This window comes from Drosophila elegans, unplaced genomic scaffold, assembly GCF_018152505.1.
Source record: "Drosophila elegans isolate 14027-0461.03 unplaced genomic scaffold, ASM1815250v1 contig_208, whole genome shotgun sequence".
Taxonomy (NCBI): domain Eukaryota; kingdom Metazoa; phylum Arthropoda; class Insecta; order Diptera; family Drosophilidae; genus Drosophila; species Drosophila elegans.
The window spans coordinates 946,768-1,018,856 of NW_024545578.1; the positions used below are offsets into that span (position 1 = coordinate 946,768).

General features: G+C 37.8%; 1 protein-coding gene, 2 non-coding genes and 1 pseudogene across 3 annotated transcripts; all 4 read left to right on the plus strand.

The window, feature by feature from the left end:
- Nucleotides 1-203: 203 nt before the first annotated feature.
- Nucleotides 204-3,528, plus strand: LOC108146332 (protein extra-macrochaetae). The gene is made up of 2 exons (XM_017272298.2): nucleotides 204-1,082; nucleotides 3,317-3,528. Exons 1-2 carry the CDS (start codon nucleotides 498-500, stop codon nucleotides 3,350-3,352), a joined length of 621 nt encoding a protein of 206 aa, XP_017127787.1. The 5' UTR covers nucleotides 204-497; the 3' UTR covers nucleotides 3,353-3,528.
- A 19,730-nt stretch (nucleotides 3,529-23,258) lies between these two features.
- On the plus strand, nucleotides 23,259-23,356 carry Trnai-uau. Its single transcript has 2 exons — nucleotides 23,259-23,296; nucleotides 23,321-23,356. It is a non-coding gene; the product is annotated as a tRNA-Ile (tRNA).
- Nucleotides 23,357-24,528: 1,172 nt separating this feature from the next.
- Nucleotides 24,529-24,633, plus strand: Trnai-uau. Its single transcript has 2 exons — nucleotides 24,529-24,566; nucleotides 24,598-24,633. It is a non-coding gene; the product is annotated as a tRNA-Ile (tRNA).
- Nucleotides 24,634-58,977: 34,344 nt separating this feature from the next.
- On the plus strand, nucleotides 58,978-59,501 carry LOC108145817 (annotated as a pseudogene).
- Nucleotides 59,502-72,089: the final 12,588 nt, after the last annotated feature.

The following is a 72,089-nucleotide window of genomic DNA, read 5'->3' on the forward strand; positions in this document are numbered from 1 at the left end:
CAAAAATCCGGTTTCAAGTCATAGTTATATCCACATGGTGGATTCTCAAGTAGTACTTTCCCCTGCTTCTCTCTCTCTCTCTCTCTCCGCAACCACCTTTCTCTGTGCAGCCGACGAAACCCGAGAGCGTAGACTCCGCCTATCGTCGCTCTTCGGATCTTCGGCGAGTATAAAAGGGAGCGCTCTGAGCGAAAAGTACTCATTCGTGCCGACCGTTCGCTGAAAACAAGATATAGAAATCGAAAAACGCAAACGCAGAAAAACACGCTGGATTAAAGTGTTTCGTTTAACAAACTTCGACAGAGTGAGAAAATTTAAAGTGAAGTGAGCAACGCATCGCAGCACAAAGCCAAATAACTCGCAGAGAAACCAAAATCAAATTAAAAAAAAAACATAAGCAAAAGCAATATTTAAGAACCTCGCAGCAAGTAATCCGGTACGACCGTGTAATAACCGCCAAGATTCTACTCAAGGAGCGTAAAGCGATCATCTCGAGAATGAAGTCCCTGACGGCCGTTTGTCAGACAGGTGCCTCCGGAATGCCGGCCTTGAATGCCAACGGGCGAATCTCGCGCCACCCGACGCATCGCGGCGATGGGGAGAATGCCGAGATGAAGATGTATCTATCGAAGCTCAAGGATCTCGTCCCGTTCATGCCCAAGAATCGGAAGCTCACAAAGCTGGAAATCATACAGCATGTCATCGATTACATATGCGATCTGCAGACCGAACTGGAAACGCATCCCGAGATGGGTAACTTTGATGCGGCGGCCGCTTTGACGGCGGTAAATGGACTGCATGAGGACGAGGATAGCGACATGGAGGATGCGGATGTGGAGGCGGCGGAAGCGGAAACGGGCGTCGTCGTCGATCCGGATGTTCTTCTCGCCCAGCGTCTGGCCGCCGAACAGCCGGCGAAAATCTCTAGTCCCGCCGCCCGTCTCCCGCTCACCGATCGCCAAACGCCCAACACTCTCCTTGTGGCGCCCGCTCATCTGCAGCAGCAGCAGCAGCAACTCCAATTGCAGCAGCAACAGCAACAACTGCAATCACAGCAGCAACTGTCCAACAGTTTAGCAACGGTGAGTTAACAAACAAATTGCTTAAATAGTGAAATAGGAAGTAGGTAGATGAGCACAGCGGACGTCGAAATTTTAGCAAAATTACGATGTTTCGGAAATGCAAATGTGGTCGCTTATTTGACCTTAAAATTTTATCATAATAGTATTCATACAAGTTTTTAAATCAGTAAAAATGAGAACATGAAAACATTGACATTTTTTTAATATAAATAACACAACAGTCTTAAAAACATTTTAGAAATATAAAAGCAGTCTAAAAAATTAATTTGTATCTAATTTTCAAATTTTTACAACTCCGAGAAATCGAACACTAAACAGTTTTTATGAGTTTTTACTCCAGGCAATAGCACAAATAATTGCAAAATTGAAGATAAGAAGCGCCATGTCAAAAGTTTTACAGATGTTTTACCCGTTTTATTACCGCAGTTTTTGGGTTTTTGTTGAATGCCATTATTTTGACCGCAGCTGTTTGACATTTGCATTGCACTTATAGGAGACAATTGAGTGTCAAAGTGATCGGGGCTCTACTTGTTGTTGTTTTGCGAGTGACCTCATTCATAAGGCGATTGACAAATGGTTTTTTTTGTTTCACTTCGCTGTTCGTAAGGACGAGACGAGCCGAGAGGCCCATTTCTTTGGCCCCAATCTTGTAAAATTTCTTTACTGGGCTTTCGACAACAATAAATCTGCGCCGCTGACCTTCCCCGATTTCGTAGCCTCCTCTTGAGTTCACCCGAAAATTTCATTTTCTGTTTTTATAGACATTTCACAGACTGTCTCTGTGCGATTGTATGGGTTTTGCGGTTGTTGTCGCCACACATCGTTTTCTTTCTTTTGTGTGTTGCCGTTGCCTATACGTAGCTGTTAATTTTTGTTTTTTCTCGCGGCCTTTTTCTGTTGTTGTGATGTTTTAAATGAACACCTGCAGATACTTAAATTTATTTCACACACTCTCGCCTCACACACACACGCATATGCGAGCTTGAAAACGGAATTTGAAATTGGGGAATCATCAGTCTTCGTATTTTTATTTTATTTCGTTTTTTGGCTTACTTCATTAGCGCGAGCAGCTTCTTTTCTTCTTTTTATTGTCGGTTATTGATGATGCTGGCAAAAAAATTTGTTTAGGACCCACGTAAAAACAGGTTCAAAAGAGCTTTTTTCAATGGGTTTTTCGAACAAATGCTCGGCTGGGTGGCCCCGGCAAGTGTTATTAATTTTTTATCCGCTGATTGTTGATTGATTATGAAGGCGGACAGCCCTTTTTTATAAATCACGCAGATGGGTTTTGAACTCGGGCCTCCTTTCTTTCCAACTAATGATCTATGTTTGCAATGGTTTTCAGATCGTTTACCCATTGAAGTTATCTTACTAAGATCTTTTTTTCTCACTTGGTGCGTAATCCATTTTTTTTATTTTTGTTGCAAAACATCTGCAACCCACAAACATATATATTTTTTTTTGTGTTTGTATGATGTGTCACCACACCACACAACAACAACAAGAACAACCATCTGAGAATTCTTTCGAAAACACGCACACACATACGAGAACACATGGGGGCACTCAGAAAACTGTAAAAAGAAATGCACGTGTTCAAAATGTTCTCTCTGTGGGTTGTTTTCAGTTGTTTTTGCTGTTTCTTTTTTTTATTTTCGCGCAGCTGTGCGCCAGTCGCCAGTCGGTCGCTTTCTACATTGTATCCCCCCACGGATCCTGCCCCCTTTCAATACCCGCCCCCTCGCAGTAAGAGAGCTAAGGAAGAGGAAGAGAACATAAGACACTGCGAGAAAAGCCATAGAGAACATGCGATATTTTAATCTTTAATAATAGCTGACTTCACATTTAAATATATTAAGGTTGTTTCCCTATAATTTTTAATTTTTCTGGAAAATTACTCCACTCTCTATTTTTGTTTCAATCTCTGCATCTCTTATTCTTAATTTCACATAAATTTCTCTTAGTGCCTACGAACTCAAGTGAGTAGAAAACAACAAAAGCTCAGTGACAGCTCGTTTGATTTTCTTGGCGCCTCTTTATTGCCTCATCCCCTCTTTTCATCGACATCATCTTCTCATCGAGAAACAAAACAAAAAAGAAAGCAACAGCCAGTAAAACAGCGAATTAATTGATAACATAGAATGGCGAAATAAATACAGCTAATAAACAAATTATTGTACTTCAACCAGACATAAATACTAATTTGAATTTTCCCCTCTTGTCTATCGTTTTAGCCACTGAATGCGGAGAAAGACAGCAGGCAGTCGTAAGCGTGGAAACGCCCAGCCGGGAAAACCTATAAAACCTATAAACTTATTAACTAAATGCATAATTAAAGTACAGTCAAAACTCCACTCGCAACCTTCGTGTGAAGATCTCCGCATAATATTACGTGTGTGTAACTCTCAAGAAAAACTACAGCCCAGGCGCATCTCTTCAACTCTCATTTTCCCGGCGATGGAAAAATCGGGGAAAAAGAGAGCTCGATTTTTGGCTCGACAGAGTTTAGTTTAAACAATTAATAAACACAACAACACAAAAACCTAGCATTAGAGCATCGTAAGCAAGTAAACATTATGATTAATTATTAAACATTACAACTAGGATGGCGCTTAAGAATGAATGGAAGAAGAAAACTTGGCAAAGCTTTAAACAATTTAATTTTTCCTTTAACGCTTGAAATTACACTAAAGCACATATATATTTTTGTTTTCCTAATTTTAGTTTTGTTTTGGTTTAAACAACGCAAGAAAAAAAATGTTACTAATGCAAAGCAAACAGAGATCAGCAATAAAAATAAAACAAAATGCACAGGCAACAAAACTGGAATTACGTTTAATTATATAATTTCTCTCCAAATGATTTTCCTATTAATTTTAATCAATGAAGAATTTTTCCTATTATTGATTAGCCACAGCCAATAAATAACAAGAACAACCAACTCAGCAGCACACACATTCAAATTCATTAATTTATATTGAGTACGATTTAGTGTTTAAGTTTTGTGAAAGATAATTTCCAGGCACTAATTTTCACTCACACACAAAACACACACACACCTCATTTTGTAGTTTTTCCGAGTCCCTTGGATCGTTTTCCTCTTTTTTTAATCGAATTAACGTTAACGTATAATCCATAATAGTAATTACCAGATATACACTAAAACCTATAAATATATATTAATATATGTTCTGTGATCTGTAGCATACTTTGTACAAAGTGTTTTTTAGCATAATTATGCTATTTTTTAATTATGATTTGATCCGCAATCGAAATTACATATGTTTGTTCTCATTTCGATGGTAAAAATTCTATCATGATGTGAAAGAAAAAGAAAACATTTGATGATGATGCGAAAAAATATATATCTAAAAAGAAAGAAACGAAAAAAAATCAACATTAGCTCTTAATAAATTGCAAAAAATTAAAAAAATATAAAAAATCAAAAAACTCAATGGAATTTCACTGGGAATGTGGGGGATTACGAAACTTCATGAAGCTACCAGAAATATGGGTAACTACCTGAAGACAAGTAGCCGGAGGCAGGAAAACTCTGTTGAAAAACCATTTCCCATGTAAACAAGTGCAACGAATTACCAGAACAATAAGGTGGATGATAATACCCCCGAAGTTCCATAGGCGAGCGAGTTTTCTCACGCAGCCGCCGCCTTTGTCATTAGGGGTTTGGTTTTCCCAGGTAAAATGGCCTTTAGGGCCCTTAGTGGAAAACTCGACCTGCACACGTGTGCGAATTGTGGACAGAAAATTTCCGTTGAGAAAATTGTTTCCTTCACTTTAGCCTGCTGTTTTTCCTATTATTTCGTTTTCCTGACCGCTTGGGTGTGGATTTAGTTTTGGTTTCTTTTTTTTTTGGGTTTTTTTGCCCGCAGCTGCCTGCCCTCTCACTCCCACTCTCTCCCTCTCTTTCTCGCTATCTGCTGGCCTATTAGCGTTAATGACTGCAACTACAATGCATTGACCAATTGGCAATTGCGACTATATAGTCTCGGGTTTGTTTTTGAGATCGGAGCTCGCAACTCGGAGCACTCGGTGCCAGCCGCCCCATTCAAATGTCAATTCGGATCGGAGACCCCTGCAAAACACAAGAGAAACATTTTAAATAGCTACGGAACGATTTTCCATGGCGGCCACAAATCTGGGATGCTCTATGAAGAGCCCTGTAGTACAGGTTACTGCTTGGATACTGTCATAAAGGCAAACGTTATTGAATGTGTTGGTATATAGAAGAAGTCTACAAAAGAAATTGTTGACTAAAAAATTTAAGAACATTAGTTGATTGTGATATAACAAACAACGGCTTTTTATCACTTGCCACTTTTATATTTACTTCCTGATTTATATTTTAATTGATTAAATTATAAAGATATATTTTTATATTTAAGGAAAAGATGTAATTATTATTAACCATTTTCGATCACAGTAATACACTTTTATTTAGTTTATTTTATTTTATTTATCTACCCGATTTTTATGTTAATTTAGACTTGATTTTTTAAGTAAAAAAAATTTTAAAATGTAGCAATGTTTCTTGCCAATTTATTAAGTATAGACAATGTTTTTAAAAATATATATATTTTTGTAGCTGAAACATTTTTATAATTTCATAGTTGACAGATCTTAGATAAAGTACAATTTATTACATGGCTCCCCATTAATTGAGCAATTATTTTATCGTATCGACACCAAACCGCATAACTGTTTTGCTTGTTAGGGTATGCACTGTCGTTTAAAATAAAATCCCCGGCAAATGGAAAAAACGCTGGTGTTCACATGCATTGTCTATAGGGGACATTCATAGTGCACAAGAAAAAAGTTTAAACCAATTTAAAGGTTGAATTATAAGTAATTTTATTTCTTATCATTATTTGTATTAAATATATCATTTTTCAGGCAGCTTTAAACAAACACATGTGTTTTTCTCTGTGTAGACATTCATTCTGCGCAGTTCAAACCAATGTAAAGGTTGCCACCTTACATAAGTCAAAAATTAATACCATCTGTAAGTGTATTTACAAATATAATTCGTAATTTTATTCCAAATCTTTATTTGTATTAATAATATTATTTTTTAGCGATCTTTCTCAATATACCTTTTTTGTTTTTCTGTGTGTAGCAGTGCGTTTTATTCGACGACGCCCGTTCTGGGGGCCAATGATCTCTGATTCCGAGCCAAACTCTGGTATGCGCTAATTGTTTGCAGAGGTTTGTGGGGCTGTAGACACTTTTCGCGGGGTTTTCGGGGAGAGCCTTTGGCCAGGTACAATTAGTGCGCCGCGCTCACCTTAGTCGCTGTTTCTCAGTCTCAAAAGTCTCAGGTTTTCTCTCATGTAATGATTTTTTTTTTGGGTGCGACTGCGCTGAGACGAGAAATCAGTGAAACTTGAATTACCATAAAAACTCGTGTAGCAGTCAACAGCTGCGGCAACTGCGCGATTGCGAATGCCGTCGCCTCGGTTCGGCTACTCAGCCTTCCAATGGCCGTGCCGGAAAATTTTGACATAATAATTGTCAAGCTGACATTTCCAACCACGCAGCTGACAGCTGAGCCTGAACCAGCCGAGCTCCCGAGTGTTAAACGAAGCCGGGCCGATAGCTGATCGAACTCCCCCCAGCTTAACCCCTTGAGATCCCAGGGGGATTATGGAAAGGATTAAGGAACTTATCACTTCACATCTCGTAGTGATCCAATGTGTTTTGGCTTTCAAAAGTCAAAGCCATTAATTACCTCATTGTATGTACCTATATTCGTTTTGTCCACAATAATATAAAAAAAAGTAGGTTTGTGTTTGTTTTACCTAATGACTTTAGGTGCTGAAATAGGTACCTAATTAGGTTGTTTTCAATTCCAAAGCACGTTCAGTAAATATTGACAAATATGTGCCGATTTTTTTAAATATAATGTTTTTTAAAAAACGAAACGTAAAGTTAATAGTTTTGCAAGGTCTTAATCATAAAACATAAGGCTAAATAAAGCATTATAAGTAGTATAAGTATAAGCCAATTAATCTCATTCATATTCTACTGTCAATGTCTACTGTTTTATAATTATAACATTGATTTTTATAGGGTTAACTGTCTTTTTTCCAGCTCCAACGGAGGTCTCCGAAATGAAAGCTAAACCACAATCAACAGCGCCGACGATATTGGCGAGGTGCGCATAAAAATCGCATTTAATTGTGATTTTCACACGAAATACAATGCGCATGAGCAACTGGCGCCGCTGGTTAAAATGAGGGGGTGACGTTTCATAAAGGGGGAGGCGGTAATACTTGATGGCAATTTGTGTAACTAGCGGCAAAGCGTAACTACTAAACAGTCCGCGACCACTGCAGTTGTTGTATTTGTTTTAGTTGTTTTTGCTTTTGTTGCTGGTGGTGGCTTTTGGGAAACACCTGCAAAACGCAAAACGCACCTGTTTCGCTTAACAACAACAGCAACAACAAGCGGCAAACAAAAACTAAAACAAAGTCAAGACACCAACGCCAGCGCTCGCAATACAAATGTATAAAAGCAACGCGGACACGGCTCAGCAACTTTCGTGGGTTAAGCTGGCCGAGGTGGGGCGAAAAGGGGTTAAGGGGTTACGGGGAACCAAACCGAACCGCCTGACTTTTGTGTAATTGAAGCGGCCATCTGTCTTTGTGGCGGGGGAAAAGCGGAAAAACTGGGTGAGAGTTCCATGCGAATTCGGAAATCGAAACCAAGTCGATGTTGGAGTTACAAAGTCAGGACTGGGGAACATATGTACATTGTATACATTGTAAGCACACAGTTGTGGGCAACATGGTAGCAATATTTATTTTAAGTTCTATAAAATTCGTACTGAAAAAATTAATTCAGTTCATTCAAAATTACCCACGTTAGCTAAATTTGTTTTCAGTCGAAAGACACGTTTTTATAATTTTGGGAATCAAATCGTTCTTCAAATTTTAATGTTTTATTTGTTTATTTAACATATTTAAACAAAAATTCTTATAATTTTATTTAGAATGTGATTTGATTTAATATTGTTATTTTAATAATGCAATATGTCATCGTTTATTATGTTAACAATTTGATTGATGTTTAAATTTTAAATAAATTTTAATTAGAGGAAAGATTGTGAACTAACTTGTGGACCATTTTAACAATCCCAGTTAATATAATCCATTTTAATATATGTTCTTAGTTATTTTAATTTTCAGCTTGCCATATTTGAATGTCTTAAACTATCAAGATAGTAATATCCATTATGGTTAGCCCTGATATTTTCACCTCATTCGTTTGGTTGGGGAATGAGTCAGGTGCAGGAATCGGAAGCTTAAACTGTGTCCATCTACCACCACAGCCGAACTCCATCAGCTGGCGGAAGTTGGCCAGAAAAGCGGACGGCTGGCAGCTGACGATCGGGAATGGGAATGGGAATGGCTCGGAATGGGAGTCACAGGACTGGGCAGCATTGATTTCAGCTGCGTCACCCAGCCATTGTGGCTTTGTCATGGGTGGCGGTGGCGGTGGCGGTGGTGCAGAAAGGGGGTGGTGGCGCTGTGGCCTAATGACAGCTCAGATTGGTAAGGCTCAGCCGCCGTTTTTCTTTTAGCTTTTCGACCAACAATGGCGATGACAATGGTCGAGAGGTGCGGCTGCTGCAGTTGCAATTTCTGCTGCTGTTGCAGTTGCTGCCGCATGACATTTGATCGAAAGACTGGCGCTGCCGTAGGAGCCAAGGGGTCACTGAAACTCACAACCCACCGCCATCGATGACGAACTTCGCGGCGAGTGTCAAGCCGTAAATTAAATAAAATTATGCACAATTCCTTATCGCCAATTGAATTGTTGCTATTCAATTTTTTTCCCTCTGCCTTGAGGCTCTGACTAATGCGCCACCCGAGTTGCCGAGATTGATATGCGATGGGGAACACGGCAACGCTTAGTGGCAACAGCAACTTTAACAGCCAACAGCAACTTGGGGCAGCAACAACAGCACTATCAAAGACCACCAACAGCAGCTGCAAACTAATAAAATTATTGACTTGGGACTGCAGTTATAAATACTCTAAAATATATTTTGTATTATTTACATATCCCAACAGTTTTGATTTATTTCACTGTAATCGTGTCGTATTAAACTCATTTGCTCGTGAGTTATTATTAATTTTATGTTTTGAAAAATCGTTATATCTCGGCCTTATCCAATCCAGTTTCTGTGCTGTAGCTTTAAAAGTTAGGTATTTTATTCTCAGAAAACTTGCATTAAAGTAAAAATTTAAAGAAGGTCTAAGAAGGTCGTATTGAATCTTTACTTTCTAAGTCCAGTACCTTTCTGATAGCATTATAATACAATAATATACCCCTTGATAGCGAATAACAACATGAGCCGAAAATCCGACATTGATAAATGCCATCCCACGCCTTGCCTGTGTTTTGGCCAAATAAAAAGTTAAAAAATCGCAAATAAATACTGACCGGGCTCCTGCCGATGCAGTTGCAGTTGCAGTTGGTTATTTCATTCATTTTCATTTCGTTTTGCTAATTGATTCATTGATCTTGGCGATATCGCTCCCCGGTGACCAGAGCTTAGCCCCCAGATTCCCCTTAGTTTCCCCCGATCCTGCTGCAGATCGTAACATAATTCTTTTGCTGAGCTGCGGTGCGGGTCCAGAGTTTCGCATTCATTTGCACGCCTGTCCACTTGGCCGTCAATTGTGCACAAAGACATTATTAGCCGTCTAGGAATTCAATTCCATTTCCATTGTCGGCCTGCCCAACTGGCTTTTTTCCGGCGCTTTTTCACGGGGGCTTGGTCGGGCTGGGTTTTTTTTTGTTTTTTTGTTTCTTCTGTTTTTCTGTTGCTGTTGTAGCTGCAATTTGTTAAATTGACAAAAACTTTTTGCGATAAACTTGGCGCGTTATTAAATTCAATAAATTTCGGTCTTACTCCGCAGGCTGGTTTTATTTAGCCGCGTTATCTCGGCTTGCGATCAGCAAATACAAATTCTGTTTAAGATACGAAACAGAATCGATCGATTTGGCCAGGTTAATTGCCAGTCAGTGGGGCGTGGCCATCAGATATTCGATATTCGATACTCGATATGCGATGCGATTCTTATCTGTCACCGCTGAGGCGAATTAAATTTGCAATCAATGAAACCCAGCCAGCTTGTCACAAATGCCACAAACCTCTTCCTCTATTTGCAGAAAGCCACCGAAACACAAAGGTTGCCGCCAGCTCAGCCAGCTCCGCCAGCTCCAAAGTTTGCAAAGAGACACCGACTCCAAAGCCGGGACTTCAATACTCCGGCCAACTTCCGTCGCACATTTGCCATTTGTCATGCCATGGTCCTTCACTTAAAGGGAATAAATTTTAAAGTCTTAATAAAAGTACAAAGAAGAATATTAAACTATCCATAAACTAGAAATCGTTAAAAAAAAGTTACAAGTGCAAGCAAAATATATTAAAATTCTTCTTCAAAACGAGTTTTCTATTATGTTTCTTTATTATTATTTCAATATTAATTAATCAAAAGTATTTCAAATATTTACTAAATTATTTGAGGTTAGATATATGTTGTAATGTTTATGTTTTTAAAATAAACAAAAGATAATGTTACAATAAATAGATTTTAAGAAACATATTTCTTTGGTTAATTTTTTTTTATGTTTCGTTAATATTATTTCCAATACTATTTAACTTTTAAGCAAAAGCATTTAAAATATTTACTTACAAATTTGAAGTTGTTTTAAACGTTATTAAACAGTTTTCCCTAAATTTGATATATTTTTTCCGAGTGCACCGTACTGAGTCTGAGGATTGATTTAGGTTGCCGCCAAGCCAAACTTATGGAGCCATTGATGGACGCACTTAGCCGGCAAAGACTTCAAATTTACGTTGACATTCAGTTGGCTGCCTGCCTGCCCCCTGCCTTCTTAACCCAACGGCCGCTGCCGCCATTAACCCCTGACTGCCTAATTATTTTATATGGCAGTTGCAGTCATATACTTGCAAACACATACCGGCACAAGCACACCTCCAAAAGCTGCATCAACGTTGGCGTTGCGGCGCCATTTGCTGTCGATGGATGAAAATTTATTTGCCATAAATATTATTTTTCACGCGTTGCCGCAGTAGCTGCCAAAATGTACGGAGATGCCGCCAACACTGCGAAATTGTATAGAGAATGGAAACTGGGGGGCTGGGTTTTCATTTCTTGAGACATCGTCTTTAGTTTTTGCCTAACTTTGTTGTCAACACCGCAACGCCTGCAGTGCGTCAATTTCTGCATAAACATTTGCATTCGCTTATTGATTTTTCACCATTTTATTTGAGAGGCCCAAGCATTTTGATAGCGCCTGGAAATGTTTATTGAATTCTGTTTGCATTTTCTCTGCCAGGAAAATTTATTGAAATTTGCTTACGAAATGTTTAAAGCATTTAGGAAATTTACATATCTTGGCTTTTGATATGTAAATAAAAAAGTGATTTTTAGTAGACATTTATTCAACGAAATGGACCACGTTTTAAAAGATTTACTGTGTACCATAATTCTTTTGGACAAACAAATATGATTGTGTTAAAGCTTAAAACACAACCAAAAAAAAAATATTCAAATTTTCATTGCTCGGTTAGTAGTTTTTTTTTTTATAAAATACTTAACAGGAAAACATTTTTTGTTTTATTCTTTTCAACAAAGAAACTCCATTTAGGCTGCTTGGTAACTTTGTGCCAAACACTTTTTTTTGCTCTTAACTTTCCAGCAAATCCCTTTAATTTTTTAGCCGCCTGTCTATCAGCCATCTCGCTTGTCTAATTAACGCTTCATCGCCGTTCAACGGCGGAACACGCCGAGTCGGCACATCTCAAAAGGCAATCGAATTACACTTTGCGAGGACTTAAGCCAAAACCAAAACCAAAAGCAAACCCAATTCAAATCTTGGCTCATAATCGCAGAGCAAAAATCTCATTAACGCAAGCGGCCAAAAAATCCACACACCGAAAATAAAAGGAGCTGGGGGAAAAGCGATTGCCCAAAGCTTGGCCAATTAATAAAGAAGCGTGAAATTGAATTTCTTAGCCGTATATGCGCAGTGCAGACTTCACACCCCGAGATCCGAGCCCAAATCTAGACGGCATCGGCATCGTCTCTTTTTCCTGCGGCTGCAGTGCAAAAACTGCCAAGAGAAGGCAACAAATGCAGGTGTGGTTTGGTTGAGTTGCGGCTATTAAAACTCAATCTGAAATTCAAATCGTTATATAGGGCCACCTCTTCTCTGGCAAAAGGCCGCAAAAACAAAAGGCCAGCGACAAAGCAGAGCGAACCGAAATCCGCAAAAAGATCCAAACCCGAAAACTATTCACACAGAAAGGCAAGCAGAAAAATCAAAGGCCAGAGCGAAGCCAAAGAATTTCTTCTCCGTCGTCGCATTTTGGTCAAAACGAGGCGAAGAACGGTCATTCAGTCCATCCGTCGACCAGGGCTATCTCACCATTTGATCTGAGACGATTCGTCGAAGGTTTGCCCAGGTTCGGGGGCTCAGTTGCACTGTTACACTCAAAAAAATTAGGCCTAGGAAAAGGAAATTCTATTATTACCTACATATAAACCAAGGCGAAAGGAAGATATCAGCTTATCAGTTTCCGAAAATATTTGATATACTATGTATTTCAATTTGGTTTGGCTCTTTTAAAACATTATTTTAGTTAATTTTAACTATGGAATAGTTGGTATTTCAATTCTGTACACCCCCCTAATGGGCAAATATCCACATTTCTTTAGAGTGCACTACGATTCTGGAGCTGATCTCAGTCTGAGTCGCAGTCTGGGACCGAATAAGAGTCTCCATGTGCCCCGCAAGGAATTCTTTCAATTCATTTGGTTTCGGCTGGGTTTCTTTTACTCCTTTCCCTTAGTTTTTTTTTTGTTTTTGGCAAAGATCCTTTGGGTCCAACGCGCGGCGCATTTCAATGCTGCACGTGCAGGCCAAAAACGAACCTTCTTCTCTTTAAGTTTTTTTTTTGTTTTTTGTTTTACTTTTTCGGTTCCCCTCGAGAGGATTTCGCCTTTGAGCCGAGATTGAAATTTGCTGAACACCGGCGTGGCATAACTTCTCTTTTTTTCTCATCTTTTTTTGTGGGCTTTGGTTTGCAATTTTTTGCTGTGTGTGTGTGTGTGAGTGTTGTTTTTTGGGATCGACTGCGCTTCCTTTTGACGGTGACGACTTTTATTAATATTTCGGGGATTGGTTTTGGGCTTTGGGCCTTTTTTGCAACTCGGTTAGGGACTGGGAACTTGAAGCTTGGGGGAGAAGGGTATCGGACAAAGCGATGCGCTTCTCGGAATCGTTCCTTGTGATCAGCTTTTAAAGCTCTTATGTGATGCCCTGTATTTCCAAAAAAGGACTTACCAAAATGAGTTTCATTATGGAGCCAATAGAAGATGAGGGGGTATGATTGAGTACTTAAGTTAAACTTAAAAATTGTAATATATAACTATTAATTAATCACCTTATATAAAAATCATAATACATAATTTTAAATTTTTAAAGATAGGTAATACATTAATATATACATACATAATATGAATTAGAGTAACTTTTATAATATTATGTGAAATTCAAATAAAAATAATTTATTTATTTGCAGGTAAGCTTCCAGTTCGATCTGATTCTTGTAGCTATCCCAAATCGTTTATTTACCAGGGCTTGAAGTTTTTTTTCGCGAGGGAAAAGGTTTCAAAAAGGCCTTTGAGTATTTTGAAGACAAATCATGCCCCTTGGTCGCATTGGATCGCTTTGTGTGGCTTTGTCTTGTGGTTTTAGCCAACTCCGCGCTCCTTCTTCTCCTTTTAACATTCGGTTTTGGGCCGCAATTCATTGCCCATGTGCCTCGCAGGCATTTTCATCTCATTGCTGGTTTCTGTTGCAGACTTCTTCCAAAATTAAGTTATAATTTTGAATCTGTGGCTGCTGGGTGGTCGTTATTTGCATTTAAATTGCAAACAAATCATCGCAAACCTTTGATTTATAGTGGAAAGTCGTCGCCTCAATTAAAAAATGCCAAAAAAAAAACCGACGAAGATTGCTGATCATTTTTGTTGGTGAATATTCCGCAATGTTGCACTTTCAAAAATGTTTGTAAATTAGACTTGAAGTTTAAATCAACATGTAAATTCTAAAACAAAAGATTACAAAACATCATAAATTATAATATTTTAATCAAAATCAAGTCTGAAGATTGATTTTGAAAAACGATTACAGAAATAATTAAAAGTATAATATGTTTAAGTATAGTGAAGATTTAATGGTAAACAAACTTCCCTGTTGTGGCACACAAATATATGCACGCAAGTATTAAAATTTTAATGCAGGCAAATTAATTTAATGAATCATGGTACAAAAGTTGAGAAACAAAAATTAAAAACATTATATTGTAATACATTTCTTTAGTTAAGAATTTTGTTTTGTTGCAAAAAAATATTTTCCAAGTGTAATATTGATCGCTCTGATGCGGCTGCGTAGGCAGTGGAACGGTAGCCATGCAGATCGTCAACGGCAGCCGTTCCCAGATGACAGCGTCTGCAGCTACTCGTACTTATCGCGCTTTCAATGTTTTTTCCTCTTTTTTTGTTGTATTGTATTGTGAATTTTTCATTTTATGTTGAACTTTTTACGAAAGCCGGAAAATGAGGTGCGTCGGCAGATAAAGAAACCCGCAGCCACAGCGACGACGACGACACGGAGAGCTCCGTATGAAAGAATGCCAAACAATTCATAAAACCATGAGCCACAAAGAAGAAATAAACCGAAAAAAGGCGAGAGAGGTGAGCCATTCTTTGGCAGCCACTTGGCAACGAACGTCACGTAGCGGCGGCATCATTAGCCAAACCGCCAGGTCTCAGTCTCAGACTCGGTCTCAATCCCAAGTGGAGACAGAGTCAGAGACTCAGCGGCTTAAAAACTTACACAGAGAAAAAATAAAATAATTTACGACATCAAATCGGTCGATTTCCGTGGAAGAATGGAAAAGTTCCATTATTGCATGCAACTTAAAAGGTATACTATTTGAAAATTATAACTTAATATTGTATTTAATACTTATTTCCTTAGCGTTATTATTTGAATAAAATATAGTTTTTTTAAAAGAACTATTTCACGATGGTATGTGATTGACAATAATAACATATAACACACTTATAAATGAATTAATAATTTAACAGGTTAAAATTTATATCAATTAAAAGAAAAAAATTTATTTTTTAACAATTATATACAATTGTCTTATTTGTAATTTGCTAAATACTTTTATAATATAACATATTGTTTTTTAAAAATATTATAAAGAATAATTTTTAATTTTTAAATAATTTTATTTTGAATCTGTTCGATTAAAATTGATTTATAAAATGTAAAGGCATGCTCTTAACGACTTTACTAAGAATTTCTCTCCGTGTTCTGACTTATTTGTTGCTGCTTTGACGACGGCCTTTCCATTTTCCCACTCACTTTGCTGTGTGCAACTGTTGCTCGCCGCTCATTAATCCCGAGCCTCTGATTCCGATTCCGACTCAGATTCGGATTCAGGGGCCATATCCCGCTCTCAGCTTCAGCTGCACCTACTTTTCAGCGCTTTTGTTTGCCGCACACCTGAGAGGAAATGCGTAACAAACACACACAGCTGGTGGGTAATTTCCACGAAATAAGTGCCGAGACTTTGTTGTTACTCTGAGATTTGTCCACGCCGGAGGTTATCAGCTCACACATCGCATATATACTTATGCGGGTGTAAATATAAAATAACCCCTGGCTGAAAAAAAGGGGCTCGAGAATGGGTATGTGGAACCCACTTTCAAGAGGCCCATTGTTTGGCCATATTGACAGCCATTCAAGTGGAATTCCCCGCATCTTTTAATTGTTCCATAATTAATGTGGGAAAAGATTGTCCAAATGGTAGAAGTCTCTGTTGTTGATTGAGACACAGCATACCCTACATCGGTGGAAGAGTTGGAGATTGGATCAGGCTGGGCCATCCGCTATATGTCGAAACTGTCAGCAGAGTTTGAAGAACTCTATCAAGTACTTGATACACTCGCATTCACAGATGTGACGAGCAGTGAAATGCAGCTCAAGTGGCGGATTGAACTCTGGAGAAAAGATGCAGACGATCTACAAAATGAATACTCAATTGGTTTGAATCGAGTAGAAAGCTTCCTTAATTGTTGAAAAACTACTTGAGTAAATGGGGTGAGAAACGTATGGTTCCGTTCTTCGTTTACTTTATATACAATTTTTACTTCATCTTCTTCCTTTTTTATAGAAAACGAAAAACAATTATGCAAGCAATTAATATAAAAATAACTAGTTTCAAATCGATAATACAAATAAACTAGTGAGGGCCTTTTTACTTATTTTATTATTGAATAATAACTTTATTACATTAACAAACTAATTTACAATCATTTCTTGATGATAAATTCTTATTTCCTTCTTTAAAATATTATAAATTAATTATTTGTTTGCATTGCACCTGTTTTATACCAATTCCTTTGTACTAAGCCCTTGTCAGACTGTTCCATCAGAAACGGAAGTAAATAATCGGATTAAAGTATCAGTTTTTAGGAAATGATGATATTTGTCCATGAAAAAAACAATTTGAAGGCGGAAAAGGGGATCAAAAAATTTTGACCTTCTCCATGCCAATTAAAATATTTATATCCCATTGCAGTTAAGGTAAATTAGGGTCTTTAAAGGAAACACAGAATAAAGGTAATATTCAACTTTAAAACCTCGTTGTATAAGACTGCAGTAACAATTCCAGTTCCTTTCATCATTCTTCTTTTTACACACACCCAGCGATGATTACTCATTCTGCTGAGGATTTTGTGATTTGAGGGGAGCAGCAAATTAGCCTCAGACAACTCAATTGGACATCTGCAGAGTGCAGAGCCCCACATAATGGTCGATTTGGTCGATTTTGGACCACACCCATTGAGTAATCCGCAAACAAAAATCTTTCCCGGCTCAGTCATTTGGCACATTTAATCCACGCGTCAACGAGCCGGGCACCGGGAAAATGTTTGCGCATAGTTTAGGCCAGATAAATCTCAAGTTAAATGGCCAAAAGTCAAAATAAATTAAGCCCACATGCGCGGCAAAAACAAAAAACGAAATCTGAACAAATAGAAAAGAGATCGAAGCCAGCAGGCGACAGGCAGTCACCACAAACGTTGTCACACCCTTCTGGCCAAGGCATTCTGACCCGTCGGATCTCGGGGTTTTACTTGGAGCCCAAAGTTTGGAGCCAGCAACGCCCACATGCAGATGCATTCGCTCCAAGACAATGGGCACGGCCCCGGCACTCACAAAAATATAGGATTATAGAGGACCAAAAAGCTTTGACCACAGATAGTCTCTTTAAAAATTTTTTATAAAAGTCTTTTTAAATCTGAAATAGTTTACCCCAAAGCCGTAGTACTATCATTGTCTTCTTAAGATATTAAAATTAAAAACACTTTTTTAAGATTTGGCAAAGCTCCCAATAACAAAATGTAAATACAAAGCTTACATTTATACAGAAACACGTTAATATACCTACCTTTTTCGATAATTTCGAGGATTTTAATTAATTTAAGAAATAAAAATACTTTAATTCCGAGGCAACATAAGTTGTATTTTAAACTTCTCCAACTTTCTTTATTATATAGGTGTAATTTTTGTAAGTGCCGCTTTGAGTCCCAGTTTGAATGCAACTCCCGAGCTCAGATTTGTCACCAGCTAGTTGTTGGCGGGTTGGGGTCTTGTGCACATGCGCCAACTGGGCCGCCGTCTCTGATTAAGTTGACGAAACTCAAATTCAAATTGCACGGAAAGGGGTCGGTCGAGGGGAGGGGCTATATAGTGACATGATCTGGTCCGCGGCTGGGTGACGAATTGGACAAACATTGGACAACTGCTGCGCCCTCGAAATGTCAACGCCCTAGAAACGAGCTCCGCTCAGCTCAGCCCCCCTGCCAAGCGAATATTGAATGCAAGACACTGGACAACAAAAAGGAAGATTGTGAATATTAATAATTAATTTCTCTTTTAGATTTAGTTAAATTAAAACTTAAATTAAGACCTTTAGAACCATATCATTAATAGTAAGTATTCTTAAAAGAATTGATTCATTTTGCTTCTCTCACTCCAAAGCGTGCTTATATCATTTAATTTTCGATATGAACCAGTGTCGTAAAGACACACCTGATAAATATCGAATAACCAACCTTTTCCCTTACTCCCTGCTCCCCGATTTGAATCAGCGTATTGCTGACATACTTTTACCGCTGAACGCATTTAATTATCGAGACAATTTCGATATCGAAAAGTGTTTGTTTTGCATTTCGCATTTGCACGCGCCGCCGTCGCGTCGATCGGCGTTTTATGTTCACCGCTTCAAAAAAACGGCGGTGTCAGCGTCTGTCGCCCAATTATTCCAATTTTTTCTCCTTTTTTATTTGGCGACGATCGACGATCGAGTTCAAACACCTGCATTGCACTCAATATATTTGGTTGCTTTCGTTTGCATATTTTTTCTTGGTTATTTTTTATGCGCTGCACGCAGCGGCAGACTTAATTTAACTACGTTTTTTAATTTACAACTGTTGCCGGTTATAAATTCTAGCTAATCGCGTTTAATTGCCAGTGCAGAGATACTCTGCAAAATAATTATGCCAGCCAAGATACGTCATAGATTCGGACTTTGGAATCTGGCCAAATAATATGAAATGGGGCTGGGAAAAAACCAAAATGAGCGAACAAATTCCCACAAACTTGACTCCGCTTGACCGACACAACAACGCAACGCAAGCAAATGACGTGAACGTGAAGTTTGATCAGGTGCGCATACAAATCTTACGACGCCAACTTTCAGTTAAACAAAACACACACAACCGGGCACTGAGCAATGTACATGGGCAAAGGCAAAGAGGCTCTGGGTGTTTTTAATGGCGCAGGATAACACGAATTGGAGATACTCTTTGGGCCTAAAAGGTTTCGGGAACTTAAAGCAAGGGGTATACAAAAAGATCAATTAAACGAATATTAACAAAATCTTTCTTTTTACTTAACAATAATGATTTGAAAGTATAAGGCTTTAAAATCTAAAGGTTTTTTATATTAATTATTGTTTTTAGAATATAAAATGTCTTTTTCATTTACAACGTAGACTTTGGTCGAATTTGGAGTTCCAATAAACCATAAACAAATTTTATAGCCCAACAAATTTTAATTGAAAGCAAATTAACATATAAAGTTAACAATCGTTTTATTTTAAGTTATTACTAAACCTGTTGTAAAACCCCCTATAAAATTTAAGGGTATTTACAGACTTGAACGCCGCAAAAGTAAACTTAAGCAAAAGTTAATGAGAAACTCAAATAAACGAAACAAATAACATGCAAAGTGCTGGCTTAAAGAGTGCGAGTGAGAGTCCCCAGAAAATGACAGAGAAAGACAGGTACTGGCTGTCTGGAGGATGTGAGAAGCTTAGTGGAAATCACCGAGTTGCGCAGGCGTTTTTATTTTTGCTGCAATTCTGCCTTATTTTCGTACCTTGCGGCAATTGTGGGTCGGTAAAGCATTTTGCGTTTTAGCCGCTGACGCGTGAGAAGGTAAACAACAAATCCGGCGATGCTACGCCGCCGGCCGATCTGATCCGTGATTAAGTGAGGCTGCCCTGAAGTGGCCTCCGGGTAAAAGTCAAGCCTGCACTGGGAAAAATGCGGCACGAAAGTTATCAATCAATTGTGGCATGTAAATAATCTATTGGCATGCCTTTTATAAGAATGGCCATCCATTCAATTAAAAAAAATTAATATAGTGTAAAGATGCTTACTCCTTTTTAACAGAATCTTCTATCGCAATACTGCAAAAAACATCTCACAAACTAAAAACACTTTCGAGGAACACTACCAGTTTATAACTTATTTTATTTATTATTATTATTCCAGAAATCGAAATATAACTTATTTCAAAATTATTTTTTTCTGTGTCATCAGTTTGCCGAGCAATTGCAGCTGAGTCAATAATCAATCGTATTGTCCGACCAGTGACTCCACGCCCCCACAGCTCCGTAATCCCCTCTCCCCTCCTGATTTTTTCTCTTCACCCAGCAGCTTCAACTGCACCCGAACAGCATCTGCATCATCGACCGCATCTGCATATGCATCTGCGTCTCCAAGCGAAACTGAAAGTGGCGCTACAAGTGCATCGACAGCTGATAAGCTCCTTCCACAAAGCCAACAACTGTCAGACGGTCGCCAGCTGTAATCTTAATGCACTTTTTTGTGTGCCAGCCCACAGAGTCTTCGAGATTGCTCGGGCAGAGGTTCCACAGCTGCAAGGGTGGGCTATATGCGGTATAACTACTCACAGATGGGTCCACAATAATAGCACATTAAACAAATACACAGACTCTTAGGAGCAAAGTTGAAAAAGAAAATTTAAAATTTCAGTTGTATTGTAAAAATGATTTCATATAACCCACATGAAGCTTTCAAAATAGTTTCATATATATTCGAGTGTTTAATAAATAGAAATATAATATTCATCAAAAGTTGTAGCCACATACATAAAATACTTACATTAAAAAAACTTAAATTGATTAATATGATTGAATATGATTTTAAAAGAAAGATGTAATAAAACACATATACAAAAATAAATTATTCATGTTTTTACCACTATATATTCTCTTATGTTGACTCTGTTGAAATGAGTAAGCCAAAGCGCAGCTTATCAAGGTTTTGCCAGTGCGGGTCCGTCTGGACAATTCTGGACTTTATCTTAATTACCGGGGTTAAGGGAACTTGAACGCCCAAGATATACTCTTGTTTGCGTATATTATTCTTTGTTTTCTGCCCGCTTATCTGTGGGAGAAAATGGACAAAAGATTTGGCATGTGCGGCAGTATTTCCTCTGCGCTGATAAATATATTTTTGTGGGCTTTTCCAGTTTTTTTTTTGTATTAACGAAAAATTCGTTTTGAATGACTCATTAAAGTGAGGGAAATCGTAGAAAAATGTCATACAATTAAAATTGTATTTTAATACGTTTTATAATTATAGCGGTCTGACCAAGTTCTATTAAATATAATTACAAATATATGTACATTTTTGTGGGAATTTTCACAAGGTATATTATTTAAGGGTTTGATGTGTGAGATATGGGTTTTAGTTCAACTTACAAAAATGTATTTTAACATTCTTAGACCTTTGTTTCAAGAATTGAACAGTTTTGATTGGCCTCTCACAAATCGATTCTGATGGGTATTATAGCGCCTGCAATTTGTGCCTATTTTGTTGTTGTCACTCATAGTTTATTTTTCTTTATTTATGTATGTGTTCCATTGGCGCCAGACTCGTAGAGTCGTTAATGGTAACCCTGGCTTCCTCATAGACCCCATCCCCATCCACATCCCCCCATCAAGTTCCATCTCTGCTCTAGTTTGTTCCTTCGTGGGGCTGAAATATATACAGTTTTGATTTGATTGCCTCGGGTTCGCATCTAATTCGATTTCGTTCAGTTCTCAGAATTACAATTGCACATTGAAGCATTAATTTATGTAGGTATGTGGCACATCGTTCCGCTTTTTACACATATATTTAAATTTTATTAATTTGTTTTTGTCACCCGTTCTCATCAGTTTTGCACTTCTCAGATTTTACGACATAATTGTCCGGTAATACTATGGCTGCATATAGTATTATTAACTGCCTGCGAGACGGCCGCTGTCACTTGGAAATATATTTTTTTAATAATTTTTAATTACAACATGACATGACAAGGGACTTACTTTGCATGCTCCGCCAAGTTTTTCCGCTGTAAGTTCAGTTGTTTTTTCTTTTCTTAAGTTTTGAATTATGATTATTAATGTCATATGGTGGTCATTTGTCATGGCTTCAGGTGTTGCCGCTTTGCTGTTGTTGTTGTTGTTTTTGTTTTTCACTAACGGGGATTGCCTTTTGTACTTTATTGTTATTGCATGCTTTTCATTTAGTTAGAAGCGATTATGGCAACATCAACATCAGCAACAAAAGCCAAAGCGACGGCTGAAGTAATTAGCGGCATTTGCATTTCCTGACTCTGGCCTTTTGTTTTTTCCCATCTCTTTTTATGCTCTTGCCAATGGTTTATTCATATTTTACTGGTTATATTATACAATGTTTTTTAAACACGGAAAAAACTTTAAAATGTAAATGTTCCCTTACTGTGGATGGTTTTAAATAACTAATTATAGGATATGGATCAAATTTGGTTAACTAATTTCAATACATAACTGTTTGAAAACCTTTTGAGTATCTATACAAAATATTTCGCTTTCTAAAAATCATATTTAATTAATTCGTCTAAGCTAAATCATAATTGTTAAAAAAAAAAAAAAAACATATCTATGTACACATTTAAATAGAAAGTGTATTTCAATATTCGTGTTTGTTTTCTTGTGTTTTTTTTTTCTCGTAAAGGGGATTTTGCAATTGCAAATGAAATTCAGATGAAATCGAACTGTCGTAACTGACTCTGGTTGTTGTTGCTGCACCGGCTGTTGAAATGGTAATGGAATTGGCAATTCAGGGGGTTATAGATGGAAAGGGAAGCAGGTCTATGCGGTACTGTAATTTTCACGGGCTTCTTTGTAATCAGCACACCTGTTTTATGGGTAACTAAATATCGAACTAACGAAAGTGAAAACCCAATCATTTGCATTGTTTATTGAGTTATTGAAAGTAAAATCGAGACAAAATTCACTTTTCAATGACCTAATACATATTAATAATTCTAAAGTCTTGGCTTTCGCTTTCATTTCTGTTTGAGATAATTTAATTACACTTAAATGACAAAGTAACACATCCGTTGACTCATTGGCACATTTTCAGATTTTCGGAAGTTCAGATTTTCAGATTATTCAGATTTTATTCTTTTTATTTCGTTAGTTCTTATCATCAACAAAAAAAATATTTTAATTTATTCACTCATCCAAACATTTGCAAAAACTGGGGAGGGAGACAGAGAGAAGAGAGACAGGAAAAAAAGAGCGTAAGCGCAGAAGAGGAGAGAAACGGCGAGAGAAAGAGAGAGCGTGAGAGAGAAAAGTTCTATTTTCAGGGCCGAGCGTTTTGCTTGGCATTTGGCGGCGCTCAGACAACAGCTCCAGTGGCGCAATTGGTTAGCGCACGGTACTTATAATCAGTATTCTGTGTGTATGAGCTATGCCGGGGTTGTGAGTTCGAGCCTCACCTGGAGCAAGTCGTTGGTGACTATATATTTTTGGGACAGACTTTTCTTTTTTTTTTTTCTTTTTTCTTTATTAGGAAATGGTTTTGAAACGATTTACATGGTTTTTAAAGCCGTTTTGAGTGTTTTTATACTACTTTTCGATGACAAAAAGTGAGTTTGTGCCTGCTTTGTAGATATGTATATTTGAGTTCCTTTCATATTTTGAAGAACATTTAGAGAACATATTTTTTATATATTCAATCGTATGTTTTATTTGTTTATTATTTTTTTCTCTTTAGATGATTTTTATAATGTTTTTGTTGCTTTTGAATTTAAGGTGTCTAGCGAACTAGTACATTTTAATTTTCTTTATCGTAGCTCCCATAAACTGGAAAGTACACTGCTCTTTTAGCGGTTGTAAAGTATTTTTAATATACTACAATTAAAAAAAATTAAATTAACTTTAAAATTTAAGTCTATGGAAGGACTGTAAATTTTATATCCATCTTTTTTGAAAAGTCAATAAAAATTAAGGCCATAAACAGCAAAAAAAATTTTTTTTTTAATTTTTTTTGTAATTTTTGTAGAAAAGATCAAATTTAACACAGAATTTATTAAAAATATTTGGTTTTTTTTATAAAAGAACAAGGGTTTTTGAAGCAAATTATCCGTTGTGTATAACATTTTTTTTGTTAATATTTAAAATCATGTTTAATTAAACACTTTAAAATGTTTAAAGGCGTTTTCAAACGAAATATTTTACGTTTTTTTTACAAGGGCGACTTAAGAATGGAAAATTTATCAAATCAGGTAAGCCAAGTATGTTAACTAGAATAGCTTCCTAAGAAATATTCCTGTGCTATATATATTTTTTTGCAGAGTATGCTGCCGATGGATTATCTCCGCCTCGTTTATAATTAAAGCTCAGCTTCGGCTTATTAGTCATGAACTATTTTTGAAAATGGGAGCATAAAAAATATGCTTCTCGCTGTTCTTAAAAAAAAGATTTTAGTTTACTGTAATCAATTTACCGATAAGCATTATTAAATCCAGCTGAAATACTGTGCGAAATTAAGTAGCTTCAGTTTATTTGAGATATAGCTGGGAAAAAAAGTGCCTGCGGGAGCTTAAAGGATATGGGATTGTTCTATTTTTCGGGTGCCGGGGGTCTCCTTGAGCTTTTGGCGGCGCCCGGGCAACGGCTCCAGTGGCGCAATTGGTTAGCGCACGGTACTTATAATCAGTATTCAGTGTGTATATGAGATGAGCTATGCCGGGGTTGTGAGTTCGAGCCTCACCTGGAGCAGGTCGTTTGGGGACTTTTGTTTTTGGACCCCTTTTGTTTTATTTTTGGTCATTTTTATCACGTTTTGTTTGTGCATATTAAGTTGGTTTCTGCCAGAGAAATTAGCGAAATTTTGTTTATTGTTAAATATTTAACAACCAATTACCTTTCTCAGTTAAAAAACAGTTTACAATTGAGTAAAGTTTACGATTTTCTCGAAAGTCATTGATTTTTATATATTTTTATATTTAACATTCAAATCCACAAATCACTTTTTTTTTACCCTTGTGTTTAGATTAAAAACATAGAACCCTATGCAGATGGCTTAGTGAACACTTGGCTACTGCTTGTAAACATTTCGAAAATCTGTCAAAAACATATATCTCTAAGATATATCCCTCTATCCACTCTCAAGTCAAAATCCCAACATTCTCAATCTGAACATGCCACCCAAACAAATCGAGTGGCAGGCAGACATAGTTTGTTTGGAAATTCAACAAATCAGACTATGATAATCACTCTCTTTCCAATGGCCATGTGGATATGGAGATCTTCGCAGCGGTGCTGAGTTGAAGAAAGCAGCAATTAATCAATATGAAATCGAACAATTTCCGCTAAGGCGAGTGTGTGTTCGTTCGTCTATCCACATAAATAATTTTTACGATCTCCGCGCGGCCCAAGTCAATTGAAATTATGAACAGATCTTGCCAGTAAAGGCTAAAAACTAAACAACAATTCTAAAACGCCAAACAGATGCGGCCACACGAAAGTGTTGAAAAGGAGATCCCCTCGGAGGATCCAAATAGGGATGGGATGGGATGGGTCTGGAGTCTAAAGTATGGGAATGTGGGCGTTGTGGAGTGCCGAGTGTTTGGAGTAAAGTCAATAAAAACCAAGCATCAAGAGCAAAGAGCTATAGCGGCTATATCCGAAAGCCAGAGCAGAAAGCGCAGCCAGCCGCCAATACCAATAAAATGATTGCAGTCCGGCGGCTGATTTGTTTACACAGCATCGATGACGACGACGTCCGCAAGACGATCGATGGCACAGTGGTTTAAAAACTGCTAGGAATATATTGAAAAGTTGTTATTTGTATTAGTGAGGGCGCGTACCTATGTATATTTTATAACATATATTTTTTAACAGTCTGGTTAAAATAAAAATGTTGCTGAGACAAATAGTTAGTGTTGCTTCTGTCTCAAATCGTATATCTTAGTGGAACAAAAAAAAAAAAGGACTCTGATGTAATCGTTTACCAAAATTTGAGTGTTTCTTTAATATTTTATTTAACGAAACACAATTTTTCTCAACGTTTGGTTTTTGGGGCTAGGTTGACTTTTTCCTGGAAATGCCTATATTGCTCAAAAAGTTTTGGACAATCTCTTGAAGATAATTTCCCAAATAGCGTACTAAATATTTGTATTTAAAATGTATATTTAAATAACATTGTGTTTCACTACTTAAAGTCCGCGTTCCAGTGTACTCTCAGTACTTAGCATATTTTCCGAGCAGCTGCAGCCCTCCAAAGTTCCAGAGGTCCAGCAAACTTTGGTGGTCCCCACAGATGGAGTGGGAAAACACGGAGATCGCTGGCCCTCGAGGGCTTGAGACTTGGGTTTTTTATACATTCAGTTCGGAGTGGTAGGCGTGCGGAATTTTAAACAAATATTTACACAGCCAAAACTTTTCGGGCAGATGCAGATGCTTGATGCCCCATCCGGAGGCAACATAATCACGATGGGATCGGATCTGGATTCGGGATTTGGGATTCGGGATCGGGGAATCAAACTGCGTTCGTAATGTGTGTTTACAGCTGCAATATTTGGGGCAACATTTATGCAAAATAAACACCGCATGCGAGGAGGGCCTTTCCTCATCCGAGGGCAGCAATTGATTTGGAACAGACCACCCAGCACATCATTTCACAAGTACCGGAACGGAACGGAATCGATCGTATCACGGATCCGCCCGCAACATGATCGCGTGGATTGCAATGCCCCAGATCCTCATCCTCATCATCCTCAACCTCGTGGATACTCATTTGCATGTTTGGGGGGGAATTTTGCGGTTGGGCGGTCGCCCGTCTGGCCGACCGTGTTTGCCGCTTGTTCTGCTTCTTGTTCGCCGGGTTGTTTATTTATGAGGATCAGGCGTTAGCTGTCCATAAAACACTTAACAAAAAATGTATTCATCCTTAAATAAATGTTAAAATTCTACTTCCAATACAAGTTAGGACTTAAAGATTAAAAAACATTTACAAAACTTCACAATTGATTTTCTAAAAGTACTCTATTAAATGGCAAAGATGGATAATGGATAATGACGAAGTATGTATTGAATCTAATACTTATGAAATGAGTTATTTAATAAATTTTTAATTTATAATATTTTGTATATAATACATTATGGTTCTGTCGTAAACATTTTTTGACTGAAACTTAAAAAAATATTATAGTGGAAATGAGTCCGTGGTCTTTTAAACTATTAATTTATTATTTTACATCTTAAAACATATATAATATTGATTTTTAATAAATATATTATTGTACACCTACTTGGTTAAAATAATTTGCTTATATTTTTCTGTAAACTTTCCAAGCTCAATAATTTTTAAACATTTCAAATACCGATCTTATGATAGTAAAGTTTGGAGTTGAAATATATATATTACAAGTGAAAGATGGATATAAAAACTAGTTCGTATTAATATAGTTCACATCAATTGTTTCTTTCTCTGCACTTTCTACCCCTCCTCTTTAATCCACCAATCCCCCCAAATTTACACTGCTGCGTGGGCCGAAAAAGAAGTGAGAATTAGGCCAATTAGTGGCTCTTCCTGAGTTTGGGATTGGGACGCGAATAACAGAGATATCGGAGTGAGGAGTTTGTGGTATCTGGCGTATCTGGCCAACATCATTAGCTTGCGGCGTCTGCGGCGGCATGTTTGTGTCTTTTAACACTAATTGCAGCGTGCGGTGCGTTGCATGTCAAGTGGAAATGGCCACACCATCGGATGCATTTCCATCTCAGCACCTTTTCTCGAGTTTTTTTTTAAGGTATTTGGATGTGTGAGATAACTGAGAGATCCAGCCGACATTTACACCAATCGCACAACCAAAATGATTTGCTTAAACATTAACTCGACTCGAGTATTTTTCATGGGAATGAAAATTAAATTTCGGTTGCAATCGGAATATTTCAATTAATGTCATTAATTAAGGTTTATGGCTTGAATTACGCTCGAGTGCTTTTCACCTTAAGTTATTGGCGTGTATTAACAGAATTACTTTGATCATTTATTTTCATTTTGTTGTGAGTTATAAATAAAAAAAAACTGAAAGAGCGAAAGGCATTAACAAACCGGAGAGTTTAAGTAAAATTTATAAATAACAATCAAATAAATTCGTAACAGAATTCGAAGAATTGTTTATTTTAAAGTAAAAAAAAAATTCAGATCTTAAATATTATTTGTTTGCTTGTTTTATTTCAAAATATGTCAATAAGAAGGGAGATATGTGAGATATGTTTTTTTCATCATTGAACATTTTTAATAAAATAACCCGAAACAATGCCCTATCGGAAGCGGTTTTCCAGCTGAGAATTTTCCACAAACTTCCCCCGACTGGCGTGCGAATGAGGTGGCCGCTCGGCAATGTGCGGGTGAAACCAGGTGCACTTTCATCTAATGAACGTGCCCGCCCAGCCTTGTTCGCTCACAAGGTGCCAAGAAATACTGGCATAAGTCACGCCCAGAATCGCAGATGTGAGGTGAACGTGAATGTGAACTGGAACCCCGGGGAATCGAATCGAACCGAACTGAATCGCCAAACGCTGACGCACGCGCTTACGTCAATTTGTTGTCGCAACGCATAACTAGACATGTCAATGTTGGTTAATTACATGCAACAATTGTCGGGAGAGAGAGAGGCAACCGCAAAAGTTCAGCAAAGTGCACGCAACCGACAATTCAGCGAGCCCAAGCAAATCCGCATTCAAAGAGCTAAATTTTCGCAACCAAAAACGGTAGCAACAGCAACAGGCACACGAGCAACATGCAGTAATATTCAGCAACCAGCAACCAGCAGCAGCAAGCAGAAACAACCACTACAATGTGCCATTGTTAATTGCATGACATAATCCCAGAGCTAATACGAAACCGAAAACTCAATCGAAAACGGCGAAAACAGCCACAACAATGGTGGCAAACTCAAAATCAAAGCAGACAAATTGCAGCAACTCCAAAATAAAACTAAAGGAAAAATCGTAAAAACGAAATAACCATTAATCGCGACGTGTCCGTGCCTTTTAATTGCTTAACTATTGGCCGGCGGCAATTGTTAATAAACAATTAGAGAATTTGCATTGGCACATTCGAAACCGATACAGTCACAATCCAGAGATACAGATACAATACAGAAACGACTACGGGTACAGATACAGATAAAGATACCGATACCGATACTGATCTTGATCGGCATCGGCGACATAAAGCTAATTCGAGTGACGGACTGGCCAATCAACTGGTGACGATCGACGCTGGTGGCCAACTCAGAACGTCGGCTAAAATACGGAAAATAAAGCCAGCAAATACAGCAAATATAGAGGCGTTGGAAACGACAGCGTTTCGACAACATTGTCTCAATTTAGACACACGACGGGCTTCAATTACCATCGCGAATGAAACGGAATATGGGTACAGCTACGGTAAGTTCTGGGCATAGGAAATAACACCCTATTTCGAGCTTGAAACTTTAAAAATCAAATATATAATATTTTGTTCTTTTCAGTTTATATATATTCGTAGATTGAAAAGCAATGGTCTATTTATTTTTATATGAATATTATTTATTTATATAAAATTTCAATAAAAGTTAATTAATTGAATTATTAAAACTAAGATGAATTTAAATTTTAGAGAGAAAACAAGCTTATAGTTTTAAACCATAACCATTCTTGAAGCTCGTAATTTAATCTTTGCAAGTAAAGCCCTCTGAATCATTTCTTATATCAGGGTCGGATTGTCCATATGCTAAGTTTGCTGACAAATGCCATATAAACAAATAAACGCGCTCGATTTCATTAGCACGCCAAAGCGACGGACGGATGGATCGGATGGATGGATACGGATGGACGGACGGAATGGGAATGGGCAGCTGGCTGGAAATGGGAACATAGCGGATACCGCTGAGGGAAAAAAAGATGGGGACGGGGATGGGTAGGAGGGGTACGAGCGGCAAAAAGTGGGTAAAGTCCGAGGCGCATTCCGCATCTGCTGTTCGTGAGCCAATTGGGAGGCATTTCGGGCACAGCACAGATCTCGCGCACTCGCCTGTTTGCACAGATGTTCATTATTTGAGTTTTACGTTACGTAAATTTGATGAAAACGTTTTGTGTGTGAATATTTCATTGAAGGCGAGTTCTACGAGGTGGGGAGAGGGGAGTTCGGGGGGCGGTGGTCAGTAGGTGGCGCTTTGAAAATGTTAGAGATCGCAGATGGGACGTCGCACCAACACAAGCACAAAGCTCAGCCTTTGATTGATGTTTTTCATCTGCAGCTGCGGTAGCGCTATTTCACTGCAAACAAGAAAGAAAGCAAACTTCGGCAAGCCGAAGTTCATATACCCTTGCAGCTATTGCAAGAATTAAACATTTTTGAAAACATTAAAATTATGATTTACTTTCGTATATGTTTAAAAACATTGAAGCTATGATGATTTGCAGCCCAATTATTTGATAGTTATTTTAAACATTTTTATTATTTCTAAAGGAGCTATATGATATAGACGTCCGATTTTGATAAAATTTAAACCATAATTCTGAAATATTTAACCATTGCTATATGTCGAAGAACTAAACAAAAAATTAAAAAACAGAAAAGTTATAATTTTTTTTCATTTATTTTTCCGATTGTTCCTATGGGAGCTATATGATATAGTCGTCCGATTTTGATGAAATTTAAACCGTAAATCGGAAATATGTAACCATTACTAAATGTCGAAGAACTAAACAAAAAATTAAAAAACAGCAAAGTTATAATTTTTTTAATTTATTTTTCCGATTGTTCCTATGGGAGCTATATGCTATAGTCGTCCGATTTTGATGAAATTTAAACCGTAAATCGGAAATATTTAACCATTACTAAATGTCGAAGAACTAAACAAAAAATTAAAAAACAGCAAAGTTATAATTTTTTTTCATTTATTTTTCCGATTGTTCCTATGGGAGCTATATGCTATAGTCGTCCGATCCGGCTCGTTCCGACTTATATACTACCTGCAATAGAAAGACAGCTTTTGGGAAAGTTTCATGCAGATAGCTTTAAAACTGAGAGACTAGTTTGCATATAAACGGACGGACAGACGGACGGACAGACGGACATGGCTAGATCGACTCGCCTAGTGATGCTGATCAAGAATATATATACTTTATAGGGTCGGAGATGTCTCCTTCACTGCGTTGCAAACTTCTGACTGAAATTATAATACCCTCTGCAAGGGTATAAAAATACTCATTTTATTTAACAAATTTTTCCTAAAAGAATTTATTTAGTAACAGTTTCTCAGCTGATAAAAACGTATTTATATAAATATATAGGTGTAGCCAGTTAAATGAAATTTTAGTAAACTAACGCAAAGAAAATTAAGTGATTACTGTACCTATTTCAAAAATATATTTCTATCTTAAGAAAAATACTAAATTTAATTTTTATATAGATCACTGCTTGTATATTTAATTTATATATTTGCTTAAGCCATAACCCTTTTCCTTAATAGTGTCCTGTATTTCATGAACCAATTTTTGGGGTCGGTAAAATAAATTAACATTTTCTTTCACTGTGCAAAAACAGAAGTAGGTTGACCCCATCCTACATTCCCCTTTTGAAAACGATGATGATGTTGTTGACGTTGATGCGCCACAGAGTCCACCCCGCGGCACCTCCCTTTGCACCTCATAGCGATGAAGAACTGAAAAAAGGCTATTAACTGCAGTTTGTCTACCCAACATATGGAACTTCTGGTCGCAGTTCGCTTTGATCGTATCTCTGCCAAATGTTTTCTTTGGCACCGACTTCACTGGGTCATCACCATGGGCGTTCGGCGTGCAATTAGTGCGCAAAATCTCTACGACATTTTGGGGTCATCGCATCGAATCAATGCGAAATGATTAGCTGCTTCAACAAAATCAATACCGATTAGGAGCGGAAAATTTGTTAAACGAAATTATAAAACTTCTAAAATATGTTTAAACGTATTTACTCCTTAAGAAGTTCCGTCCACTTAAATTTTCAATGAATAATTGGTGAATATTTATGGTAAGCTACATAAGCGTTGTAAAAGGGGGCTATTGATCATGTTGATTTACTTGAACTCATAAATCAATGTATTATAGATTTTATCTTAATGGGTATAACATTTAAAGTCAATTTTTTTTGTAGATTAAAAAAAAAGTATGCGAACATTTAAAAACTTGATTTAGATAACTAAATATTAAAAAAGTTAATAGGCTATGTTGTTAAACATTCTAAAAGTAATAAATACCATTTTTACTTTTACTTAACTTTAGTAAACTGTTTGTCTAACAGTTCAATCTCTTCAAGGCCCCTTGACCCCTGGAAATACCCTTTACTGTATCGGACTACATCAAAGCTAAAGCAAATTCAATTTGCTTAAGTCTCGTTCGATTCCTCCCCAAATCTTACCCTCTGGCTTTTCCATGTTTTGGGAAATTGGCCGTGTTATTAAATTTTTGGACCCAGCGCAAAACGAAACAAAAATCAACAAAAAATATATATTCACGTAATATCGGGCTGCAATTTGGCAGACACTCAAGAACGCATTCGAAATGTTTACGCTAATGGCGGCCACGTACGACACGTGTTGGGATCGAACGGCTTTAATTTAACCCTTCCATTATGGTGAATGGTCCCCAAGGATGCCAAAAAAAATAGAAGGGGTCAACGGGAAACAGAGCCACAAAAATGAATGCACATAAAAGTTTAATAACTTTTTGCGCTGTCGAACAGTAGCACGTCCCGTGTGAGTCACTCAACACACCCACGAACCAATCATAACATGTGGCTGAGATCGAGTTGAAAGTGCTGCTCAAAGCTGCTGTTTGTGCCACATGCCAAAAAGCGCAGCAAATACACAGAACACAATTCTTAACAAATTAAAATAATGCTTTTGTAAAAGAAATAATATTGTTTAGGAATTATAGGATCAGTCATTACTATAGAAGTAATACAAAATAATATTTTGCATTTTGTATTTTATTTAGCGCTAATAAACCTGTTATTATTTTGTTATCAACCCTAACGCTTGTTCTTAAACTTTAAATACAAATCTTAGTACTGATTATATTGAGTATTCAGTTGTTTTTGTATTTCCACAAGTCATATTTTTTAAGTATTCCATTTTTTTTTAACTTGAAAACTTTTCGCCAGTGCATCCTTGGCGTGGCACTTGAGACTTGGCAACTTGGCCGGCCATCTGTCATAATCGGTTCATCGTTGGCTGCATCCGAATGGTAACCCAATAAGAAACATTCCCCGCAGTTCTCTGGTCCTCCGAAATTTGACTGCAACTCAATTAGAAGAGCGAAACGGTCTTGAATTACGCATACGCCTCGTGTCGCTGTTGTGGCAACACTTTTAGCTCTTTTCCTCTCCAGAAGTATATCAGACATATGCGACATATGGCAATCTTGTTGCCACGACACCATGGACTAAATGGACAACCCCTAAAAGCCTTAGCATCCATATTATTCATCCTCACCTCCCGAACTCGAGACAGTTATGAATTATTCAGATGCGCTAAGAACTCGCAGATTTCCCAGCGGACTTTTGAGCGATGAAACGTGTTCCGCTTGCAAAGGTGAGGGATTCGGGGATTGAGGGATCTAGAGTATTGAGGACTGAGGGGTTGAGGGATGGTGTGTGTGCATCATCATCTCTGATAAAGATAAAGTTGTCAGCTGTCAGCTGCGATGGGTTTATGGTCATCGGGGGCCACCAGCCTTGTTTCCCGGGAGCACGTGCCTTAATTGTTTTGTTTATCTATCTGGAAAATTTGCATATTTCACATTAGTTGTGTTGTACTGCTGTTTTTTTTTTTTTTTGGTTTTGTTAAGTAGTTTAGCAAAACAAAAAAATTAAAAGCCAATTTCGCTGACCCATTGTTGTTGTGCAAGTCGCGACGGCGGCATTGCAATGTCATTGTCTGTCTGTCGTTCAGTCAGTTAGTCAATGAGTCAGTCAATCATTTGTGGAACGCACCTGCCGACAACCCACGCCACGATTTAAATCCTGCACTGAGACAAAATCATCATTTAGAAATGATTAAAAAGAGACATTTTTAGTTTGAACATATAGTAACATAGTATAATATTCTAAGGATGAAGTGGCAATCAAATACCTTTAATTATTAATTATACTGACATTATTTAATATTGATATTGACATGATTAGTTCAAACCATTAAAAGCTAACGATTAAATTAATAAAATGCAATTACAAAGATATATTTTTTTATTGTGCATCCCAGTGATCTTACTGACTTTTCCCCAGCATCTTCAGCCGTCTCTCCCTTTCTCTTACTCTTGATATATCACTGTCTCTTTTCGCAGCTCCCCGTCCCGCTCCGACTTTCTGGACTTGATTTACCGTCGGCGGCGGTGGCGGCGTTGCATTGCATTGCGGAAAAGTGCATCGCACGTTCGTGTTCATGTTCATGTTGAAGCTTTTTGAAGGTTGCCGTTGCAAATGCAATAAAAACAAATGCAAAAAAAAGTAATCGAAAAGTAAAAAACAAAAAATAAAACAACAACAACTGAGCTTGTTGTTTAAAATTTATGTGCTGATGAGCAGCCAATTTGTCTTGGCAGCTGCGAATGCCAGCGGAAACGCTCTCCAAACCTTGATGAAATGCTCCGGCGGTTCCAGCGTGGGAGATTCAATATTATTGATCGTCGGCGTGCTTATCTTAAATTCGAAATTAGCTTATTTGTCAGAGTCAACGAATTCCGAATGGTTTTCATTTTCATTTTTCATTCAATCAACATTCTTTGCGCTCGGAAAGATCGGAGGGGTTCAAGAGATTAGGTTAAAGGTGGCCAAAAAATTGGTATTATTTATGGTGCAAAATGTTTTCTATGTTTATAATGCTTTTAAATCAATTTCGTATTATTTTAGCACGTAATCAAAATATTTTTCTTATCATAATCATTTGAAATTTTGTAGATACTCATTGCTTATACCCACGAAATATGTATATTTACTCACTTTTATTACATTTAGTATCTGTGCATCTGTGCTGCTCTTGGTTTTTTTTATAACTTAATAAAATTCGGGTTTGAAAAATATTTGTATTTAAGATTAATGGTATGATAGAGAGATGTTTCATGCTTTGTGTGGACAATAAAAATAAACTAATGAGTTTGCCAAAAATCAAATTTACCTTAATCTTAGGCTGGAAAACAATTGCAGGCAAAATATGTGTGAGTAAACTATTTCTTGGAAAATAGAACTACTTCGTATATTTTTAATGTGTCAACACGAACATAGTTAAGGCAAATACAAATCTAATCCATTCTAGTTTAATTTTTTTTTTTGGAAAATACATTTAAAGTTTTTGTATGTAAGACGAGAAACTACAGCTTATGTCTGTAAACTTATAGTAAGTCATGTAATTTAATCTGTTTTTTATTTTTCAATGAATTTTCTTCCTAAACAACAAACGTATATTTCTACCCCTCAAAAAAAATGAAACTACCATTCGATCATATCACCATCACGGGGCATTTTCCAACGCCCTCATAATGAAAAGTCGCGCGAGTCGTCACTTAATTTGCGACTCTGAACTTTGACCGTTGCGCTCATAAAAACTTCAAAAGCTGCCAATGCTCAGATAGCTTGAAAAATCCCCCAAAATTTTGCGACATTTAACGCAACGCGATCGGGGCAAATTAGAGGGCCAAAAGGAGCGGAGCAGGAGGAGGTTCGTTCGCCTTATAAAATTTAACGAATCTGTCAACCTGCCGACTGGGCCAAGATTTACGAGAACTCCGCGCTCGACTAGGTGCAGTTAACAAATTGCCAAGTCGCGGACTCCGTCTGCGTTCTTTTTTCTCTGTGGAGTCTGGAGTCTGAAGTTTGGTCTTTTTTTTTTGTATATTTTTTTCATTAAGCGGGGGAGGCCGATGTCGGATCGGGGCTCAAATTAAATCGATAGCCGTGCTTAAATGTCGGCTAATGCAAAGCAAATAGCAAACAATGAGAGGGGGCAAGTCTGAGTCTGAGTTGGAGCCGCCTGTCAGCAACAGCGATAATTGCTATATGTCTAAGATACCTTACAATTAATTCCTGTAGAGGGTGTATTATTTGTAAAGGGTTAATAATAAGTAAGCATGTCTTAGCTTCTATCGTTGACAATTAATTATGTTACTCATAATGCATTTGTTTAATTTTTTGCAATTATGTGGTGAGTGACGCTACATTTTATATTACATTTTTATATTTTACTATTATATTTCTTATAAAAATTAATATTTCATTATCCATAATATTTTTATACTCTAAGTTATTGAATTTTATTATACCCTGGCTGAGTAACAGTATGTTAAAAATTGAAGCCCGTTAAAATTAAAACATCTTGCTTAAAATTTAATATAATATTTGTTTTATATCTGTTTGAATAAATATTGTTTTATTTTTATTTTGTGCTTGTATCTGTAAAACTAAAACAAACCAAGCACCATTTTAAATTTATGGAAAAGAAAAATGCAAATATTATCCAAAACCAAAAAATATTGTTATTCCTGCTCAAAAATTAATCTTTATGAAATTTCACAGATATTTGTGATTTAACTGATGTAAAATTGTAGGGTATTGCTTATTCCACTTAGCTACTTAGCTGACTTTGACTTGTTTTCGATACGCTTGCGCTAGAGTCTCGCAAATTCGTGTGAGTCACCCGCCGGCCGCTCAATCTTGAGCCACCTGTGCGCCAAACGACGACGTCAGTTTAGGTTTTGGTTTGAGCTGCAACTTTTTGCTTTTGCTTTGGATTTGGCTGCGACTTCGTTTCCAGCTTAGGTCTGGGCTTGAGTTTTCAGTTTTCAGTTGTACTATAAGCTAAGCGCCAGGCAGCTGCACCTGCGCCAATCGAAAACCAGCTGTTGATGTTGCTGCTGCTGCGGCTGTGATGTTGCTGGTGCTGTTGCCGCCTTGCTGTAGCTGTTGCTACTTCAATCCCACTCTGGTGGCGCCGCTCTCTTTCCATCAAAGATCGACTTTTTTTTTTTTTGTTTTGTTTTTTGCATTTTTCTAGCAATTAGCCCACTTGACTTTGCATTTTCTAATTAGTCCATTTCGACCGGAGACAGACGAGCTGTGCAGCCGCCCGCCTTCTTCGGTTTGTTATGCTTAATTGGTCCACGACTATAACTTCGACTTCAACTTGGAATGCCTTCCCAAAACTCCGACCCGTAACCTTTTCAATTGTTTTTCGTTTTTTTTTTTTGTCGTCTCTGGCTCTGGCGCAATTTTAATTTTCAATTTCTTGTCGCTGCGTGTCAGTTCCGTTGGCATTTCAATTGAGTTATTTGCGCGAAAAACATTTCGTAAATGTTTCCCCTCAACCGAAAAAAAAAACACACAAAAAAACCCCATGCTACAGTTTCAATTTCAATTTGTGCTTGCATTTTATGGCCGGCTTTGTTGTAGCCTGAAAATTAGCGTCTAATTTGGCTTTTATCTTTATGCAGTCGTAAGTAATTACTTATATATATAAGTATACAGCTGTAGTTGAACCAAAGCGGCTGGAATGGCTTTTTAAATGCCGTCCGAGTATTTTTAAATGAAAGAAATTTGTTACGCGACTTATCGCACCCGTTAGCAGTTTGGTCACTCCATTGAGATATTCAAATTGAATTGTTAAGGCGACTTAGTTTTGCTGATCGGTTGGGAATAAAAAAGATTGGACATCCGGTTGGGAGAATAATCAATGGGAATTAAGATTTGGTTTAATGAAAGGCAACTTGAGGGGATTTCTTATTTTCTAAACACTTGGGTTTATTAAATCAACGGTAAGATTTTAAATCAGCCTAATCCCTATTTATAGACTTTATTTTTCTGCTAAAAAATTAAAAGAACATTTATTTTTGAGCTTCAAAGATAGATTCAAAGATGCTATTAATGTGACATTATAGTTATTACATTTTTTAAGCCTTTAAAGAAGCCTTTCTTATTTAAAGCTTGTAAATTAATAATATCAGCCACACAGTCAATTCCCTCTACAATTAACTTAATTCGGCTTTGTTTTATAACATCCAATCGATCGATCGATCTCTGGCACATCCGGTCAGCGTACAGTTCCATCAAGATCAAAGCTGGCACCCTTAGAGTGCAATCGAAATCGAAACCGCGTCAAAAAAAAAAAAAACATGCCACATGATATACAGATCGTGTTAGGCTGTCGGAAATTCAAGTGCACATTTCTCACTGATAATTCCCGGTGCATGTAAACAGAAATCGAGGGTTTCGAGGAGCTTTCGGGGGAGCTCTCTGAACGCATGACGATATCAATTAAAAGGGACTATAAATTGTCACTTTATCAATTGGGGAAGGCGTGCGACGACGAGCACACAAAAACAAATACAAGTGAACTCAAAAAATCAGTGCAAACTCAATTAAATTTTTTTTTCTGCTGCTGCTGCTGTTGCCGCTCGGTTAATACTTGATTCATTTTAGCCTTTTTGCGCAATCGCACTGCGAAAATGTACAAAACCAAAGCACACCGCACTTCAGACCATATCAGGCAGTGGCAGAGGCAGTGTGTATATATACGTAGGCTCCATAAATTCATCAGCCTAATTACATCGAGTAAATACGAGGGGAGCTGAGGCGGGGTCTTGAGAACCAGGAGGGGGAACGCACTTAAAAGCCTTGCTGGCAGCAAAAGCAAAAAAGCGGAAAGAAAAGAACGTGCGCCAGATAAGAACCTACGTAATGAACCTTGGGCTCTCAACCAACCGACAAGACCAGACCAGACCAGACCAGACAGTCACGGCTCTCTGGGCCTCTGGAGCTATATACGTATATAGCTATAGCTCCGGTGCAACCACCTGTTAGCTTGTGGGCATGGCATCGGCCCTCAGAGCAATGGGGTTAACTCACAGAGTCACAACATACGCGGAATCAGAGCTGATAACAGAAAAGTCTCTGCACTGAGAAAATTAGGGTGTAGTTAATAAAATGTTTACTATTTTTATGCGAAAGAGTTGGGATTTTGCTCCAAAAGCCATTTTTTCTTTTAAAAGCTCTTCTGCTATAAAAACCTCAAGAGAGGTTGTGAGAGACCTACAAAATTAGAATCCAAGTATGTAGTTTAATGGTACAATGAGTTTAATATTTAAATTGACTAAAGCAATTTCTACTTATTCATACCTGGTATACAAAAATGTTAATAAAATAATAAATATTTTAACTTTAAATTTCTTCACCCAATTTTGTTATATTTTAAATAAATTTATTTGCAAGTGTATATTTTTTTAGTTCATTTAACAAAGTCAATATTACAAGTTTTGTGAAGGAGACCATTATAAGTCCTAAGCCCTCATGTTGATCTAAATTAAAAGCAACATTTTCATAAAATTATTAAATTGTATATTGAAGCACATCTTTGATAAATAGATATGTACACGCCTGGAAAATCATTAAAATTATTTCTTAAAATTTTTGAAAAAATAATTATCAAGATTTTTTGTTAGTGTATTACGCCATGGACAGGCAGATGCCTCTGGCCCACTTCACCCCACTTCGCAGCAGGTTGACTTGGCCATCTGGCGCAGCAGTTTCGCTTATCAGAAGGCGCTGCTTTCTGCTTTCGGCCTTTGCTATTGGAATTGCTGTTGCTTTTGCTTTTGCGCGGGCGTAATGCGTAGCGTGTGTGCGATAAGCCAGGTGCCAAGGTGTTCGAGTGCGAGTTGTACGATCGGTACATATAGTACTACGAGTACCAGGGCACTCAGCTTGCACCCAAGGCAAATGAGTCGGCGTGGTCTATTTTAAGTTGTGTGGAGCCCCGAGTGCAAACTGATAAATATTGTTTACACACACTCCAAGTACAAGAGCTGGGAATTGGAATTGGAAGTGGAAATGGAATTGCTTTGCACCCAGAAGAGAAGATTGGCTTGCTTGCTTGTTGTTGGCCACAATAATAAAAGGCCCCTAAGTGGCCACAGGTGTCTAACCGGGCAATCTCCGATCCATTCACATTATGGCCACGCATTTCAATGTTTGTGTTTTGTGTTTTGTAGTTTCTTGTGTAAGCAGTGCTATCAGAATGGGCGCGAACGTTTCGGAGCCCAGACATGTCATCATTTGAATTTCTAATCTGTTTTTTATCTGCTCACTTGTACGTATATTTGTATATTTTTCGTCAGCAGCTCTTGTCGTCTGGCCAAACAGGCTTACAATCGGATCTGGTTTGATTTTTGGTTTCTTTTGGCCTACAGGTGTTTTGCACTAATCGAAACTATTTCTTCGATAGTCACTCTAATTAATTTATGGCCTCTCATGCCAATCCGGAATACTCTTGGGTTGAGATTTTGACCAACAGCGGTGGCGAGTGCAAATTGCGTGAGAGTTGCCGGAAGTGGTAAAATGTTTGTAAAATATAAAAGGGGGATTTTTTTGGTATAGTTTGGGTTATTTTTTAACTTTCTGATAGTTTTGTAAGCAGATGTTGATAGTAAAATACAATTATATAAGTTAATGTTTTAATTGGTTTTTTTTTTTAATTAAATAAATTTGTTTGATATAGTACTTTGAAGATTAACCCAATGACGTAAATGTTGTAACAGTTCACTGCTTTTACTGCCTAGAACTTTCTTATCCATCTCACGCAAATCGTCTTTATTTTTCGACGGGTAAACATTTTCAGCATGGATTATTCTGTGTTGTCATTTGAGATTAGCTTTTGGGTGATAAAGGAGTTAAATAATAACTTGTGTGGCATTGAAGTGATTAACAGATGGCCAATTGACTAACCTGGTTAACTACAATGTCGTAGTGTTCGGGGTGATATGGTATTATTTTTCAATTTTTAGTCTACATCAAGATTTACTGAAAAAACAAGTGATCATCGCTAATCAAGTTTATGCCCATCATAAAGTTTTGATATTTTTCACAGGTTTTTACCCTGGCCAAAAATTTATAACTGATCATACTTAATAGAAATGATACGAAAAGTATAAATAGATGACTGTATATTCCCCCAACAGCATTTATTTGACTAAATGAACATCGCGCAAATACATAATCCGTACAGTATATAAGCTAATCAGGATTTTCATGTGTTTTACCAAAGACTGTTTGCCAATGAAAGGATCTTTGCAACAGGTGTTTGAGTGGCAGGTGCGTATGGGGCGTGGCACTCATCTAATTGTCGCAACACGACAATTTATGAACTCGCCCCGCAATTTGTCCGCCAATTCGGGGCGACAAATGTGCAAACAAACGTAATAATAACATCAGTCCGTTGGAAAACACTTCACAAAGGGGATCAACATTGCGAGAGGGGGTACCAAACACTCACTCAAACACTCGGAAGGACACACACCCCTTGGCCAACTGGCGCGGACAGGAACCAACCGCATTGAAATCGACATCCAGGGGTTGAATGCCGAAGTCAAGAGGTTTTGAATAAATTTAACACGAGTTTATGTTATATAAGGCAGATGACAGCAGGCCGTGCATGAATGGGGTGGGAAATCCGGATGATAAAGCGAGTCGGGGGACCTAACAAATGTTGTGTTTTTAGAAGCCGGCTTTGTTTTCCAATTGGATCTCTGTTTGCACTGCCTTAATTTGCGACGTTCATAGGCCATTTGTTCCATTTTATGTCATCATCAAAAGGGGCAGGCCAAAAATACTGTCAGCTGCTGCTTGCCAAAAGGGAAAAAAGCTGGCCATATTTATATCTCTGGCATAAAACAATGGCAACACACACACACACATGTGTCAATTTATAAGCGCATAGAAACCTTATTGCCATGGCCAAGCCAACAGGTGTGCGCCTTGGGTTTGAGACTCATTTGAATGGGTGCGCACTCTCAGAAACTGGCCAAGAAACCAGAAACCAAAAGCCACACAAAAATACATTCGAAACAACAGCATTCGGCCTGTCATAACGCATACGTCATGTGGGCTCTCCACTTTAATGGCCAAGACGTGTTCAACGCATTAACATTTGGCAAAAGCAAAAGCTAAAGCCTTTAAACTCTGTTTCAGACTTAAACAATTTTTATTGTAGGTACATATATGCGCCAAAGTTCGACGCTGAAAACGAAAATGAAAATGTCCAGCAAATATTCAACAATGTTACAGCACAACAGCAATACCATCAGCGATCGCATTGAATTGCTTGTTAAACATTTGTGAACGCGCTTCGTGTCATTTGTTTTTTTTTTTTTTGCCAGTCAACGACGAAGGCTGTCAGTCAGTTAGTCAGTCGAAAAGTTCGAGCGGGATTTACATCGATCCATAAATCTCTGGGCTTTAGGCAGCAAGCCAAGTCGAAATATGGGCTTAGAAAGGCTTATGGTTCAAAAAATGCTTTTGCAAAGGCAGTAATGTAAGTTTTAAAGATACATAAATGCGTTTTTGAAATGTTTTTAACAGAAGTCATTAAGATTCATGAAATACAAGCAAACAAGATATATTTGTTGTTCTACATAAACTTAAAAATAAAATATTTACAATAATTGTGAGTCGTTGTGCTTTAAAACTTATAATTGTATTTCCCTAATCCTCTTTAGGCCTTAAACGCTTTACTGCAGTTTAGAAGACATGTAACAATAACAAAACAGTTAAAGTTTTATTGCCCAACTTAATAATGGGATTTAGCTGCATTTTTTTAACTTAAACATTACTAACTACAATACAATCTACCCAGAACAATGTGCAAAAATAAACAAGCGACTTATTATTTATGACGGCACTTGAGCACTTTCACCCAGATTTTTATCAATCCGCTAGCTACTCAAAGCCAACCGAGATTAAACAACAATTGAGCAATTAGCATTAGGTGGCAGTGATAGAGACTGTATAAAATATTATTAATATTTTGTACCCAGGGTTCCAGGAAAGATAAATGATTGGGGAATCTCCTGTCATTTATTGAGTTGTAGAATATGAATAAACAAGTGAACCGCCATTTTGGAACTGCCCCACCTAGTAACCCACTCCCCCTCACATGGCAATTGATGCGCAAACAACAAAGCTCCAGTGCGGTGGGTTAGGTAAATACCTGGTCCACAGCTCGGTCCCTGCACTGCGGGAAAATAGGTTACCTAAATTTAAATTAAGTTTTTGATGTAAAATGTTTGATAAGACCTTAAATTTAATTTTATCTTTAACAATTTGAAAAGACCAAACACCATTTAAAATTTGAATAAAGAAATTTACTTAATATTTTGTCTTAACGAATTCGAAAGTTTTTAAAATAGTTTTGTCACGAGCTCTAGCAAAATCGAACTATTTTTGGCCTTTATAAATACTCGAGTATTATTTACCAAAAACATACATTCATACATACATATTATTTACCAAAAACAAACGTTTATATTGTCTTTTCATTTAGAATGGAATTATTATTTTCAAACCTATTTAATCCCAATTTCCAAAGATTTTTTCTAGGTGTGCCACATCACCTTTTTCTCTCCCAGATGCGACTCTATCTCTATGTGGCCGTTGGCCGCTACGATAGCGCGCAAATCAGGTGCATAACACCTGAGCAAATTAAACACACAAACAAAAAGAATGCCTAACGATCGTTCGTCGTTGGCAATACAACAATACAAGTTGCGCACCACATCACAAATCGCACCATCGAACAGGTGGTTCCGCAGGTGGTCACGCCCCATTTTCAATGGGTTTGAGTTCAGCGCCCAAAGCGCCCCTCTTGCACTCGGCATTTGGAATTATATGTATTATATTATGGGGTTTTTGTAGTGCTTATATTTTTTTTGCTGTACTTTTTTTGGTCCGGACGAGGGACGCTATCAGCTATCAGCGACGCTTCCGCTGCCTCAGTCACTGTCGCAGTCGCAGTCGGTCGGGTACACTTCGCATCACTCCGATAAAGTCCCCATTTGCTTTGCACTTGAATTTTTGCGGCATTGTATTAATAGTATTTGTATTCATGGCAATGAGTGCGCCACCATATATTCCACAAGTCCCCCCAAAACACACACTCAAGTCAGCGGATAATTTAATGATGCGATGGCGTGTAATTGCACCCGATACCCAGGCTAAACTGGGGTCGCCTGAAAATGGGGGCTTCGGTATATACATATATATTTAGAAATTAATTTTTATAAAAATATAAGTTATATTATGAACAACCGCAATTATAACTTTAATTTAATTATTCGTTGATTCATTTGAATGTTATTAAACAAATTGGGATTCCTTTCGCTATTTAATCTAAAATAAACGAGTACTTGACACAGACGAACTATGCGTCTAGTTAATTGTTATCAAGAAAAATGATTCTGCTGTAAATGTAGATGTATATGTTGCTACTCTATAGTATATGCCGCTTTCTTGTAGACTTAACACTTTTTTTTTGCAAGCACTGTACAGTCAGCTTTGCAGTGTAACACAACTTTACAGATAAGGTGTGTAACACCTTTAGTGCATTTAACAGCATTAGACTACTGAGAGGAAATCTTAGACTTTTAATTTAAAACAATAAAAATGTCTGAAATGTAATTAATATCAGAGAACACCAACATTTTTCCCAGTGTTTCCGATTTTTGGTGTGGCAAACTTTGCCACTCATTTAATTGCCAAACAATCTACGCACTCGCGACTCACACACACTGAGAAAAACAAGCTGAGTGGTATCTAAATCAAATTGGCGTTGCTGTCAATAAAGTGGACATATTATGCAGCTGCCGTCGAAACATGAAAAACAATTTAGAAACGCCACAAATCAGCGGCTCAATGACCGCAACTGCAAACTGTGAATGCACAAAAAGATACACATGCAGATGCAGATACTCGAACATAAAGGTAAAGGAGGCAGAGATTCGGATTCAGATTCAGGGGCTGCAATCAATAAAAGCGCAATGCCTTCAAACAGGTGCACAGACGGAAAATGACAGACCGGCGGTCTGTATTTCTTCAGCTTCTTTTATACTCTTCATGAGGGTACTTAAATTTAAGTTCGTTTACAACGCACTGAAGGAGACTTCTGCCACCATAAAATAATATTTTACTAGTCAAGTTGTTTGGTTAAAACTTTCTCAACCATTTTATTCCGGAATAAACTAAAATAAAAAACTTTATTGGACACATGAAATGGGACAAGTTGCTGTAAACGATTTCCGATTTCCTCAGATTTTCATTTAGTTTAAACATTTAGTTACTGTTTAGCTTTACATTTAGTTAAAATCGAAAGATTAAATTTGCAAAACTTTTTTTAATCAGATTTCTTGAAAATCAATCCTTGCTCGTTTACAACGATTTCAGGATAAGATTAGAGATAGTATCAAGGGTGTGTGGAATTCGACTTGATCTTTTTTTGTCTTTTGGTGAAGGGAAACGCCTGATGACACACTGAAAGTCGCACCAGATCGCCCGCAGCAGTGGGTGGCAACTCTGACAACCCTGCCGCTGATGTGTTGCAGCTGTGCGCCACATGTTGCTGCTGCTCTTGGTGTTGCTACTGTTGTTGTTGCTGCTGTTGGGGCGGTACTGGGCGCCCATTAGTGGCCGCCGCTGCTAATGGCAGCAGAAACGGCAGCTTCGTGAAATGAGCACAGCAGGTGCAGGTGCACCACAAGCACCACCTCGATCCGCAAGATACAAAACCGATCCATGGCGATCCGAAAAAAACCGAACCGAAAGTTGACAAATTTACAGCAAGCGAGTGCTGCTGCTGGCTCAAAAATGGCCGGCGGCAATTCATTTGCCTGCCACCGATGACGATGACTAACCGGACGAAATGATGGACACTAAATGGCCGGCAGATTTATGGCGAGCACTCCCAGAAGTGTAACAGTAGACACTGTCCAAGCGAGCCGACGAGAGGGCAACCAAATGATAGAGAAGAAATAAGGTGGCATTAAGAATATATCATTAATAGTTAAGTTGCTTAAAATTTACCTAAGCTAATGTTTTCGAAAAAAAAAATGTTATATATATACAAATCTAATATCTAAGATCTTTTGTTTTACGACGATTTATTATCTAAAATGTAATTTACTTGTCTTAATAAAAAGGTTGAAAACTGACAGTTTAATGTTATTCCACAATTATTAATTTGAAATATTTTTTTTTAGATCAAACTTCATTTGAATTCATATTAACATCATTCCAAATGGCAAAAAGCTAAGAAAACTATTTTGTCAAGTGTTCTATAAAACATCAACTTAAGTTGTACCGTTTGGCTGGTCAAGTGGCGCGACTTCAGCTGGTTTTTCTGTTAACCACTGAAGACTGTGGATCCCATTTGGCCCGCTCAACTAGTTTCGTTTGGCCGCCTTCTCAATGTTACTCATACGCACCTGTGGCCTCGTCCGTCCGCCAGTCCGTCTGTCCGTCTGTCTGTCCGCATTCATTCGCAATATTTTCACGCTTTTTCGACTTGTCACAACAATTGACACTTAAAGTTTTTGAATAAGCGAGAGATGCTGATGCCGCGGCGGCGTTTCTTGCACACCAATGAAAAGACACATCGACAGCAGCTGCACGCGGCCACGAAATTCACAAAATGCCACAAGAATTTCCAAGAGAACAAAGTAAAATGCTCATAATAAAATATAATAATGTGTGCACAAATATGCCGTGCGATAATTTATGGCAAACATAAGCAAGAAAGAAAATAAAACAATAAAGAAAAGATAATATCCCCTGAATTGTTTGTGTTTAAACTTAAAGTTCGCCATAGGCTTTTCACCCGCACAGCCAAAAATATTTATATTTTGTAAGGTTCAATAGACATATAAACATAAATAAAAATAAAAAGGGCAAGGGATTTTGTAATTTTCTTTTCTTTTTTGTGCGGGAAAAACGGTAAAAATTTCCCTAGGACCCACACACTCTGCCCTCAAATTTCTGTGCCATGGATGAATTAAGACAAAGTTACTGACCCACAGATCACAAAACTTTGGACTGCATATTCCAGGTGAAAGTAGCCAGCATTGTCTCTTTCTTTTACCTGTCCCACCTGGCTGCTTTTTCGTCCATTTATGGGGCGTTAGTCTGGCAATTAGTTAGTGTCATTTAGACAAATTGCCCAAAACAAAACAGCCACAATACAAACAAAAACAAACGCGCTGAGAGCAGCTCCACGACGAGGAGAAACAACGCCCCGCAATTAGACAGTAACAACGTCAAAAAGAAAGGCCATTAGATGGCGGATCCGGGGACAGGGATGGGATGGAAGTTGGATGTTGGGAGTGGAGATGGGATGGAGCTGCACCTTATCGAAGCCAATCTGCATGCAAGCACGGCACAACTGCATCGCCATCCAAACTCCATCATTCAGAAGGCCACACGGAAAATAAAATGTAACAAATATATGATTTTTAGTAAATTTAATCGTTAAGCTTAAAGTTTTCAAAGTCATAGAAAAACTTACTAAAAATAAAAAAAATTTTAGTATATAAAAAATTAAATTGGATTTCAAAAATCACCATAAATTATATTGAAACTAACTTTATTATTCGAATTAAATGCCATATCAATTAAATTTGAATTAACAAATTGAACCAATTTGATTGTAAATTTGAGAAGAATAATATTTTTCATATATTATTTTACAGAGCAGAAATGTCATTTGAAACTCATAAAAACACTTGAAATGTGTTCAAACTAACACAATAGTTTTTAAAAGAGAAAGAAAATAACATAAGTGGTTTTTAATTAAATCTTAAAATAATTTGAAGTCAAATTTTATTTTTTTGCTGTGCACCATCTCAAGTCCATCTGCACTTTGGTAACTGTAACAGACTCTCAACGACGGCCCACGGCGTCTGCGCAACACCTCGTAGTCTCATAGTCGTAAGTCGTACTGGTGCCCAATGTCTTACCCACCGAGGTCTGTGATCCAAGAAAAACGAAGTCAAGCCGGCCAGCCAACTGGTATTTCCCAGCGGCTGACTAACAGAAAACTCGGCGAGTGCAACAGGTGGCCGCCACATATAGACGAACACGTACAAGGCCTGCTGCTGCTTGCCAGCTCCTACTTGCAGTCCCAATCCTAAGTCCCCATACCCGCGCTCCCCTCAAAAAAAAAAAACCGCCTGTCGAAAACGTGCACCAAGTTAAACTGGAGCACTTTTCATACTAGTTTTCCAGGTGAAAATGCAGGCAGCAGCATCAGCAGCAGCAACAGTATGCAACATGCAACCAGCAACTTGCAACTTGCCACTCAACTGAGCGATGATGTATTTATGCTAAATTGCAAGTTAATTAATGTTGTCGCTTAATACGAACGTTAAAGTGGCAAAATGTTTGCTCTCCATGTCGCTGGTTTGAAAATGCCCGGAAATTAAGAGTCAATGGACAGATTGCAACTCGGTAAAAAGTAAATTGATTCAGGAAGATGTAAAATATTTTCCATATACACATATAATAAAAGTGAAACAGCTCTGAAATTTGCCTGTAAGTATTGTGGAATAAAGTTTTAATGTCTATCTCACAACAATCAAAGACATAAAACAGAATGTTATGCTTTATTTCTTAGGACTGATAGTTACGTTTACAAACACAGTGCCGATTTATATATCATTTTAGTACAACTGTTTAATTTGTATTTAAATTAAAATATTATAAATAAAGTAATCAATAATTGAACTCACATTTTAACCGTTTTTGTTATAAGGTACTATTGCTCTATCAAATTCCAAATGAGCTGAAATGAAAAGAGGTCAATTACATTTTATTCTTTTTATTTTAATTTATTAATTCGGTTTTTGATTGGTAGAAAAAATCCAAATCGTGCATTATCATAAGTACAAAGGATCACTGAATGTCCTATCACCATTAAAAATCAAACCAATTAAATCCAAAAATTAAGCATAAAAAGTTTATTAACCCAATCAAATATCGCAAGGCAAGACATTCATGGTTGGATAACCAAATATTTATGAAAATACTTTTTTAACTTCAAATACATAGTTACTCCCCCAAACAAATGGAGCTCAATTTATTTAATTAGTTTTTAACTCCAGTTTAATTTTATGCACCCACTTCGACAGCCAAAGTTTTGCTAAAATTATGATGGCATTTTGATGCTTTGCAGGTGCAGTATGGCAAATTTTATGGCATTTGCTGCTAATTTCAATTGTTTGTCTGGTCATTGTTGTTGCAACGTTTCTGGACACGCTCAATCACATTAGCGGCAAATGCAATGCAATGAATGCATTTGTTTATAAACAACATGCAAAATTGTGCAATAAAAACGTAATGAAATTTATGAGCCAACGGACGGTAGGTAGCAACCGAATGGCAAATGGACCGCCTTAGTGCCAGTGAAAAGTCATAAAAGCCCCGACTAAAAATAATTAGAAAACGCCGAGGAGAATTGCACCTGTTTAGATGTTGCCCAGGCGCTGATTGAATATGCCAATGCGAATCGGAAAGGTGCAAGAGCTGGCAGGCACTGCGAATAAATAGTGTGCACTATAAATATCAACTAATATCTTAAATCCCTAATCTAAATATTTAAGCTTAATCGTTTATTAAATGTTTTAAATCATTTATATAAATTGTTAATGCTAGATCCTAATAATTTGCATTGTTTTATTGCCAAGATTCATAACATTTTATCATCATATCACCAGATATACATTTTTCTTGTGTACATTTCACTAACAAAATCTAACAATAAACACACTGTTCTTGGAATAAATTATTAGCTTAAATTGTTTTATATTTATATTCATTTTTGCATGTGCATGGAAGATGGCACTAAGTACTAGATGAATGAAACTTTTATGCATGTGGGGTGCATAATGGTATCGGATGGGCTGAAGGGGCCTTTTGATGGGAGACCCATGAATTCATTATGCAGCCAGTCAGCCAGTCGGCAAGTGGAGGAAAACACCTGCTCCGATCGGATTTAAGGAGGGGTTTCCAGGGGCGACGGGGCGGATGAAAATGTCGGCAACATTTTGCAGGTGTATGCAAACCAATTGTTGTTGTTGTTCCTACCGCCGGTTGCTATTATTGTTTGCCAATGCACTTATATTTCATTTAGTGAGAAAAAGACTGGGAAAGTCTTGCAACATTTTTAAGTTGACCCCTCGTCATCGGTTGGTTAAAGATGTTTTTTCGGATCTTGCCACCCCGGGAGTGTTTTGTCAGAAATTATGGTTATTTTATTGGCAAGATGTTGAAGGCTGTTTTTTCGCTGTTTTTGCTGCCGTTTCTGTGCGATGTTGTACATCTGGGGACTTAATTTGGAAAGTCAAACAGATAAGGTTGAATAAACAGGATAAGACACTGAATTTGAACTAGCTAAGCCAGTAAAGATTATAAGAGATAAAAGAATTAGGTGATAGTAACAGTAGAAAACTACAATTGTAACTACAATTTAAAAACAATGTTGCAGGCAAACGATTTAAAAGTGACAATTTTAAATACTTAGTTATTTTTACAATTATTAATAATCATTATACATTTAATGCATTGTTACAACAAAATACTAATCAAAGCTTCAAAGTAAACTGTAATTATTTTAATTAAATATTATGAAACTGAGTACCTCATAAAATGCAAACTATTAATCTGGCATAGTCAATATTATACAGATATTTCAAAATAAAGTCGAATTTTCTAAAGTAGCCTATTTAACTAAATATAAATAGTTTGCATTATTATCCCAAAAATTGGACTCTCCCCCAAAAATATTTGACCAAATTCACACTTTCCCCCGATGATCTTCTCCAGCAGTTTAGAGGTCAAATGTTTGAGTGCGAGCGATTTGTCTGCCAACTAAGACACGAGTTTTAAATCGAAATCCTTACGAACACATTAAAACAAAGACGTGATCCCCCATCGAATCACAAATCTTTGGGCAGTCGAAATGGATAGAGACAGAAAGTCAAACATAATAAAATGTCAACAGGAACAGCCGCAAAACAATTTTGACAGTCAAAATAGACACGCGCCTGCGACTGCTGCAGTTTTTCGATCGGATGGATCTATAGATACAGATATACACATATGCATATATATGCGATGACAAATGAGAGTTTTTAAGCCGAGAGCCACGAGAGGAGAGTGGCATACCAATAGAAAATTAAGTTGAAGATGTATGCTCGTCTATTTTGGACTTGAAAGTTTTCCGCGCAACATTTGTGGCCATAAATCATAGACGGAAGCAGGAGGCTGGAAAAAAGTCGGGAAATGCTCGGAAAATCAATTAAGTCTCGTTTTCGGCACACATGCGTACGCACACACAATTGAGTTGTCAATCAGATGCTGATTTTTGTCGCCATTTGCTGTCAATCAGCAGCAACAATTCCAAGCGGCCATCAATTATTTGTTTTTCGACTGTCCTTTTTTTTTTACTGTTTTTCACTTGATTTTCGATTTCTGCTATTTGCTGCACGTGCGTTGCTGTTGTTGCATTGCATGTTGCCGGCTCATTAGTTTGGCTTTTATTTTTGGAAAAGCCAACGCGACGCATTTGCCGGCCTGTCTGCCTAAGATTTTCCTCTGATTTTCCTCCCCGACTCCTCTTAGAGTTTCGAAGTCAAAGTTGGAGAGTCGTCGCCGCAGTTGTCGATCGTTAGTTGCCAGTTGTTGCTGTTGTCGTCGTCGTCATCGCCGCATTTTTTTGTCTGCCGATGCAAGCAGGTCACAGTGGCTCACAAGTCGATGAATTCTCTATAAAATTGGCATTTCAATTACAGGAAACCTAATGCCATTTTAAGAAACAAAATTTTAAGCAATTTGCATGAACCAATTTCATTTCAATTAAACTTTATTGTACATAAACAGTTTAAATAATTGTTTCTAGTATTTAACATTTAAGGTATGAAGAATACCAAATGCTTATAAAATTTCAAATTATCTTTAACAATAATGTCGATAAAATCACATAGATATAGGCCTCTTTTTAATTTTTAAAGTAAATTGATAAATCATAATGGTCGAGGAGTTTTTTAAAACACAAAATAAGAGTTTTTGTCTGTTTTAAAGTATTCTAGTATTATTTTTTATTACTATTAATATGCAAACAAAAAAACTGTATCAAACAAAAAACAGAGATATTAAAATTACACTTTTAAGAAATTACTTTAAAATGTATTTTAATTATTATTTAAAAAGATAAATCCTTTTTTCAGTTAGAGATCAACCACTGTGCTCCGATTGCACCAAAAACTGATTATTAATAGACCTTTGTCTGGCGCTTGCTGCTGCTGCTTTTGTGGCTGCTGCTATTGGCTGTTGGCAAATGCCAAACACCGCAATTGTTGCTGTCATTGTTCTGTTACACTTGCAATCGCTTCATTTATTATCGTCGCGACTTGGCTTCTCAGACAGTCGCCCAGTCAGTCAGTCAGTCGTTCCGTCAGTCAGTCAGTCAGTCGTTCAGTCAGTTTGTCACTTGTCGCGGTCGTTGGCTCAGCCTCCAATTGCGAGGCGATGCAATGCAGACGCCAGGCGACAAGACACCTAAATTTAATGCGACAACCGCCAACCAGCTGCATTCAATTATTTAGTTTAAAAAAATCATCGTCATCATCGTCGTGTGATCATGATCACATCTTCCCGACTCGCGTCTCGTCGTCTCGAAACAGACAATAAAACATCATTAAAAACCAACGGCGTTGTAACACGCCTTGCAAATATTTTAATTGTTTTTCTTCATTTCTCCCTGCATTTTCCCGCGTTTTTTTTGCCAATGCTGTCTTCAATTTGCATTTTTATGACTATGACCGAAAAATTGTTTGCAATTTTTCCTTTTTTTCTAGCCTTTGAGGTGTTAAGGATGTCCACATTTTTACACGCATGCATTTCATAATTATGTGTGAAATGTGTACGGGCATGTGTGCAAATGCTCAAGGACCACACTTGATTATTGCTCTCGGCGAAGAATAGTGAAAGTCAAACTAAATTCCTTAGTCACTCATTTACCAAAGAGTAAATTAATATAGCAATTTCATAATTGTAATAACAGCAAACTTAATTATTACAAATTTCATCTTTGAATAATTTAGATTAATTATTATAATTGAGAATTGAGAGGAATACTAACAAAGCCATTAAGACTTTTACGGATTTCGAAAAATAATATATAATTGATATAAGATATATTAATTTAAGAAGTTAATTAAATTTTAAAGTAAATTCAAAATGTTTAATGAGTTTCGTTTCACATTAGAATGTTATATATCAATCAAAGGTCTAATCAAAGAACCAAACCAAATGGTCAATGAATTTATATTCAGCTTTTCTTGGTCCATTACATATTATGTCTTTTGCACTTGTAATAAAATAATTAACAACAAACAGAAAAGAATTTCTCGTAGATAGTTTTCTGGCTGTGGGCCAACACATCGACACATAAATTTCTCCTCTACAATTATAGTTAGTAATTTTGTCGGGGTTGGCCAATTAATCTCTCAATGCAACGAGGCAGATCTGCTTTATCTTGATGCATGTGTCAGGTGTTTTTGTGTGTCTATTGAAATAATATTAGTTTTATGTTATTCATGCCGGGCCATCGTCAATTACAGGCCTTCACTATTCATTATCATTATCATCCAACCACCCTGCACCTGCATGATTAAATTAAATAAGAAAAGAAGCCGCTCCAAAACCGAGTTTCCATCCCGATCCATCAACATGGAATATAGTTAAAGCCGCAAAAGGCGAGGCGTGAAGAAAACTAATCCATCAGCCGGACTCATTTGCATTAAATTAAAACGAAGACCGAATGTGTGGGATCTAAAATGAAACCTTATGTTCGTTACGAATTTTCAGCCATACGGAGTAATTTGTGAGTGACGAAATTGGGGTAAGGGGAAGGGATGGGTACGGGTAACTAATAGAACATATGGATGCCGTGTCGAATGATGATGACGCTGTTGAAACGAGGATATGAATGCCGTAGAAGTGCATTTTGTGGCATGTGTCGTTTAATTATGCTAAAAGCTAGCAACAATAAAGGCAGGCACCAACAAGGGCAACAAAAACAAGTCAAACAAATGCCATCGATATGGGCGTTGATCCTGAAGAGGGTGCAAATACCAACCCTTGGACATAGAACTAGAGCATAGAACTAATACAGTTGAAACACCTAAGATGCAATTTCCAGTGCATGTCATTTTTAAAACCAATTTAAATAACTAACAGTTATTTCTAATTTCAATAATGAATAACTTTGCTTAAGAAAAAATCAAAATCAACATTTTTTAATAGACGTAAATAAAGTTTTTAAGCAAGAAACTATTTTTTGTTGTATATAAAAACCTTGAGATATAAATTTCCCATTTTTGTTATTTTGATAACAGATGGCGGGTTGCATTAGTGAGTTTTCACTGTAGTTGGTAAACATCTGACTCGAGGAAGACCAACAACTGTCCTAACGATGGGGTTGGCCTTGGGGTCTCGCCCACTTGAGCGTCTATCAGCCCATTCTGTCCAAAACTCACGCAGCATATCGTTTATCCCAACACCCCGCATAAATACCAATAATGAAGCCAGTGATGACAGTACAAAAGAAAGAATGAAGACCCACCGGAGGAGACTGGCCTCATGCGCGATCTTTATCGGCATGTCATGCTCAAGTCTTCATTAGCCACCGAGACGTCTTGAATCAGCGGCCACGGAATAGCGTTTGGCTGGAGAAGATCCCAAAACGTGGAGCTGGCACATTGGCAACACGTAATGATCATCATAATGTCAGCTAAACGAAGGTGCAGGTGATAAACATATCTCGAAACTAGCTATCTTTTCGGATCGTTCAAATACTTACAGCTTTGTTAATAATATTATATTTTAGTTTTAATCTTCTCTTCTCCTATCAAGCAAACGATATATGGAAACGATGTTACCAACTAGCTAATAGTCATCGACTGAACACTAATTGCCTCCATTGGGCAATGTTTGAGATTAAGTAATATAGAAATAATTTAATTATTACCCTCTCCACCCATTTTTTATTGTTCCAAGACCACGGTGCATTAACTAACACCTCATCGCTGACCAGCGCTGACTGACTGACTACCTGTATTATCTGGTCTCGCAACATTTGGCTGCCAGTTTTCAGCCTTTCAGCCAGATGTGCTTGGCCAGTTTTTTGTTGTCCAAGAGCCGCCGCCGCACGCGAAAATGCATTTCCCGCTGTGTGTGCGAGCTGATTTTCATGGAAAGCCAAGTATTGGGCCGCTGCCTTCATGTTTTTCACGCTGTTGTTGCATATTTCACACACACAGCTTGCGGCAACACCTCGTGCCAAGAGTTGTGCCATTTTGCCATTTGCGCCTGGAAAATTAGTGCAAAATAGGCGAAGGCGAAGGCAGAGGGAGATGATGGTACCCCGTGTGTGCATAAATTTGTGTGCATGATCGGCAGCAATAATTTTATTTGTTTACGATTATGTTCGCTGGCCAACAGGCAATAGTCTGTAAGCCAGTCAGTTGGCCATCCGGTCAGGCCAACTGCAAACGCGTCACTCATACGCCCCGACGACAGCCACAATAGCAGACTTTGTGGCCCCTTCTCTCTCCCTCTCTGCACCGTGCACAGGGAAATAGTCCTGCATACTTTACAATTCAACTTGCTAAAAAAAATATTTTTAAAAAAGAGTAACATTTATATATTGCTTATCATTCACAATAAGCATGTTGATTTCACTATAAGTTCACTCCATTCAGCTGCTAAAAAAATATTTCTATTGCCTACAAAGTTCGAAACGCGAATTCTTAAGCTTCATAAGCAGTATGTCGCTTTCAATCCGTTTCATTTTAAAAACATACCTGTTTTCAATAAGATAAAAGTAGGTTTAAAGATGACAAGAAATTATGGCCCTATTTTGCCCTTCTAAGCTTCGAAGTGCGAATTCTTCAACTTCATAAGCCCACAGAGCTTTTAATCTATTTTATTTTAAAAATCCTATCAGTTAATAGCGTCTATAATTTTTTGAGGAGTGTAAAACCCAACCCCAGATAACTTCTTTCTGCTCTGAGCCGATCCGATTTATTCCGATCCCAGCTGGGTTGTTGTCGCTCTTGTTGGCAGGCGCCTGCGACTGCGCCTTGCGCGGTCCATTCAATTCATGTGAAAATTGCTATAAATTTGTGGCCAGATCGGGCCTTTTTCAGCTGGGGCCAGAAATATATAGTCAAACAATGTTTCGCTGCTTTTGGGGGCCGCACACGGTAGGGATTTATTGTTTATTGAAATTGCCACAAAACGGTGCAAAATAATGAGAAAATCGCTGTGGCCAGACATTTTTATGTTTTCATTTTCCAAAATTGTTTGGCTTTTCCGCTGCTCCGCAATTTGAGTCATGTAAACGTATACGTCATTAAATCTGCTTAAAACTAATTTCCCTAAATGCCAGAATGCCATCTATATATCTCTCAGACACGTGCCCATCTTTTGTTGTCATCCACTTCATGGGATGTCCTCCCGTCGGCTGTTAATTTTAATGCTTTGTGCTTGTGCTCAAAGAGCAGAAATCACGTCTAATCAAGATTGATAGTCCGTAACGCATTTATGCCTGACTTTCGACGCCGACTAACCCCCCAAAAGATATGGAAAGTCACCCTCAAAAAGCCAGACGATTACAACATTTACGCTTTTCGCTGGTCAATTGTTTGTGCCGCAAGTTGCAGCCACAAAAGGGGCGGTCTGATGACATTGGAAACGAAACCAAACCCCACATGTGCCATTAGCAACGGCTGCCTTGATTAAGTTATAAAATCTGATTCCCCATGGCCAAGCTCTCAGTTTGCACTTAACTTGAAAGAAACTCACTATGGTGAGATTTTAGAGGTTTTAGCTTTGATTGGATTGCGAATGCCGGACTTAACTATAAGCTAAAAAGATTTTTAACATTAAAATAACATTAACTCGAATGAAGGAAACTTCTTTGGAAAACTGTTTTTAATTCATTAAATAATCTAGGATTTTTATTTCTGTTTTCAAATGCATATTTCTAGTGTATTATTTTCCATCTTTAAGTTCATATTTCTAAATCATTAGGGAAACATTTCATAACAAAGCAATTAAGAGCCTTGAAAAAATGTCCCATTTTTATTACCTTTACATAATGAGCTGTTAATACCACTAGTGCCAAATGCTTTATAGAGCCATCTGTTTGCTTGGTATTTCGGTGTAAAAACAGTGAAAAATCACTCATTTGCATAGTGCAATTAGTGGGAGCACTCGGATGCAGCTGCCGCTGCCCATCGAACAACTGTCGCGCCCACTTAAATTAAGGGATTCTGATCGGCGAATCAGCCATTCTTTTTGCGGAGAGAATCACAGAACAGCACCGCAATCCGAACAGATTTCCCATTGAAATGGCAAATATTTACAGAGACAAATGCCTGGCAAAATCAGAAGGAGAGTCGCTGAAATGCGGAAATTACAAAACAAATGTGCGAAAAAGTACTCCTCAGCCTAGCGTTTTTTCAGAACATTTGCCAATATAATTCGCACACAAGTCTGTGCACATTGCGATCCCATTGTTCGGGGGTTGCGCCTCGAAAAACAAATGCGTGAAAGGTGCCATCGATTTCGATGTTTTTGGGTTCGAAAATCCCCCAATCAACCCTCGAGAACAGAACTTCATCGCCAAATGACAAGAAATCCGAGCAATTAACTTAATTAAATTGGAATAACAAGTGCTCAGCAGTCGCAATCGGTGGTCCTAATCCTCTTCTTTCGGATTGTTTATCTTTGTGTTCGAACAAATGTCGAATTTTTTGACGAAGGGCTTGGTACACAAGCAGTTGTATTGCCTCGTATGTTTGTCCAAGTTTGTTTGCTCCAGTGCGTAATGTTAATAAGTAATTTTAATTTGTCCTTCTACTAAAATGAAATTGGCCGACAAATATGCCCAAGTCTGTTTGGTTTGCTTGATTTGTTTTGGGAGTGAAATTAGTCGAGGGAATAGGAACATGAAATTAGTAGACAAACACAAGAGGGGTAGTTTCATGAGCTTATATCTACTTTGAAATTAAAAGGATAAACATGGAACAAATGCTAGCTTTGCATTTTGGAAATTTTTTTCATTATGATACTTTTTTGTGGAAGTTTTACTTTGATAAAACAATAAATATTTATTGACATGTACAGAAAAGGTAAAAGTTAGCAAGCTGTCTATTTGGTATTTAAAAATTTAGAAGTAAAGTTTAAAAGTAAAACAAGAATTAAAATTTGATTAAATATTATTCAAAACTTTTTTATGTTTTGTTGACTTAATCCCCTTTTAACCTTTGTAAATAACTTTATAGTTTTAAAAGATCTAAGATCTGACACTTAAGTCTTTATGTGTTTTCCCTTTTCATTGATTTTCTTTTGGACAACATCAAACGAATTTTCGCGGTAAATTCCTTTAGAAGAGACACATATAAATTCCATTAATCTCATTCTGCAAATTTTGCAGCTGCAAAAGACAAAATGCGTGGCGTGTTCCGGCTCCGATTTCAATGCCCTGCAAATAGCTTTAAGGCATCCAAATCTGCCACAGATACGGATTTATATCCGTCAGCCATTGCCACCCAACCAGCTGAAGCCAGAACAAACCAAACTTTAATGGCAGTCAACCAACAATGGAATCAACAAACCGAAACAAAGTGACTTAAGACAGTAAAAAAAAAAAAATTTAATTCTCTAAGTTAATTTAAGGATAATGATAATTAAACTATCACTAATGCTCAAACTTTCATTTTTATATCGAAATTACAACTTTTAGATAACCAACTATTCGAAAGTACAATCTAAGCCTTAAAAGTTATAAGCAATCTAATGTTCTCGAACAAACAATACAAAATGTAAATATTTAATCAACATTTTAAATCTATTAAAGTGCTTTACCACAATAAATTTTAAAAACTTTTATTTTAATGCTTTAAAAAAATTTGATTAAAATTAAATTATTATTTCCATCTACGAAGTTTCCAACGTTGTATTTGTTTAACAAATATCATAATCATTATTATCACTTTTTGCCAATTCATTCCTCCCAAAGTTTTTCTTCAGTGTTCGATTCAGGAAAACTTTATTCCTGGCTAAAAGCTTTCGACGCCGAATTTTCTACGCCCCCACCAGCCTGTTAGGTTTCCCCTCAGGCCCCCAAAAGAGCGGAAACGAAAGAATTCTAATAAATGTCAGACGAGGACGCTCCCCAAAAAGCAAATTCCTTTTGATGAACTCGAAATTGTGCACGTGCAAAGCCAGGACATGGGCGGAGGGAAAAGGACAGAGGGGCGACGACGACGTCGAGATGGATGAGTGAGTTCCTGGCCAAGGACTCGGAACAACCCCCAGAAGCAAATGTTGGGGTGTGTCGGAGTTAACGAGTTCAAATGTATTCATGAGCCAGCTCTTACCAGCCAGCTGGCTTTTATGTGGGAGGTGTCGCGTGGGGGGGGACTCCAGCCGCCTGCCACAACCTCCCCCTCTCGAGGATTTGGCTTCCTGCCAGCTGCGAGGGTTGGCTTTTTTTTCTTGCTGCCCCGGCCCTGACTTATTGCCTCGCGGTCATGTGGGAGGATGTGTCTCGGTCTCGGCCCAAATTCCCACCTCCCTGACGAATCCCACTCAATGTTTTGCAATTTGCAGGTGTTTTCATTTCCCATTTCGACCAGCTGTAGACATTTTCCAACAAGCCAAAGGGCTTAAATCAAAAAATTCTTGCTTGAAAAATGTTGTCATTAAAGACTTAAAATAATTGCATTCTAAAGAATATTAAAAATCTCATCCCCAGAAACTGTTACTATAAGAAACTCTAGAACAAATAATAAATTATTACTTTAAAATGCAAAAAGAGAACTTTTGTGTGATTGCCAAAAAAAAATTGTATTTTTTAACCAGTTTTCCTTTTGAAATTCCTAATAAAAAATATTCAAAACAGTTTTTCACAAAACTGAACTTTAAAGTTTGTCTTATATACTTTGAAAATATAAGAATATTTTTTTCAAATGACTTAGCACCAAAGCATTGCTATATAAAAAGTTAAACCTTCTTATTCTTGTCTTAAAACAAAATGTAGAGGCTATACATTTGGAAAACTATTTCCAAATTATAGGTTTAATGTTTTGTACCTCACCTGCCTTAGCCAACATAATTTTCCAAGTGCACCAGCTCGGAAATGATGTTTGTGTGAAAAGTGCGTAAGCCGAAATGGAAAAGAAACAAACATTTCTCAGCGAATGGGGTGATAACAGGCCCTCCATGGACAGCCCGTCTCTGATGCTGTCCAGAAGTGGGCCACTTAAAACGATCAGACGATCTGACGCAGCAGACCAGTTGATCGAACTATATAAAATAAAATATTTCCACATAGATTTCTCAAATAAAGCGTATGCGGGGAATATCAGTGGCGGCTCGTTAAAATTCCCCGTCAGAGGATGTGTGTGTTGGGTGTATTGGATAGCACACACCTTGAGGGTCTGTGGCCCATCAATTCTCAAGTCTAATTTAGTGGCAGTTGGTGCCGCAACAAATCGCCTTCATTAGGCTCACAAATCGCTCGGTTATTGGCGCGCCACTCGGTTAAAAATTTATGCGAATTTATTACGGCCTAAAAAGTGAGTGCAAATTGTGCAAATGCGCCCATTCAGTACAGTAGTTAACAGCTATGGCCACCCCGCTGTGCTGACCATCCATGACAATGATCGTTATGGCGGTGTTCCCCCTCGATCTTTCCGATCTTTCCGAGGTGTTGTACTGAGGAGTGTGGCGAACGAGGATGGGGATACCGTCTAAAGTGGGCTTAAATGAAGCGATTTCTTGGCCCGACCAACGATCTGTTATAAATTGATCGAGGGGCTAAGTGAACTGCTGTTGGCTGAAGGATTCTATTACCAACTTCATGGGGTTATTTTGCTGGTTTAATCAGGTTCCAAGAAAGTTTGACATGAGTTACGCAAATGTATTATTACATGATTTAATTATGGGGAGATCATTTTAACATGCTTCAATGCTTGATAATGTTGCTGTATTATTACTTGCAATTTATATTAAACCCTTTAAATTCGTTGAATTGATTTCGGTAAACTGTTCTATTCATTTAATTTTCGTATATTCTTAATCATATTAGAGTAGCACTTAAAAATAATCTAACATTAGGTATTTTTATTTAAGCCAAAATTAAGAAAATTGTATTTATTTGGTATTTCCTTAAAAGTGACACATTGGTAGGAAAGTGTACTTAATTGTCATTTTAGAGTTCGATGTTAAAATATACATAATAAATATAAAATGTAATGAATATAATATGTTCCTAAGAACAAAATTATAATTTGGTTTGTAATTATAGTACAGCCGTAAAGTTCCGAAAGACCACCCGAGATCATCCTAAAATTGAATCGAATCACATCTAAAAATCTTCCGCCCTCGCAACTCTTCAACTTACACACCTTTTTAATGCGTCTGCACTTTATCCCCAGACAGCTCCGACTTTCCTTCTCCGACCATTTCACGTCCATGTGGGCTGCCAATCAGAGGTGCCACGAAGCATTATATATATTTTCCCTTGCTGCCGCACACGCACTCGTTTTTCGGCGTATTTCGTTTTATTTATCTGGCACATAAATAAAATATTTTCGGTACTCGCTGGTCAGCTGTTTCCCATCAACGGCGCTTGCCACATGGGCGTCCATCGCATCGATTGCCATGGGTTGTCTGCAGATTCTATCACCTCCGCGGTCTCTAGCGGTGGAAGTGGCATAAAGAAGCGCTAATGTTGCATTAAATTCAGCTGAAATCAACTGTTAAGTGGCTTTCAGTGAGCTATTTAATCCTCGAACACCCAAAAAGAGCAAAGGCGATATAAATACGGAATTTCATAAATAAATATGCGTCTGCTACGATCCCAACTTGATTCAATTGAAATTCTCAATGGTATGCAAAGGGTGCGAGTTCTTTGTTTTTTAGGGGCAAGTAAATAACATAGAGGATGTTTTGCTTCGTAGCAATTATGATTGTTTTGGCAGGCCGAGTTTAGAGCAATCTGAGAAATTCTACAAAATTCGGCCAGCTGCTGAGGAAGTTCATTAAATTTGATTTGATTGAGTTGTGTGAGTTGGGATGTGCTACGAGAAATAATACATCCGGTGGGCTATGACTGAATATGTGACCTTGTTGGAATTGTAATAAAAAATTTTGAATTAGTGGAGACTTAAAGAGAGATAAAAGTTAGGACTTTTAATTTTACATTTTGAGAAAAAATGTTCGAATTTTTTATCTTGCTTTTAAGATATGATAACAATTTTATAAACCAAATTTAAATCAGTTTCTGTGATGCGGCCAAAAAAATACCTTATATTTTATTATTATTATATGGTCTTTAAAGTTTTTCTGTTACAAAACCTGTATACCATTTATGCATAGCAAATCGAGTTGTCTGAGGACACTATTTATCTTACAGTACTTTGGTAACAAACCACCTAAATATAATTTTTCCTTGGTAAACCTCCTACTACTTTAAACTCCCATCACCTCTACTTAATCACAGATTGTGCATCTTGTTCTCAAGCATTTTTCTATCTTCCGAGCTAACTTTCAACCTTTCCAAAACGACCTAAAACCTCAAAAACAGAGGTCAAAAGATTGGCAACCTCTGGGTTGCCGTCTCTGCATGCAAATCTCAAGTGAATGGATGGAAGGGGCCGCAAAAGAGGTCATCAATTGTGGCTCCTCGCATCCGTAGAACAACAGTCTCAAACTCGAAGGCTTGTCAGCTTTTCATCAAAAGACACATGTTGCAGTCGAGTCAGAGTCACAAGACAAAGGCGGAGACAGCGATTCTAACGAGAATAATATAGTTCTCCATTCTCTTTATTTATATTTATGGCGGTCGACGAAAGGCTTCTTAGGAAATGCATAAAACCTGCGCCAAGACAGCTCCACATGCTACGTAGACTGTGGCCAAATGTGCACGAACGATTGACTGTCGTGAAGCTTCGTTTAAATGCGTTTTTAATTAATTATGCGACGCGCGTGCCGCATGCAACGTGCTCCAAGAGGCAAGGGGCCAAAGGCAAACTTCAGTGACAACACACGATCGACATTAAAATGCAGACATCGAGCGGACGGAACGGGGGAAGTCGTAAAAATGCGGCAAGAAATTTTCAAATTTGTAAAGCGCTGAAAATTCCCAAAATGCAGCAGTATCTTCTGGATGCAGAGAAAGAAAAAATTCATTAAGTTGTGGGTTTCGATGGCTTGCCAGTTAAATTACAAAATTCAAACCATATTTTTAAATTTTTGTCCAACTCTATTTTAAATTAAAAAGATTTAAAAAGAAACTGAAATTACCCTTAGACGTTACAGCTTACACAAAAATATAATTAGTTTATATATAGTTTAAACAAACTGTTTTATTAGGTAAGTAAATCAAATTAATTAATACAAAATTCCAGAGTACAAATAATATTTTACAAACTGTTAGTCAACATTAAATAAGAATGAACATGTAATGTTGATAAGTGACATATTTTTTATATCATTTTGAAAATATACGCTATAAAAACAAACTGTTCTTAGTCGGGAAATACAATATTTATTTTAAATAATTTTTTCCCAGTGCACATCCCCTTAACCCCTCAGTGGCCCTCTTCGGTAGCCTGCCACGCATGTGTTAATCTGCGTGGAGCACAATTAATTTTCTGCAAGTGCCTGGCAGGCAGCATCGCTGAACCCAACAATGCGCCTCGAAAGATCTTTGGGGTTTTATATATTTTATTAATTACACTCAAGTGCTCTGGAAGGGAAGAAGGGGAACGGAGGGAGCTCTGCCGGGGCTAATTACTGGCAGTTGTCGTTGATTTTATGGTAAATTATTTGTCAGCAAGATGGAAGATGGCCAGTGGAAGATGCCAACTGCCGACGACTGGCGACTCTTCAAATGTCTGTGCAAGGAGTGGGCAAAATCGTGGGCTGCGGGGCGCTAAGGGGGCCTGCCTAGACAGATTTATGGCTGGCATTTGAAAATTTATGTATAACTAAATGCGGTTTAGATTTTAGTTGCAGTTCGGTTGAGCTGTAGCAGCTGCTCTCCGGGAAATAGAAAGAAGTCGTGTTGCAAGCGACTGGAACATCGATCAATTGCGGATATAATAAAAAATAGGATAAGGAATGGTGATAGTTTACTGGTTAGAAGAGCTAAATTTCTTTAATATAAGGAAGAAAGGAACAGTTAACAACTGCTAATAATTTGTACAGCCCAATACAAAATAGTCTTTAAAAAAAAGAGTTTCTTTTATACTCCTGTTTTATAGTAAGCTAAGAACTCTATTCACTTCTCAACATCCTCAACCAAAAGTCTAGTCCTCCTACAAATAAATTAAGCCATGTTCCATGTAATGGCCACTAAATCAACCAGATCACGCACTTGAAATAAAACTGTCAAAGATCTCTGGAGAGCATCTAGTTCTGGCCGCGGATAAAATCGAATAGAACCTGAAATTCACATCAATTTAACCTTTCCTATCCTATAAATACACATAACGATTTGAGGCGACATCGATGGCAGTTGTCCGGGCAATTTATAGATGGTTTCTATGGGCTAGGGTCTCCGGACTTCAAACTCCGGTCATTGGTGGCCACCCAAGTCCCCAAGTGGCGGGAAGCCATTAAAAGCGATTGGAGTCGGGTTCTTTTTATGATTGCCACTAATCAGAGGTAGACGCTGCCGCATGCTTTGCATATTTCGACTAATTTTCATTAGGCGAATGTATTGGCTTTGTGTCTCTCTGATTTTTATGAACACGAGACCACAAATTTTAGTTTGGCCAAACACAAATGCCCCATAAATTGTCGTCTGATTAGTGGAACAATTTCAGGGTCATAAAACTTAATAAAAACCCATAAAGACGATGCAGCTGGCACAGGATCCGCGAGTTAACACTTGAATGTATCTCATAGATACACATGGAGTGTACAAGCGAATAGCCATAAAAATCAAATTGCAATGTCTAAACGACTGTAAGCGACTAATTTTGCACAAGTTAATAAATTTGTTTCCCCGTTTTCTGTTTTTTTCTGGTTTCGGAGGAGGCACACAGATCGTGCTCCAAAAGCTGATCTTCATATTTAGTAAGCTGCAAATTATTACCGCAATTTCCAGACGCAATTTGCCCAAAACCAAAAAAAAAAGCGAGAAAAAAATGCAGTGCAACGAGCAGAACGCACAAGGAAAACATATGGAAAATTATAGTAATAAATACTTTCGGGGACCAAGGGGTCTCTGAACACTGGACGACACGCAGCCAGGCACTTGGAGGTAAATCTGAAGAAAAACGATAATGGCAGCACTAATAAATTGCGGCCAACATGTTGCATGCTGCACGAGTCTGGGGTGTAACCCCTCCTCCTCCCCCTCCCCCTCGCCCCTCTGTGAGATCCCCCTTTAGCTCTTCCTCTTTCCAATGCACCTGAAGTCGCCGCGTGACTCAAAAACTCCGTCCAACAGCAACAACAGCAACGCAGCGCCGGGGCGTGCAATTAGAGTACAACGTTTGCCATTCAACTGGGAATACGATTATACAGAGCGAAAATATGACCTAATCACAAATAGGATACCCTAAAAGAGAAATAATATATAAATAGCCAATTTTAAATTTGAATTGTTTTATTTTCATTACTTTCCTTATACAATTTCAATTACATTTCCATATTGATTTCCTTTCCTGCAAAAAAAATGCTACATTTTAATATTTGTATTTTTTCCTACTTTCCTTATACATTTTCAAATACTGGTTTCCATATTATTTTCCATAACAATTTTTATTTCCTCATTCATTTCCACATTCATTGCCGTATTCATTTACATATTCCTTTCCATATTTCTTTCCATATTCATTTCCACTTTCATTTCCATATTCCTTTTCATCTTGACTTTATCTGGATTTTTCTCAGTGCCTACCTTCATGCAAATAACACAGAAAAAGGGGCAGAGTGGGTTGAAAAGAGGGTCAGGCTGAGCGAAGCGGACCCCGAGGGACACTTATTAAAAACAGTTATTAAATGCGACAGGCAACGCGCTTGGAGATTTTTGGTGCGTACCCACATCGACGTCCCATTCCCAAACCCAAACCCAAACCCAAACCCATATACCCAGCTCAGCTCAAAACTCCGGTCTCAGTCCCAATTTGAACTCCATTTCGGACAAAGTCGTGCAATCCCCCGCGGCTTTGCACGTGTTCTCTCCGCCTCAAATTCTCCCTATCATATTTGTATTTGGATAAGGACATGCGTACGAGCGGCGTCAGCGTTTCCATCGACATCCAGAGCGACGTCAGCGTCGCCTGTAGCCTCCACGATACAGTGAAGACTTCAAAACCATATAAATAATACTTCTTTGTATGGAGATAAAGAATGATGTAGCACATTCTAAAACATTTTATAGTGATCTTTAAATAATATTATTAAAACCTCTATCTAATTAAAATTTATTTTTACTTGAGATTTATTAGTCCAAAATAGTCTCAGAATGGTTCTTAATAATTGAGGATTAATTTTCCTTTGCCACCTTCCAACTTATTTATAAAAATAAGCAAAGAAAGAAAAACTCTTTTTAACAAAAACTTCACGTTCAAAAATTTAGTTTTTAATAAAAAACAACTTTGTTTTAAACATTGTAGAAACATAAATTGCACATATTTACAACTATCGAATTGCCACTGTACCTTTCCTCACACTCTTGTTGCCATTACAATTTCATGCGGTTGCTCAGCTCGCAGTATCGCAATATTGGATTTCATGTTTGCCACTTTTTGCAACGCAGTGCGTCGGGCGCGGCTTTTGGCAACATTTTATGCTGATTACACGTCTAATCCTCAGCGTGTGCCTTCGTCCTATTGGGTTAATGGCATGGCAGGAGGCGGTTTTACGCAGGGGGGAGGAGATTTTCCGAAAAGGGGGATGGGCTGGCTAGAGTTAAGACAGCGTCATTCAATTGCTGTTTGCGCCATTGGCGTTTAACGTGAAGGCCAGGAAGAGCTTTAATTGAATACAGGGTGCCAATTGTGTTACCAACAATGGTAAGAGGGTAGGGAGGTCGAATTTTGAATTTGTTTAGAGAAGGGAATGGCAAGAAACCTTAAAAAGGCTTCCTACATCTTATACTTTTATCGAAAAACGTATTTTTCTAAAGAAACTGTAATAGTAATTTGGCCATTTTTTGGCAAAGAGACTTTTGATTAACTGACATACCTCAAACTGTTCTCTTCATATCATTATCATTATTTTAGAATTATCAATTTCGTTTATTTATTAGATATATGTTTATCTTTGTACAAATTACATACACATATTCAATTTTACAGTTTTGCTCTCTTATTATTATATTAAAAGAAATTCTTACAATATATAATCCATCTAAAGTCGTTTAACTGAATCTAAACACCCTGTTTTCTTTAGAAGCCAAGGAAAATAAACGCTCGGCATGGGATCACAGAACCCAGACGACGATCCATGTCGAACCAAAGGCCCTGGCGTTTAATTGGAATCTTGGGCAAATATAGAAACAAATAAAGGCACGCCGAGAATCCAATAAATGTCCTGCGCTGCACGTGCAAGCCGCCAGACGCCGTCGCCGTGGGATCGAAGTAAAAAAAAAAAGGCTGGGACTGGAATCGGAATCGCAATTGGAATGGGATAATGGTGGTTCTCTTCGACTGGGCAGCGTTAATTGAACGCTCATGAAATTGGATAAAATTGGCCAGAGAAAAAGAGAAGGGAATGAATATGCGAATGGGAGTGCACTCAGAACACAAGCGATGTCACAACAATCGATTGTCCTTTTTTGTGCCCGCATTTGCTGACATCATCGCAAGAGACTTGGGAATCTCGGAATTACCACCCCCGTTACTGCACTTCCGACTTCCGACAAGCTACAGTGGAATATTTTCTTAAAGGTTTTGGATAAACAATATTTTTCAAACAGTAGAAGCTAAATAGGTTTTTAAAATTAGTTATATCGATTTCTTGAATGTGATTAATAATTAAATATAAAAATTTATTTCAGAACATAGCAACATTTAATATAATATTTACATTACATTTTTTAACAATATATATCTACATTTTTTCAGATTCCTTAACGAAATACATTTTTAAAAATGTAATTTCCTAATCATTTGTCCACTGTGCTTCGTGCTCAACTAGCTGTTCCGTTTCTAGAATCTCGATTGATCATAAGACACGTGTTCCGGCGGAGATTAACCCCTGGTATCTGCCGTTATGCGATGCACGTGTTTGGATTTGTGTTTATCATCGAAAGGATTCAGCTGACGTTGCGACCGGAAACCTTTCGGTCGCACTGAAACCCTATAGCGTTGGGAAAATCGATGCCAGACGCATCCTGTTGCCAAGAACCCAACTCCCCCACCTTTTCCACTTTTCCCCACTTTTCCCACCTCCCGTTTCTGTGGGTGGCTCCCGGTGGAGCCGACGCCATTGCTGCGCAGTGGATAAACTCACAGAGAACCACTGAGAAAAGTGAGAGAGCGCCGATGCGATGGATAAATTCTTGGGGAGTCGTAGAAAAAAGTACACTTTGGCTATCAACTTAGTTGCAGGGATGCAAACGCCCCTTAAAATGTCTACACTTAGTAGAGTAAAAACCCCTGAAATTCCCCTCATCTCACATTTATGAATTTTGTTTATATATATTAAAGTGTTTTAAAGAAAAACTAATGTTTTGATATAAAATTATTCGAATTATCAATGTAACGGTCTTTAATTTCTAGAATTTGTTGCTCCATAATACATTAAAAATTTTATAATAAATATTTCAAAACAAGAAAACAAAATTAAAGTAACTAACCCAATTGGAATTGTTGCTATGGTTTTGTGTTCAACTTGTTAAATCATCAATTCAGACTATTTTTGTACTTATCAGATAAAAAAACATTAGTTGAAGTAAAATGGTCTGCCTACAGATTCGAGATCCGAATCGATTCGATTTAAGCCCAAAACCTCGGACACAGGCTGTCCAAACAATTGCCGGCGTCGATCTGTTTGAAAATTGTGTTCGAACAAACGTCGCATTAACGCAACATTTTCCAATTTTTTATGGCCAGGCCAACTCCCGCCTTGTCTAACAAAGCTCAGCTGCCTGTTATTCAACACGGCGGCGACAGCAGAAACCTCAGCACGGGTTGCTTTCCGATACCCAAATCCCTCCTCTTTTTCCGCTTTTCCCACTTCAAGTTTGTACACGGAGAAAAAATTATAATCCACTCGATTTTTAATTCCATCATCTCCTAAAATGAATTACTTCCTAGGGAAGGAATTCAAAATCATGTTAAAATCCTTAACAGTTTCTGTAGCATCAAATTAATAGAAAGTTGTACTACACCTTATTCAATTAAATGATCTTAATAAAAATCTCTTGTATTTATTACATTCTTAAAATGCTCAAATTTCATTTGTGGGATAGAGATTTATATTATCTCTTTTAGCTCAAAAACACTATCGAAGAATTTTCTTTACAAATTTATGGGAATAAATTCCCCAATCAATATCCTATTAAAGTAACATTTTCTAGCCGTGCATTGCCAGCCAGTCTAGGCTCAATCTCAGACTCGGACTCCAACTGCAGCGCTTGTCCAGTTATGCGCCAAAAGCAGTGCAGTCTCCAGCTGTGACTTGAACTCTTTCCAAACACGCGCGCCTGCGCAGCGGTTGCCCCACCTTAGCCCCCCTTCTCCCTACCCCCTACCCACTTCCCACCGCCCCTGCTCCATACTCTGCCGCTTTTTTATGGACATTTGAAAGCGCTTGGCGTCCAGGAATGCCAAAAGACCCAAAAGAGCTAGGCAGGCGGCTATCTCGGCAGTCGTTTAGTGTAATCAGTGGCCGGCACAGGAGGACATGGACAGTCGATTGACTGAGCGGACTAAGAGGGGTCGGGGAAAAGGAGTACTTTGCGGAATAGATGCATCTACGAATATGAATACCAGTCAACACCTGAGATCAATTCAATGAATGAACTGGGATATGCTCACATGCAAGTTGAGGAAACTTTGCGTGGCAAATTAAGACTCAACACATAACATGGTTAATTGAAAATTCAATTACGTAAATGGCCTATTATGGTTTCATATTATTTATTTAAAGGATTGTGCAAAGATTTTTTTGAACTAAAACAATATTAAGCTTTTTTTTAATTTTTCGCTTAAAGTTTTTTAATTTTAACAAGCTCTTATAATCGAAATACAACGATATTTAATTACATGAGGACAATATCTTAAAACAATAATGTTTTGCGTACAACCCATAATTTATAGTGTTAAGTAAAATATTTACCCAATAAGGAAAGTTCCCAAGACCAAACAAAGTTTCAAGCTGCAAAAGACTTTTTTTGTCCTGCCAAATAAAGCTATCGCCATTGGAAATCTTTGTGCAGGTAGGTCAAAGATCTTCAAGTGCTGCAATCTGTATCCCACATAAATACACAAAAGAAGATCTATTACCAGTAATCGGAGTGCCTTCCACCAATTCTTTCACTTTATCATTGCTCCAGTTGGGTAAAAAACGCTGGCATTCCTGCGCATCGGATGCCATTGCATTTTGGCTTAGCCTGATTGACCCTCATAAAGTCAACTGCCAGCATTTAGCGATCTAAATCAGTTGAAAGCGGCCAACTGGCAACTGGCAACATAGATATTACCAATGCAGGAAACTCTTTCCAGGAAACTCTTTTTTTGGCTTTTGGGGCTCTGATTGTGTTGTGTCCACCTTCTTTTTTTAGTTTTTTCCTTGGTTTTTTCATGTTTTTCTGTTGGTTTTGGGTGCCCAATTGAACCGACCAGCAGCCGAGAGATTTATTTGCAGGCAGCAAACATGACTTGGTAGTTTTGTTTCGTGTGCATGTTGCTCTTGGATGTTGTGTTGTTGTCTGTGTTGCCTGTGTTTTGGCAGTTGCTAGTAGTCCTCGAAGATGAGATACTTGCCGTCTGATTAGCTGACACAGCAACAGCAACTCCGCAACAGAAACAGCAACTGCAGCAGCAGCAGCAAAATCAGCAACAACAGGCCAAAAGAGTGGGCAGCAGGCACTGTCAGGCTGCCAAGTCAAATCGTGTACACAATTGGCGCGACATGCAACATTATTCTCCTTCTGCTCCTTCGAGGCCGTCGATCCCGAACCCCCAATCCCCATTCTCCGGACTCCAGTTCCCAGTTCCCAAATCCCATTCCCCATCCCATTCCCATTCCCGAAGTTGCAGCTGCAGCCTGCAAACTCCAATTGAAAGTGGCGCGGGCGGCTGCTTCAACTCTGGACAGACAATTTAGCCGGGTTCGACACTCAAAACAAAGTTTAAAAAATTTTAAAATAATTGTTTGAGCCTCTAAATCAATATTTTAAAATATTATACATAATATAAAAATGTTTAATTGTAATGCTAAAAAACTATTTCAATATGTAAGAAATATCTAAGGGACTAATAAGCTAATAGGTCAATATAAAGCAAATCGTGTTCATAAAGTTTACTTTTAATATTTTTAGTTTACCTTAAAATCATTTAAAATTGAAATAAGTTCATAGATTTTAATTATTTCAATTTAAATAAACTTTGAAAGTCACGGAAATAGAGTTTTAGCTATTCATTTCTGTGTAACCGGCATGTCCCGATCGCTCCGATTGGTAAACATTTTGCAGCCTTAGCTTGACTTAATTTTCACCGACCAGGACGGTCGTCGTGGTCGTGGTCCTCTGGCTCTATTGTCTGCTCAGCTTTCGCTTCGTGATTTGCGATTTTATCGCATTGAAATGAAATAATTTGAGTTCAAAATGATGAAGTTAATTGTGTTTATTAGGCTGCCAGTCACACAGAGTCAGACAATGCGAGTCTCGAGTCGTTTGGGTCTCGAGTATCGAACTTCGCTCCCGCTCTGCTGACTCACTTCGCCCTAAAGGCGCTTCCCTCCCAACTGTCCCTCAAATGTTGCCCAAATAGTCGCAGTCTCAGCATCGGTTTATGCAAATTCGTGAATTTATGAGCTGTGCCCCATTAAGTCATTTTAAAAGACTTTTTTTCCAAGTGGCCCCAGGAGCAAACAAGAGTCGCTGAAGTGGCACCGACAACAATACGAAACCCAACTCCCAACTTGCAACTTGCAATCCGCAAGCGGGCAACTTGCAACTTCCAAGTCCAATTTCCGAGTCCAAGTCCTAGTCGTGTGCGATATTAATCGCTTTTGCTGAAAATGTCATGTCAGTTTTATGTCGTAACACGATTATGTGGTTACGGTTCCGGAGGAT

Coding starts and splice junctions, on each gene's coding strand:
- LOC108146332 (XM_017272298.2), top strand. CDS start 498: ATGAAGTCCCTGACGGCCGTTTGTCAGACAGGTGCCTCCGGAATGCCG. Junction 1,083..3,316: donor TGTCCAACAGTTTAGCAACG/GTGAGTTAACAA, acceptor CTATCGTTTTAG/CCACTGAATGCGGAGAAAGA.